This window comes from Haematobia irritans, chromosome 3, assembly GCF_050003625.1.
Source record: "Haematobia irritans isolate KBUSLIRL chromosome 3, ASM5000362v1, whole genome shotgun sequence".
NCBI lineage: Eukaryota > Metazoa > Arthropoda > Insecta > Diptera > Muscidae > Haematobia > Haematobia irritans.
The window spans coordinates 120,436,973-120,509,061 of NC_134399.1; the positions used below are offsets into that span (position 1 = coordinate 120,436,973).

The 72,089-nt window shown below is 35.3% G+C and overlaps 2 protein-coding genes across 3 annotated transcripts; one reads left to right on the forward strand and one right to left on the reverse strand.

Moving 5' to 3' along the window:
• The first annotated feature begins 6,196 nt into the window (after positions 1-6,196).
• Positions 6,197-17,190, forward strand: klhl10 (kelch-like protein 10). Of its 2 annotated transcripts, none has more exons than XM_075300771.1 (7): positions 6,197-6,779; positions 9,876-10,145; positions 10,207-10,471; positions 10,547-10,669; positions 10,756-11,031; positions 15,922-16,132; positions 16,197-17,190. In XM_075300771.1, the coding sequence occupies exons 1-7, from the start codon at positions 6,511-6,513 to the stop codon at positions 16,916-16,918; spliced, it is 2,136 nt and encodes a 711-aa protein (XP_075156886.1). In that variant the 5' UTR covers positions 6,197-6,510; the 3' UTR covers positions 16,919-17,190. The 2 variants fall into 2 exon arrangements, with proteins under 2 accessions (XP_075156886.1, XP_075156885.1); XM_075300770.1 differs by having other exon boundaries at positions 10,547-10,632; positions 10,713-11,031.
• Positions 17,191-32,227: 15,037 nt separating this feature from the next.
• Positions 32,228-41,207, reverse strand: LOC142230000 (thioredoxin-like). Its single transcript, XM_075300605.1, has 3 exons — positions 41,127-41,207; positions 40,626-40,843; positions 32,228-32,654 (listed from the first exon to the last, which is right to left on the reverse strand). The coding sequence occupies exons 2-3, from the start codon at positions 40,803-40,805 to the stop codon at positions 32,352-32,354; spliced, it is 483 nt and encodes a 160-aa protein (XP_075156720.1). The 5' UTR covers positions 40,806-40,843; positions 41,127-41,207; the 3' UTR covers positions 32,228-32,351.
• Between the last annotated feature and the right edge of the window lie 30,882 nt (positions 41,208-72,089).

Here is a 72,089-nt window from a genome sequence, read left to right on the forward strand (position 1 = left end):
CCTTCCTACGCTTATGATCGGGCGATACATATATATGGGAGCTATATCTAAATTTGATCCGATTTCTTCCAAATTCAATAACGTTCGTCCTTGTGCCAAAAAAAAACTCCCTGTACCAAATTTCATCAAAATCGGTTAATAATTGCGACCGAAATCCTGTGAACAACAAATACATGGACACACATTTTTTGGCAGATCAAACTTATTATACCCTAACCACTATGTGGTTTAGTTATAATGACTTTAAAACAATGTGTTGAAATATTTTATTAATTTTGAAGATTTTTTCAGAAATATTAAATCCATTTTGACTTCATTAAAACGAAATTTTCATTCATGTTAGGATACACATTTTTATGTCGAATCACTTAGCTATAAGGACAAACAGACTTCATTGAAAAATTTAGAGACTTTTAGACAAGGAAAAACTTTTTTTCAGAGAAATACGTCTTCTAATCTAAGCAAAATTCGTATTCGTATTTTAAGCATGTGAAATATTTGGCCTCCCGACAATATTCTTGGCGGTGCACCATCTACTATTTAATATGTGATAGAAACCAAATTTATGAAAATGGACCAAAATGGACCAAATTCTGTTTGGTCTGACCATCGGAACAAATTTAAAAATTAGAAATCTTTTGGACCAATTTTGGTCCGATCGGACCAAAACGGCAACGCTGATTGGAATTGAAAGTCTATACACAGAGTAGAAGTAACTACTCTCCGAAAGTTTTTTTTTGTTTTGCAACAGACGTAGAGAAGAGGTTTTGTTATATTTGTAATGTGTGTGTGTATGTTTATGTTTGCAACAACCTCCATCGACATCAGTCCGTGGTATACCTACGAATATTCTTACTCAGATCTAGTGTTACCTAATTTCGCTTTTTTCCCCATTATTGTATAATAAATGTATATGCGCACATTTTTCAACCAAAATTGAAACTATCCATAATTTTAATTAAATTTTCGAGAACTAATATCAGAAATAAGAGAATGCTAGGATATAGTACAATAGTAAAGCAAATGTGAATGAAAAAAAGCATGCCCGGTTCCAAAGATTTTGTCTTTACTTTAACAGTTTGGGTATTAATTCGGAGCCAAAGAAGCGGAGAATACAAGTAAGGATACTTTAAAGACGTAATTCTCTTTCAAAATTTGGGGGTTATGTACTTGCTTCTAGGAAGCAAATGTTAATTTTTCATTTTTTTTAGATTTTTTTCGTCAGTTGTTATCAAAATCCTTTAAAAACGAGTTAACGAGTTATTTTTTTCCATATTAAGACTCGACTTCCAGTAGAAATTATACTATGTTTCGAGTAAAAAGCGTCTTTAAAATAAAGTGTTGAAAAACATGTCTTATTTTCTAACGATTTTTTGCTTTGTAGGCAAGATGCAAAAAGGAAACAAATTTAAAGACAATTTTATTAATTTTAAAGAATTTTTCTTAATTATTAAAGTCACGTTGACCTTACCTCAACAATGTTATCTTTCATGTTATGATACACATTTTTAAGTAAAATCACTTAATTATAAGGACATTATAACTTCATTCAAAAGTTTATTGCCTTTTGGAAAAGAAAAAAAACTTTATTTTGAGAAATGCGTCTTCCATGTTAAGCAAAATTTGCATTCTTATTCTAAGGACATGGAATCTTTGACTTCACGACAATATTTTTTTCAGTGTAGAAAACTAAAAAATTAAATATAAATAAGATCGTTTAATTGCATTTATTTGACGTTCATTACAAACATCTTTGTAGTAATACGGGATGAAATTGATCGAAAGTACTGTTGTTACTTTTACAACACATACTAGATATATATTTTGACATTTGCCGTTTTTGAAAACAATTACTAAAAAACACGTTGTGTTTTCCCCAATGTACGTACGTACAAAAATACATATCGTACATTTTAAACGTTTACTCACACTACGCTAAGTACTAGCTAAATTTGAAATTACCTACACAGTGTAATTTCAAAGTTACACATTTCATTCAAGTAATATGTTATTCGGAGCGGAGCGGTTTTTCATTTGGAAACCGCTCCGCTCCCGCTCCGCTCCCGCTCCGGCAAAAAAAGGGCTTGCTCCGCTCCGCTCCACGCTCCGGATCCCTGGTTCGAACTGACGTTTATCCAATCGTGTACATTGAGAATGAAGAGCTTTACCGCACCTGTCACATTCAATAAAGCCATCTTTCTCCTCATTTATCTCTAACTCGCACTGGTTGCAATATAATTTTGTTGTGCCAACACTTCTACGATGTTTCAAGGACATCTTTGAACAAATTTGGAAAGCAAATTTCTCTTAAGCCAAGACGATGTTACTTATTTTATCACGAAAACTTTGCGAACTTCGTAATTTATTTATTTTTTCACCTGATTGAGACAGGTTGCAAAAAACACGATCGATCGTTACCAGGGTTGCCAATTTTTTTTTATATATTCTTTTTATTTCTATAGAAAATTTTGTTCAAATTTTGTTCGGTTCATAATCATGGTTGCCACTCGAGCCGAAAATAATCTACCAAGATTTTATTTCTATAGAAAATTTTGTCAAAAGTTTATTTCTATAGAAAATGTTGTTATACCCTCCATCATAGGATGGGGGTATATTAACTTTGTCATTCCGTTTGTAACACATCGAAATATTGCTCTAAGACCCCATAAAGTATATATATTCTGGGTCGTGGTGAAATTCTGAGTCGATCTAAGCATGTCCGTCCGTCCGTCCGTCTGTTGAAATCACGCTAACTTCCGAACGAAACAAGCTATCGACTTGAAACTTGGCACAAGTAGTTGTTATCGATGTAGGTCGGATGGTATTGAAAATGGGCCATATCGGTCCACTTTTACGTATAGCCCCCATATAAAGGGACCCTCAGATTTGGCTTGTGGAGCCTCTAACAGTTGCATATTTCATCCGATCCGGATGAAATTTGGTATATGGTGTTGGTATATGGTCTCTAACAACCATGCAAAAATTGGTCCACATCGGTCCATAATTATATATAGCCCCCATATAAACCGATCCCCAGATTTGGCTTGCGGAGCCTCAAAGAGAAGCAAATTTCATCCGATCCGGCTGAAATTTGGTACATGATGCTGGTATATGGTCTCTAACAATCATGCAAAAATTGGTCCACATCGGTCCATAATTATATGCAGACCCCATATAAACCGATCTCCAGATTTGGCTTGCGAAGCCTCAAAGAGAAGCAAATTGCATCCGATCCGGCTGAAATTTGGTACATGGTATTGGTATATGGTCTCTAACAACCATGCAAAAATTGGTTCACATCGTCCATAATTATATATAGCCCCCATATAAACCGATACCGGCTGAAATTTGGTACATGGTGTTGGTATATGTTCTCTAATGACAATGCAAAAATTGGTCCACATCGGCCCATAATTATATATAGCCCCTATATAAACCGATCTCCAGATTTGACCTCCGGAGCCTCTTAGAGGAGCAAAATACATCCGATCCGGTTGAAATTTGGTACGTGGTGTTAGTATATGGTCTCTAACGACCATGCACGAATTGGTCCATATTGGTCCATAATTATATATAGCCCCCATATAAACCGATCCCCAGATTTGGCTTGCGGAGCCTAAAAGAGAAGCAAATGTAATCCGATCCGATCTGAAATTTCGTACATGGTTTTGGTATATGGTCTCTAACAACCATGCAAAAATTGGTTCACATCGGTCCATAATTATATATAGACCCCATATAAATCGATCCCCAGATTTGTCCTCCGGAGCCTCTTGGAGGAGCAAAATTCATCCGATCCGGTTGAAATTTGGTACGTAGTGTTAGTATATGGTCTCTAACAACCATGCACGAATTGGTCCATATCGGTCCGTAATTATATATAGCCCCCATATAAATCGATCCCAAGATTTGTCCTCCGGAGCCTCTTGGAGGAGCAAAATTCATCCGATCCGGTTGAAATTTGGAACATGGTGTTAGAATGTGGTCTCTAGGAAACACGCAAGAATTGGTCCATATCGGTCCATAATTATATATAGCCCCCATATAAACCGTTCCCCAGATTTGATCTCCGGGCCTCTTGGAGGAGCAAAATTCATCCGATCCGGTTGAAATTTGCAACGTGGTGTTAGTGTAAGGCCGCTAATAACCGTGCCAAAATTGATCCATATCGGTCTATAGTATATAGCCGGTATATATAGCCGATCCCTAATCACACAAAAATTGGTCCATATCGGTTCATAATCATGGTTGCCACTCGAGCCAAAAATAATCTACCAAAATTTTAGTTTTATAGAAAACATTGTCAAAATGTTATTTCTATAGAAAATTTTGTCAAAATTTTATTTCTATAGAAAATTTTTTCCAAATTTTATTTCTATAGAAAACATTGTCAAAATTTTATTTTTATATAAAATTTTGTCAAAATTTTATTTCTATAGAAATTTTTTTTCCAAATTTTATTTCTATAGAAAATGTGTTCCAAATTTTATTTCTATAGAAAATGTTGTCAAAATTTTATTTTGTGAAAATTTTTTTTCTATAGGAACTTTAAACTTAATTATATACGTATTTAATCGGCCTTTTTAGATTAATATATACCACGTATGGACTATGTGGTATATATTACGGTGTTAGGAAGTTTTAAGATACCTTGCCATCGGCAAGTGTTACCGCAACTCAAGTAATTCGATTGTTGATGACAGTCTTCAGTAGAAGTTTCTACGCAATCCATGGTGGAGGGTACATAAGCTTCGGCCTGGCCGAACTTACGGCCGTATATACTTGTTGTGTTTTAAGAGTTTTCATTACTTCTGATGTTGGTGAAATTTGAAATGAACTGATGTTTGTTCCAAATAATAGTTTCCGAGTTTTCTAAATTTTGAAAATTTTTTGAGTCAGTAAAATACATGTCTATGTAGTTTATATCAATCCCAATGAATTTTATATTTTGATCGTCTTGGTTTGCCTGAAATTTTCCTAATGTCCTTTATGCTACATAAATAGAAATTTTGACTATTCTCGTCAGATAATATTCTGGGGAGTGACAGCACTCCCCAAGGAACCCCTAGCTAGCTATGTTACGCCAATGGGACTATATTGAAACCTGGACCGATATAGCCTATTTTTGTACTTTCCTGTAGACAAAAAACGTATATGTGTCAAATTTCGCTACGATAGCTTCATTATTGAAGGCTGTAGCATGATCATACCAGACAGACATACGGATTTCGAATTTATCTCCGATCAAGAATATACATATTTATATATTTTATATTTTGAAATCTATATTTCAATGTGTTACAAACGGAATGACTTGTTATACGCCCATCACCTTGCAAACATGACGGTCTGGTATTCTTATATTTCGTATAAACCTCATGAAGTTGGATTATTATTGAGCTCTTATTATTACACTAAAAATTAATCAAATTACTACCTACGACGATTTCCAGATTTGACTTCTTGAGTTCCAGGTTTTGATGTAGTCCTATCTCCCGAATTTTTAAACATCGCCGAAATGACTGAAATTTAAAATATGCTTTTAATAAAGCCCCCGTTTCTTTTTCTTGATGCTTAAATAGAGAATTGTGTGAAGTTATTTTACTTAAAATCTGGAGCTATTTTAAAATCATAAGGATATATGAGATTGATCCCATCTCGATGTACTTTTAATAATTGAGCAACGTATTATTTTTAAGCATTATTAATCTATTAACAATGATCCTTTTGAAAACTTCCTATCAATTTTAATTTTTGAGCATGTTAATTTGAACTTTTTAGATTAGTAAAGATTTACATGTTAAATTAGTTAAAAATTGGGCGAAGGTTATGCTCGAATTCTAAGGTGTGGTGACTAAAAATGTTTACCGGGTAGCCTTCTGGGTGTCTAAACTTTTTCTGATGGAGGTTTAGCTACCCCCATGCCCGTGTCCCAACCAAGGAGCTACAAACTCCCAAAATTGTTGGAAAACACCGTAGCTTTTATACAAACAGATCATATCTTTATCTATTCAAGAGTGAGAGCCAATATTATTTCCTCCGAATAGTATATAACATTTGTAGGATATAAAATTTATTAACTAAAAGGCCTTATTGTAAAACACACCCAAACAACTGCATCGGTTTACTCCTGGATATTCATTGAATATTCATTCTGAAGTTTGATTTCATATTTCTGACATGACAATAACGTCAGTCGTATTTTAAAGCAGTTATACATATTTTAATTCTTATCAATATTTTCCTTTCTTTCGGAAAATTTTGTTTTATTTATTTTTTTTACTATTCAAGTAAAAAAGAACAAACAATTTCGTAACATTGCATTGCAAAACCAAACAGGCCATACACTTAAGAGGAGCACAAACGGATTAAAAACCTAATCTTAGAATAAGAAAACCCTTAGGATTTTTCGCTCCACTGGGACCTTCGAAAAGAAAAATTATCAGTTTTCTTCAAAAACTTTTCTTGATCGAGCTTGCAAAAAATTCAGATTTTTGTATAGTTCAAAAAATGAATCCTGATCGTGTTAATATGGGAAATGTTCTACCACCGAATGATGAAGAAGCAGATGTTGATATCGATATGAATGTGAATAGCGACGAAAGTGCCGAATCTTTAGAATCAAAGACTACGACCAAGATTTCTATAAGCGATGCTGCTTTGAAAACTTTAAACGAATTACGTTGTAATAATCTTCTATGTGATGCCACTATAACTGTAACGGATGGATCCTTCAATGTACATCGGGCAATTATGAGTGCTTGTAGTTCATATTTCAGGTGAGATTTGTATAAACATTTTTAGTATAGGTAGGAATTATATTGGTATCAACAGAACCGTGGGGGGGCTCAGCCTTCCGTTAGTATTCATAGAGCCTATTCAAAAAGATACGATGAGAAATCATGATATAACAATTTTTATATACCATATAATAAAATTTGGGATGATATTTCCTAAATATATAAGTTAGGCGATTCTAATGTCTATGCCTTGGAGGTTCGTACTTATTATAAATGTTCACAGAAAAAAAAAATCATGAAAAAAATTCCAATTAAAGTCTTGAGTTTTAAAACATATTCAATTGAAATTTTAATTGATTCAACAATTTTTATAATTGAAGCAAAAATCAATCACAAATATTAATAGTATCAATTATTTTTTTTATTGGCTTTCAATTAATTTTTTTTAATACTATCATTTCTATGATTGAAGACATTTCAATTAAAGAACACGTATATACGGCCGTAAGATCGGCCAGGCTGAATCTTATGTACCCTACACCATATACTGCGTAGAAACTTCTGCTAACGACTGTCATCCACAATCGAATTTCGGAAGGTGCATTCCCAATGATGTTCTTTATTTTAAATACCCAGGAAGTTCTTTTAATTCAATTTTTTATAACTTGGTTTTTTTCATACTTTTAATGGGTAATTTTAACTTTTTTTTGTTTCAAATAGGTGTCGAAAAACATGTTAAATCCAATCTGAAAAAATTGTGAATTTTTGAAAATATTTGCGGTCAAACGTTTCCGCTTCTGCGTCAATTTTGCACCACTTCCGGATCCGAAAAGAACATTTTCATTACTTTTTTGGCGACGCTTTTTTTGCTGGGTTGTACTGGAAGTAGAATTAACGTTCTGGATATGTTTGCCAATTTTGATTGAAATCGGTTCAGATATGGCTCTCATATGTTATCCTTCGTCGGGTTTACACTCATATGGCAACAGTGGTCAAATTTGTAATCCGATTTAAGTGAAATTTTGAATATGGAGTTTTTCTTACAAATATTGTGTTCCACCCCAGGGCATTAGCCTACATAAATTTTAAGTCTCTAGATTTTTTAGAAGTAACAAATTTTGTCTAGATCGAGTCAAATTTAAATGTAAATGTATGTTTTTGGGACAAAAGCCTTTATACACATTTGACGGATTTGATATGGTATCGAAAATGTGGATCTACAATGTGGTGCAGGGTATCCCAGCAAAAAAATCGTCGCCAAAAAAGTGGTGAACATTTTCTTTTTGGATCCGGAAGTGGTGCAAAATTGGCGCAGAAGCGATGCATTTAACATGGGCTTGTCATAGGACAGATGTCCACCATTACAACAGCCATTGCACGGAACAGGGTGTGATGTAAAAAAAAAAATGTGATATTTTGTCAAATAAATATTTTTTATAATTTTTTTATGATTTTTAATATACTCTAACGCTTGTCTGAAACGTTTGACCTCAAATATTTTCAAAAATTCGCAATTTTTATACCCTCCACTATAGGATGGGCGGTATATTAACTTTGTCATTCCGTTTGTAACACATCAAAATATTGCTCTAAGACCCCATAGAGTATATATATTCTGCGTCGTGGTAAAACTCCGAGTCGATCTGAGCATGTCCGTCCGTCCGTCTGTTGCAATCACGCTAATATCGGAACGAAACAAGCTATCGACTTGAAACTTGGCACAAGTAGTTGTTATTGATGTAGGTCGGATGGTATTGCAAATGGGCCATATCGGTCCACTTTTACGTATAGCCCCCATATAAACGGACCCCCAAACTTGGCTTGCGATTCCTCTAAGAGAAGCCAATTTCATCCGATCCGGCTGAAATTTGGTACATGGTGTTAGTATATGATATCCAACAACCATGCAGGAATTGGTTCATATCAGTCCATAATTATATATAGCCCCCATATAAACCGATCCCCAGCAATCAGGCTGCAGCCTTGAATAATAAAGATATTTTGCTTACTTTTTGCACTTTTTGCTCGTTTTGTATCTCCAGACAGGTCAAGTTCGAAGTTGGTCCATGTTTCGACGTACCCCCATATAAACCAATCCCACGATCCGACTTATTGGGGGCATAGAGACCGCAATGTTTATGCGATTTGTTTGAAATTAGTTTAAGTCAGTTGCTGTGATAAATTTGGTATATATTGGCCCATTTTTTGAATAGCCCCCATATAGACCGATCTCCCGATTTGCCTTCTTGAGGCCATAGAAAGTAAATTTTCAATCAATTCGATTGTCATTTTAAAACCGGAGAGACCTTTTTTGGGTCCGTTTTAGTCCTTGATGTGGTTATCCACTATCTTGAATATAAGACGTTTTGTTCTAAAGATAACCTAATTTAATCTAAATCATCCTGAAGGCTCATTTGCCATCCAATATTTTAAATTCGGAGATTAAGAGAAATATTTATCTCTGATTAATCTAAGATTTAGTAGAACCCAATATAAATTGATTTCCAAAAATGACTTGTGGCACTTTCTACAATCTCATTTAAATCAAAAGTACACACAAAGAAAATTTCATTAAAAGTCAGCCAACAAAATGTTTTCATTGATATAACGAAACATTTTCATTAATACAGTGAAAATATTCGTTTATAATACGAAACGTTACGTTGATTTGCAGAAAATTCGTTATATTAACGAAAACATTCGTTGTATTAACGAATATGTTTCATTGGCTGACTTTTAACGACACATTTCGTTCATATAACCAAACTTTTTATCACATTGGCCTGAATAGTCTAAGTGAGCCTGAAATTTAATCGGGCTGCCACTTTAACCTAACCTAACGAAAGTTTTTCTATTAGTGTAGAATATCTGACTATTTTCTAATTGCGAAAAGTCGACCCTTAGTTTTTTGCAAACTTGGAAAATTTTGCCTAACGAATTTTAGTTCTTGACCTGAGTCATTGCAAATATGACTCAGATTTTTACTACAATTTTTTCCATTAGTCGAAGAGTATATTTTAGACTATTGTATCTTTGGTAACTTTGTAAAGCTAGCAGGCAATTTTTAATCAAACCGCATGTTTTCTGGACAGACACGTTAACCATTTTCAATTCCTATTTGCAATACAATTATAGAGCTCAATTTACAACCACATTAGCAACATCCACTGATGGAAAGAGTGAACACAATTGCCAAATCCATATACCAGGAATAAGTGCCAATATAATGGAAGAAATCGTCAATTATGCATATCTTCGAAAGTGTTCAATAAACAATGAAAATGTCCAAGAGCTTTTAGTAAGTGCTGATTATTTTGGTATTTTGGGATTGATAGATATATGCAAAGACTATATGGTAAAAATGCTAACACCAGGGAATTGTGTTGATATAATGTGTTTTGCAAGGTATGGCTTTGAGAGAGGAATGATTTAAATAGTAACAAAATTTATAACTCAATGATTCCAGATTTCGTTTCCTCGATGATCTCTATACGAAAGCAAGAAATTTTTTACTACGGAATTTCATTGAAGTGTCATCGAAGAACAAAGATCTTTTGGAAATGAATCTGAAAGATTTCCTAGATATCATAAGCGATGATGAATTGAATACCAAGGAAGAGGATCTTGTATGGAAGTTGTGTATAAAATGGATAGACCATGATCCAGAGAAACGTAAAAAATATGTTGCCAATTTAATGCAGGGAATACGATTGGGCCTTATGAGCCCTAAGGTATGAAATGTCCGGATGCTTTGGGAATGAATACAAAGCACACATATCTCTTCATCTGTGCGCTTCTCATTTTAGTGTTTCATGGAAGAGGTCAAGGACCATCCTTATGTTCTGGATAGTGAAGAAGCCAAACCGTTGATAGTAGATACCTTTAAATTCATGTATGACTTGGATATACATAATCCCAATATCGGAGAGGTATTCCATAGGGTCCATTATCGCTTTTTGTTTATAATTTTAGCTCGAATCTCTATCTTCCTTTCCGCTTGCCATTCTCATCTAAGTTGGTCACCCCACCCTTGGCTATGCCCCGTTTGCCGCACGAATTCATTTTTGCCATTGGTGGATGGAGCGGTGGTGCTTCTAGGGGTTGTATAGAAACCTACGATACAAGGGCCGATAGATGGGTAAAAATACCTTGCGAAGATCCAGCTGGTCCCAGGGCTTATCATGGTGCAGCGGTAATTGGTCATAAGATCTATTGTATTGGTGGCTATGATGGTTTGGAATACTTTAATACATGCCGGCAATTTGATGCCCACAAAATGACTTGGAAAGAGGTATGCATCTAATTTGTCTGATGAGTATATCCCGAATTATTAGAGGTGTACACTTGACACGAAATTATTGTGACTAGCGAAAATTTTCGTAACTCACGCGTGAGTTGTGCATAAAACTCTTCCACTAGTAAGTGTTAATATTCATAAATTTTTCGTGAGTAAGGATTTCTATTTTGTGAGTGAGCGTGAGTAGTTTTCTCGTCGGCTGAGGTACGCTCAGTCGCCTTAACGGTCAAAAAAACTGTCGAAAACATTTGCGCGGAATAACTGAGAAATCTTTGTTTTGTGTTTTTTTCGAACTACTAGTGATGTAACTCTACACTCTACAATTTTCGCACGCACGGACAAATTGGCAGACATATTATTTTCTCAAATAATATAAAAACGCTGTGTTTAGGAACCCATTTTTCGAAGAATCGAACTCAGTATTAAACATAAAATATTATTTTTAATTTACTGATAATCTACTTTTGTGTTCTAAGACAATCTCGGTAATATGATCAAGATCTTATGGAAGCCATCGTGGTGTAATGGTTAGCATGACCGCCTTGCAAGGTCGTGGATTAAAACGAAAAAGGTTGTCAACGATGGATCATCCTCTCTCAGTAATGCTGGTGACATTTCTGAGGGTTTCAAAGCTTCTGGTTGGTGGTTCCATCGAAATATGGAACGTTCAGTTTCGGCTATAAAAAGGAGGTCCCTTGACATTGAGCTGAACATAGAATCGGGCAGCACTCAGTGAAAAGAGAGTAGTTCACCACTGTGGTATCACAATGCACTGAATAGTCTAAGTGAGCCTGAAATATTGGACCGTCACTACACCTAACCTAACCTAACAATCTGATTGGAGCAGACATTCGGGGTATCATCGCTTTGTAGATAATCGGGAACTGGTATCTTCTTTGAGATAAAAGAGGAATTCAGTTCGTAGGTAATCGGGAGGTTACTAAGTTCTTTGATTCCTCAATGATCTTTGTCGGTTGTTTGATGTTCGGTACTTGATGAGAAATTAGGTTCGTTGGCGTTTTTTTTTTTTTTGATTCCTTGATGATCGTTAGATCACAAGTACTTCGGTACATCGGTTGCTTGAGGTTGAGGCTTGGTTTCCTTGATAATTGGTAGTGGATGGGAACGCCGGTTCGTATAGATTCGGTAGATTACCAGAATTTTGGTTCATCGGTTGCTTCATGTTCGGTACTTAATGAGAAATTGGTTTCGTTGGTAAGTTTTTTGATTCCAAGATAATCGTTAGATTACAAGAACTTCGGTACATCGGTTGCTTGATGTTGAGGCTTTGGTTCCTTGATGATTGGTAGTGGATAGGAACGTCGGTTCGTATAGATTCGGTAGATTACCAGAACTTCGGTTCATCGGTTGCTTGATGTTCGGTACTCGATGAGAAATTCGGTTAGTTGGTGAGTTTTTTGATTCTTTGATAATCGTTAGATTACAAAAACTTCGTTGCATCGGTTGCTGGACGTTGAGGCTTCGGTTCCTTGATGATTGGTAGTGGATGGGAACACCGGTTCGTATAGATTCGGTAGATTACCAGAACTTCGGTTCATCGGTTGCTTGATGTTCGGTACTCGATGAGAAATTCGGTTAGTTGGTGAGTTTTTTGATTCTTTCGTGAGGAAATTGGTTCATAGGTAATTTGTAATTTGTGAGAGCTTCGGTTAGAATTTGATCGAAGACTGTTGTATTCGTTGGTAGGTGGATGATTGGTTTTTGCTGAGTAGTTCGGTTCCGGATGATATGTATTCGTCGATTTGAAGGGTTTTGAGAACTGGTGTTCTGGTAGATTTGTCAGAGTTTGGGACTGTAGGCAATGTCTTCTGTTTTCGGACGTCTTCGTGTTGCTGCAAAGGCCTCAGTAGTACAACTGTAGACTGGAAGATCTCAGCAGAGGAACTGTAGGCTCGAAGGCCTAAGTGGAGGAACTGTAGGCTTGAAGGTCACAGTGGAGGAACTGTAGGCTTGAAAGTCTCTGTGGGGGAATTGTAGGCCCGAAAGGTCTCAGTGATGGAACTGCAGGCCCAAAGGTCTCAGTGGGAGAATTGTAGCCTTGAAGGTCTTAGCAGTGGACCGGAGATCCGAAGGTATTAGTGAGGGAACTGTGGGCTCGAAGTTCTCAATGGTGGCACTGTAGGTCTGAAGTTCTAATGGGGGAATTGTAAGCCCAAAGGTCTCAGAGATGGAACTGTAGATAGTGGGCGTACAGTTCCCCCACTAGACCTTCAGACCTACAGTTCCACCATTGAGAACTTCATCGGTTGCTTGATGTTCGGTACTCAATGAGAAATTCGGTTAGTTGGTGAGTTTTTTGGATAAGAATGCCGGTTCGTATAGATTCGGTTTGCTGATGATCGGTAGTGGATGAGAGCGTCGGTTCATCTATGATCAGCAGTTGATGAGGCTGTTGATTTGTTGGTGGGGAAATTGGTTCTTAGGTAATTTGTAATTTGTGAGAGCTTCGGTTAGAATTTGATCGAAGACTGTTGTATTCGTTGGTAGGGTGATGATTGGTTTTTGCTGAGTAGTTCGGTTCCGGATGATATGTATTCGTCGATTTGAAAGGGTTTGAGAATTGGTGTTCTGGTCGATTTCTCAGTGTTTGGGACTGTAGGCAATGTCTTCTGTTTTCGGACGTCTTCGTGTTGCTGCAAAGGCCTCAGTAGTACAACTGTAGACTGGAATATCTCAGCAGAGGAACTGTAGGCTCGAAGGCCTAAGTGGAGGAACTGTAGGCTTGAAGGTCTCAGTGGAGGAACTGTAGGCTTGAAAGTCTCTGTGGGGGAATTGTAGGCCCGAAAGTCTCAGTGATGGAACTGCAGGCCCAAAGGTCTCAGTGGGAGAATTGTAGGCTCGAAGGTCTTAGCAGTGGACCGGAGATCCGAAGGTATTAGTGAGGGAACTGTAGACTCGAATTTCTCAATGGTGGAACTGTAGGTCTGAAGGTCTAGGGGGGAATTGTAAGCCCAAAGGTCTCAGAGATGGAACTGTAGATAGTGGGCGTACAGTTCCGGTAATCGCTTATGGTCGGATTTAGTATTTCTGACGAATATCATGCAAACTACTAGTCTACGAGCGAACTGTATGCTCGAAGGCCTTAGTGTTGGAACTGTTGGCCCGAATGTCTCAGTTGGGTACAGTTCCCCAACTCCAAGGATTCAGCAGTGGAACTGTAGATTAGAAAATCTCCGTGGTGGTACTGTAGGTCTCAAGGAGTTAGTGGTAGAATTGCAGGCCCAAAGGTCTCGCTGGTAGTATATAAAGATGCGAAAATTTTGGTGGTGAGTCTACAGTTCCATTAATCGGTTATAATTGGTTTTAGTATTACTGACGACTAGCATGCAAATTATTCTACTGGCTAGTCTACGAGCGAACTGAAGGCCCGAAGGTCTCAGTTGGGGAACTGTAGGTCCAAAAGATCTCATTGGTAGAACTGTAGTTACGAAGATCTAAGTGGTGGCAATGTAGGCCCGAAAGTCTCAGTTGAGGAACTGTAGTCTCGAAGCTCTCAGTGGTGGAACTGCATGCCTGAAGGTGTTAGTGGTAGAATTGCAGGCCAAAGGTCTCAGTGGTAGTATCCTAGATGCGAAGATTTCGGTGGTGAGTCTACAGTTCCATTAATCGGTTTTAGTATTACTGACGATTATCATGTAAATTATTCTACTGGCTTGTCTACGGGCGAACTGTAGGCTCGAAGGTCTCAGTTGGGAAACTGTAGATGCGAAGATTTCAGTGATGGGCTCACAGGTCCAGTAATCAGTTCTAGTCGGTTTTAGTATTGCTGACAAATATCATGCAAACTATTCTGCTAGCTAGTCTACGAGCGAACTGCAAGCCCGAAAGCTTCAGTTGGTGAACTGTAGGCCCGAAAGTCTCAGTTGAGGAACTGTAGGCTCGAAGATTTCAGCACTGGAACTGTAGGCCCGAAGGTTACAATGGTACTATTTTTTGTGCTTAGGAATTGTTTCCTTAGACTTCGCAAAAATTATAACTAAATTACGAGCAGAACGATGTGAAATGCGCCACCCGTAGAACGACCAGCATCTATCTGTTAACAGTAAGATGCATTGTTGTCCACTGTCTCAGTCTGTTGCCTATCCGAGTTTGCCTTTGGTTGCCGAAGGTCAAGAATATAAACCAGCCATGTAATAGACAGGTTAAAAATTAGCTCCTCTTGGATGAAGAAGATTTATTCCCAATGTTTCAGGACAAATTTACCTCAGTTAAATAGGATTGTCTTTTACGGAAGGATACACATCGAAAGACGCATATCCTAATTCTAAGGACAATACGCTTTCATTGAATAGTTTATCGATTTTTGGTAAAAACCCTAAGCATAGGATAAGTTAGGTGGCAGCCCGATGAGTCAGGCTCACTTACACTTTTGAGTCCATTGTGATACCACATTGGTGAACTTCTCTCTTATCACTGAGTGCTGCCCGATTCCATGTTAAGCTCAATGTCAAGGGACCTCCTTTTTATAGCCGAGTCCGAACGGCGTTCCACATTGCAGTGAAACCACTTAGAGAAGCTTTGAAACCCTCAGAAATGTCACCAGCATTACTGAGGTGGGATAATCCACCGCTGAAAAACTTTTTGGTGTTCGGTCGAAGCAGGAATCGAACCCACGACCTTGTGTATGCAAGGCGGACATGCTAACCATTGCACCACGGTGCAACATTCGTATTTTAGGGAAATTTTTGTGCTATTGGTTTCAGTTACACTTTCAGTTTTTGTAATTAAACAAGCAGTTTTCCATACGTCTTTGGAACTTCTTGGCTATATAGGTTTTGAAAATTGCCTAATAATTCCAAATCCATGGTTCGGAGTTTATCGTATCAAGCCCCCGTTTTATTAACTCTCATATTTCTCATATAGATAGCCCCTATGCATTCACGTCGATGTTATGTCAGTGTGTGTGAACTAAATGGTCTAATATATGCTATGGGAGGTTATGACGGCCACAACCGGCTCAATACAGTGGAACGATATAATCCACAAACCAATCAATGGACCATTATAACATCAATGAATGTGCAAAGATCTGATGCAAGTGCATGTACCCTTAATGGGCAAATATATGCGACGGGTAAGTGAAATCCAATGTGATAGATTCCTATGGAAACCAAAAGTTCTTTCTCCCTCTCCTAAAGGCGGTTTCAATGGTCAAGAATGTTTAAATAGTGCTGAAGTTTATGATCCTATAGCGAAGGTGTGGACCCTTCTACCTCGCATGAATCAACGACGTTCCGGTGTGTCTTGTGTGGCTTTTCGCGGTCAGGTATATGCCATTGGAGGTTTCAATGGCACCGCCCGTTTGGCCACCGGTGAGCGTTTCGATCCACAAACCCAAACTTGGACATTTATTCGAGAAATGAATCACCCACGCAGTAATTTCGGTTTGGAAATTATCGATGATATGATCTTTGCCATAGCTGGTTTCAATGGTGTCTCCACTATATCCCATACCGAATGCTATGTTCCCGAAACCAATGAATGGATGGAAGCTACCGATATGAATAATTTACGATCAGCTTTAACGGCAAATAATGTTGCTGGTTTAGCCAATAAACGGGATTATATACACAAGGAACGTGACCGATTAATGGAAGAAAGACGTCAACGTCTATTAGCCATGACTGGAGATGAGTCGATGGCTGGTTCCAATGCTTCGGTGGTAACAGCTCGGGGTAGTTCAATGCGGGGCTTTGAATCCCCCAATGAAGATGAAGATGACGATGATATGGATGTGGAAAATATTGCAATGCCATTTGGTCCACAGGCTCGAGATGATAATCATCGTGATAATGACCCAAATCGAAGGTTAAGGGCAAATCGTTTTAGTTCCTATCATGAGATGCGTAGAAGATCTTAAAAAACTAAATTTTTGTGAGGGGAATTTTTGTATTGTAAAGTGTACATGAAAATTTTTTTGTTAGGCTTCAAAATTACGGGTGAGAACTCCTGGATCACTGGAAGAAAGGAAAACGTGTTACATTATTGCATTATTCGATTTGGAACTTTTTTCAATAATATTCGATAATGTTGTGATTTTTGTGGTCAGAGAGATTTATGTTTTGGTGAAATTTGAAATAATTGTTTATATCGAAATTAAATGCTCAAAAAATTGAAATTGATTAATAACAATTGCCATAACGGATTTTTTTTTACCCCTGAATATTAGGCTGTATATTATTTTGGCATTCTGTTTGTAACACATTGAAATACCAATTTCCTACGAAAGTAGGATTCTGACAAAGCACTATCAGATACACCTTCCATAAAAAATTTACGGAGATGCGTTGAAAAATAGCGAAGTTATAAATTAATAATGTAAAGCCCTAAATCATATCCACACAATATATACAAAAACAAGTATATACGGCCGTAAGTTCGGCCAGGCCGAATCTTATGTACCCTCCACCATGGATTGCGTAGAAACTTCTACGAAAGACTGTTATCCACAATCGAAATACTTGGGTTGTGGTATCTTAAAACTTCTTAACTTCGTTTTCTAAATTGTGAGTTAGTCCATACGTGGTATATATTAGACAAAAAAAGTTATGTATAGTTAAGTCTACAAATAATTACGAATCGATATGGACTTTTTGCACGGTACGTAGAGAGCCAGAATTGAAATATGGGTGTCGCTTATATGGGGGCTATATACAATTATGAACTTTGTGTGATTGGAAATCGATTTATCTAAGGGATATATAACTATAGACCGATATGGACCTAGTTAGGCATGGTTGTTAACGACCACATACTAGCACAATGTACCAAATTTCAACTCACTCGGATGAAATTTGCTCCTCCAAGAGGCTCCAAAACGAAATCTCGGGATCGGTTTATATGGGGCCATATATGATTATGGACTGCTAAGGACCACTTTTGACATGGTTGTTAAATATCATATACGATTACCACGTAGCAAATTTTAAGCAGATCGGATGAATTTTGCTTCTCCAAAAGGCACCGGAGGTCAAATCTGGGGATCGGTCTATATGGGAGCTATATATAATTATGGGCTGATAGGAACCAATTCCTGCATGGTTGTTGGATACAATATCACGTACCAAATTTCAACCGAATGGGAAGAATTTTGCTCTTCCAAGGGGCTCTGGAGGTCAAATCTGGGGATCGGTTTATATGGGGCCTATATATAATTATGGACCGATTTCGACCAATTTTTGCATGGGAGTTTGAGGCCATATTTTAACACCACGTACCAAATTTCAACTGAATCAGATGAATTTTGGTCTTCCAAGAGGCTCCGTAGGTAAAATCTGGTGATCGGTTTATATGGGGGCTATATATCATTATGGACCGATGTGGACCAATTTTTGCATGGTTGTTAGAGACCATATACTAACACAATGTACCAAATTTCAGCCGGATCGGATGAAATTTGCTTCTCTTAGAGGCCTCGCAAGCCAAATCGGGGGATCGGTTTATATGGGGGCTATATATAATTATGAACCGATGTGGACCAATTTTTGCATGGTTGTTAGAGACCATATACTAATACCATGTACCAAATTTCAGCCGGATCGGATGAAAGTTGCTTCTCTTAGAGGCCTCGCAAGCCAAAACGGGGGATCGGTTTATATGGGGTATATATAATTATGGACCGACGTGGACCAATTTTTGCATGGTTGCTAGAGACCATATACTAACACCATGTACCAAATTTCAGCCAGATCGGATGAAATTTGCTTCTCTTAGAGGCCTCGCAAGCCTAATCGGGGGATCGGTTTATATGGGGGCTATATATAATTATGGACCGATGTGGACCAATTTTTGCGTGGTTGTTAGAGACCATATACTAACACCATGTGTATATATAATTATGGACCGACGTGGACCAATTTTTGCATGGTTGCTAGAGACCATATACTAACACCATGTACCAAATTTCAGCCAGATCGGATGAAATTTGCTTCTCTTAGAGGCCTCGCAAGCCTAATCGGGGGATCGGTTTATATGGGGGCTATATATAATTATGGACCGATGTGGACCAATTTTTGCGTGGTTGTTAGAGACCATATACTAACACCATGTACCAAATTTCAGCCAGATCGGATGAAATTTGCTCCTCTTAGAGGCCTCGAAAACCAAATTTGGGGGTCCGTTTATATGGGGGCTATACGTAAAAGTGGACCGATATGGCCCATTGTCAATACCATCCGACCTACATCAATAACAACTACTTGTGCCAAGTTTTAAGTCGATAGCTTGTTCCGTTCGGAAGTTAGCGTGATTTCAACAGACGGACGGACGGACGGTCATGCTCAGATCGACTCAGAATTTCACCACGACCCAGACTTTAGGGGGTCTTAGAGCAATATTTCGATGTGTTACAAACGGAATGACAAAGTTAATACACCCCCCATCCTATGGTGGAGGGTATAAAAAGCCCTAACTCATACCCACACAATATGTACAAAAAAGCCTAACTCAATTATTACTGAAAAACACATAGTAGGCATAGATTTTCTTATTTTGTTTATACCCTTCAGTTCTTGGGACTGTTCCCAAACCGGTCGATTCACCTGTCCTTTATAGCCGATACAGGTCCTTTAACTGGTTAGGTGACCGGTGAAATTAACATGGGGTTGTCATAGGAAGGGTCAATTGACCCCCACATAGATACCTACAAACCAATCCTTTAACCGGTTGTTTTCAACCCACCAATTAACCAGTTCAAATAGACACGTTAGAGAGACAGTTCTAAAAAAACAAATTTTTCCACCAATTTTACTTCTTATTTCTATCAATGTTTTTTTTATTTGTCTTATGTTATTTTATCTAATTTTTACAATTTGAAAAACTTTTTCGCTCCGGCCAGGTTTTGAACCTGGGTTTACTGGCAGCATAACAAAACGCCTTAACGCATTCAGCCACAAACGCCATTGAACACCCAGCGTTGAAACGTCAATTTAAATGTTTGTGATATTGGTAGAAAATGAACAAATGGAGGGAAAATATAACTGAAAAAAAATCTAAAAATAGAACTGTCCCTGTTATAGATGCAAAAGGGACAGAAATGTGTTAATTAACCCTGTGATAGAGACATTTGAACCGGTTAGGGGATGGGTTCATTGTGGTCTAGAGACAAATTCATGAAGTGGCTACCAATTGGCTAAATACAACCAGTCCCATGACCGGTATAAAATTCCAATTGCTTGGAAAAAGGGGTCAATTGGCACCAAAAAAACTGAAGGGTAGTGCTTTTCTGCTATGTATGTCTGTGAGCGGTTATTGCTGTTGTTGTAACAGTTTTTAATGTGGTCTCATCCATTTTTTTGTTTCATGCTTGCGTAGTTCAACTTGTAGCCAGATCAAGGAACTCTGCGACAAGGATGTCCAGGGTGATCTGGTGGTGAGACGGGTATGCTTACCTGGGCAAGCAAAAAGGTGACGAGTGTCATGTGGTCCTTGATTGCAAATGGGACACACGTCAGCCACGCTGCTATCAATCACTGATAAGTATGAATTGAGGCGGCTGCACTTGCCTGATCTTAGTTGGGCCAAAACTATCTTGGTCTGCCGTGAGAGGTCTCTCTCTTCCGGTGCTATGGGCGCAGGTCGGACTCCGAGAACAGGATTAACCTTGTAGCTTCTCACCGCTTCAGCTACAGTATCCTCATGAATCCTGTTCAGACCTGTCTGGTATGCTGCCTGATCTAGAGGCTCTCTTTTGTAACGCTGGATCTCGGACTCTAGAAGGTGAAGATCAACCCTTACATTCCTGGGTGGAGGTTGTCTATCCACAAGATGGTGATTCGGATGACAACTTCGATGGATCTCGGGCTCTAGAAGGGTAAGATCAACCCTTACATTCCTGGGTGGAGGTTGTCTATCCACAAGATGGTGATTCGGATGACAACTTCGATGGCAACCCAAGAGGTACTGCTTTAACAACATGTACCTAATTGTGTCGACGCACAGGGATGATCTTGGTCTCCGCATAAAGGTGATCCAGGGGTGTACTGCGTAGACACAATCTCGACGCCGTCAGGAGAGTGTGGAATCGAGGACAGGTAGAGGTTAAACAGTGCCGGAGATATCACCCCGCCCTGGGGAACTTCCTGTTTAACTCTACGGGTTTTGTCTTCTTGTCCCTGAATTCCACGTACGACTGGCGTCCCCACATATAATTCAGAACCCAACGCTTCGTTCCTGCCGGTAGGGACGTATTCTCGATGTCCTCAAATAGTGTGGCATGGTTGACCGTATCGAATGCTTTCGATAGGTCAAGCGCCACCGTTCTATGACACGGCTTGGGCTGATTAAGTCCCCTATTGATATGTGTCGAAATGGCATGTAAGGCTGTCGTCGTACTGTGTACCTTACGGAATCCATGTTGATGGTGGGCATCTAGAAAATTCTACACAAGGCTGGGGAGGAGTAGTGCCTCAAGTGTCTTGGCTACTGGCGAGAGAAGGGATATCGGTCTGTACGATTCACTTTTATGAACAATTACCTTATAAAACCTAAGTTTATATTCTCTTAAAATATAAGCTATTTTATAAATTCCAATATTTGCTTTACGTAAATATGAATTGATATGTTATTTTGTTTTCTTTTAAGTTGTACAAGAAAAAGCCCCAATTCATTTTTTTTCAAAAATTCAAAACCAAAAAACCCTAAGTCATACAAATTAATTAAAAATGTAAATATTAAAAAAAATATAATTTTGAATTTGTCTGATGTTAATAATAAAAACTGAATTTTATTAAGTTTTTTCCTAATCCTGTAAACTTCGTTTTTCATGAGTTAGGGCCTTTGTTTATTAAGGTAACGATATGGTCTCTAATGATAAATTGGTTCACATCGGTGCATAATTATATATAGCCCCCATATAATCCGATCACCAGATTTGACCTCCGGAGCCTCTTGGAAGACCAAAATGCATCTGATTCCGGTGAAATTTGGTACGTGGTGTTACTATATGGCCCCAAACACCCATGCAAAAATTGGTCGAAATCGGTCCATAAATATATATAGCCCCCATACAAACCGATCCCCAGATTTGGTTTGCGGATCCTCTAAGAGAAGCAAATTTCATCCGCTCCGGCTGAAATTTGGTACATGGAACTAGTATATGGTCTCTAATAACCATGCAAAAATTGGTCCATATCGGTCCATAATTATATATAGCCCCCATATAAACCGATCACCAGATTTGGCTTGCAAAGTCTCCAAGAGAAGCAAATTTCATCCTATCTGGTTGTAATTTGGAACATGGTGTTAGTATATGATCTTTAGCAACCGTGCCAGAATTGGTCCATATCGGTCTATTATTATATATAGCCCCCATATAAAACGTTCTACAGATTTGACCTCCAGAGCCTCTTGGAGGAGCAAAATTCATCCGATCCGGTTCAAATTTGGAACGTGGTGTTAGTATATGGCCACTAACAACCATACCAAAATTGGTCCATATCGGTCTATAGTTATATATAGTCGATCTCCAATCACAAAAAAATTGGTCCGTATCGGTTCATAATCATGGTTGCCACTCGAGCCAAAAGAAAATTTTGTCAAAATTTTATTTCTATAGAAAACTTTGTTAAAATTTTATTCGGTTCATAATCAAATTTTCATCATTGTCAAAATTTTATTTCTATAGAAAATTTTGTCAAAATTTTATTTAAATAGAAAATTTTGTTCAAATTTTATTCGGTTCATAATCATGGTTGCCACTCGAGCCAAAAATAATCTACCAAGATTTTATTTCTATAGAAAATTTTGTCAAAATTTTATTTCTATAGAAAATTTTGTTAAAATTTTATTTCTGTAAAAATTTTTGTCAAAATTTTCTTTCTATAGAAAATTTTGTCAACATTTTTGTTGCTATAGAAAATTTTGTGAAAATTTTATTTCTATAGAAAATTTTGTCAAAATTGTATTTCTGTAGAAATTGTATGTCTCTTTTGTCAAACTGAATTACATACGTATTTGATCGATCTTTTTTGATTTAATATATAAAGGGTGATTCTTTTGAGGTTAGGATTTTCATGCATTAGTATTTGACAGATCACGTGGGATTTCAGACATGGTGTCAAAGAGAAAGATGCTCAGTATGCTTTGACATTTCATCATGAATAGACTTACGATCTGCCACAACGTCGAATTTTCAGTGAATGGGCCCTAGAAGAGTTGGCAGAAAATCCGCTTTTTTATCGACAAATTTTGTTCAGCGATGAGGCTCATTTCTGGTTGAATGGCTACGTAAATAAGCAAAATTGCCGCATTTGGAGTGAAGAGCAACCAGAAGCCGTTCAAGAACTGCCCATGCATCCCGAAAAATGCACTGTTTGGTGTGGTTTGTACGCTGGTGGAATCATTGGACCGTATTTTTTCAAAGATGCTGTTGGACGCAACGTTACGGTGAATGGCGATCGCTATCGTTCGATGCTAACAAACTTTTTGTTGCCAAAAATGGAAGAACTGAACTTGGTTGACATGTGGTTTCAACAAGATGGCGCTACATGCCACACAGCTCGCGATTCTATGGCCATTTTGAGGGAAAACTTCGGAGAACAATTCATCTCAAGAAATGGACCGGTAAGTTGGCCACCAAGATCATGCGATTTGACGCCTTTAGACTATTTTTTGTGGGGCTACGTTAAGTCTAAAGTCTACAGAAATAAGCCAGCAACTATTCCAGCTTTGGAAGACAACATTTCCGAAGAAATTCGGGCTATTCCGGCCGAAATGCTCGAAAAAGTTGCCCAAAATTGGACTTTCCGAATGGACCACCTAAGACGCAGCCGCGGTCAACATTTAAATGAAATTATCTTCAAAAAGTAAATGTCATGGACCAATCTAACGTTTCAAATAAAGAACCGATGAGATTTTGCAAATTTTATGCGTTTTTTTAAAAAAAAAAGTTATCAAGCTCTTAACAAATCACCCTTTACCATGTATGGACTTACATACAAGTTAGAAGATGGTGTTAATAAGTTTAAAGATACCTTGTCATCGGCAAGCGTTACCGCAACTTAAGTAATTCGATTGTGGATGGCAGGGTTTAGAAGAAGTTTCTACGCAATCCATGGTGGAGGGTACATAAGCTTCGGCCTGGCCGAACTTATGGCCGTATATACATGTTTATATTTAATTCTAATATCCAATTTTCAAGAATTTCTAGTTTTGGCCCATTGTAATTGAAACCATATTAAAAAAAAAAATATGGAATTTAGTCATCTTCACTCCTCTCTTATGATCTCACGATAACGTCATCGGAATATTATAATAAAAATTGGATTTGGTAACAGGTTTCCATGCTTTGTCATTGCCAAATGAGATTACTATAAAAGAAGATATGATTTTTTTTAATAAGCAGAAACTATTTTGTATAAAAGAAAAGTAAATCAATATGAAATTGAATTCAATGCAAGTCATCTGCTGTTAAGCAGCTTTAGATTTTCATTTCTTCATGGAAGCAAACGAAAAAAAACCATCATCTTTAGTTGCGAGATGCAATGAAAAACAGCATTCGCATTGAAAGAGGAGTTGCTTGAATAATGCAGTGCTATTTTTCATGTCACAAAAGTCACAACTGCAAGGATTTTCGCCTTGAAAAGAAAACTAAATTCAATGGCATGATATCAGTGGATCCTGTTGCAGTAAAGGGAATTAAAAATACCATCAAAAATGGAAATGTTAAAGAAAATGTATAAATTCCACCATTCGTAACTTAGTTTGTGCTAAATAAATAAGCTCTGGCAAGAAACTCAACAATGAAGAATTGCACGATGCCAAAGATAAGAGGAGAAAAAAATCCGCCTTTTTGTGTGATGTTAAAAGATTTTAAGAAAAACCCGATCCCATTGCAATGTCAAAGACCGTAACATTCCATTGTGCTATTAAAAAACAAGTTTCCACTTTGGCTTTAATTAATTTAAAATGTTATTGGTTTAAGAGCTAAGGGAGATAAATCAAATGTTATGCTATCTGCCTTTTCTAATCGCTGAAGCGTTAACTGCAGCGAGTACTTTAATAGGGATTATAATGTTAATGAAAATGTCGACTTTTGGACTTGTTCGAAATTTGGAAAACTCGATTTTTCCATTATTTTGAATTTGAATTTGGACTGTTGCAAAAGACACATTTCCAATTTTTCAAAAAATTATTCGACTTTTTACATTTTGAAAATGTCGACTTGTTCTTTTATTTATTATTTAAAAGTCGAATTTTGATGTCGCGACATCCGATATTTTCATCAATGTTCAGCATTTAAAGAGTTCCATCACATTACCCTCTTATTTCAAATCCGATTTTCTCATTAATGTCTAAATTAATTATAATTTTATTGAATTTTTTTGATTTTTATAACCTTTACCATAGGATGGGGAGTAAACAGAATTTTTTTTTCATGATTTGGCGCCAATGATTTTCTTCTTTACTTTTAGTTAATTTTTTTTTCTATGAGAGGATGTAATTTAATTTTAACAAGTAAGGAAAGTCTAAAGTCGGGCGTGCCGACTATATTATACCCTGCACCACTTTGTAAATCCACATTTTCGATACCATATCAAATCCGCCAATGTTTTGGATGCTATATGCACCCATAAATATATATATTCTGTATATCTGACCAGATATGGACCGAGCTCTATTTCTATTATACTTATAGATTTTAACATAATATTTATAGATTTTAAATTTAAGTCGACTAATGCACTGAGGTAGAACACAATGTTAGTAAAAACAAGTAAAGAAAGTCTAAAGTCGGGCAGGACCGACTATATTATACCCTGCACCACTTTGTAGATCTAAATTTTCGATACCATATCACATCCGTCAAATGTGTTGGGTGCTGAATATATAGAGGTTTGTCCCAAATACATACATTTAGATATCACTCGATCTGGACAGAATTTGATACACTTCTACAAATTCTATAGATTCAAAATTTAAGTCGGCTAATGCACTATGGTGAAACGCAATGATAGTAAAAAAACAAGTAAGGAAAGTCTAAAGTCGGGCGGGGCCGACTATATTATACCCTGCACCACGTTGTAGATCTAAATTTTCGATACCATATTACATCCGTCAAATGTGTTGGGGGCTATATATAAAGGTTTGTCCCAAATACATACATTTAAATATCACTCGATCTGGAAGAATTTGATAGACTTCTACAAAATCTATAGACCCAAAATTTAAGTCGGCTAATGCATTAGGGTGGAACACACTTTTAGTAAAAAAATATGGGAAACATTTAAATCTGAAGCATTTTTAAGGAAACTTGGCAAAAGTTTATTTATGATTTATCGCTCGATATATATGTATTAGAAGCTTAGGAAAATTAGAGTCATTTTTACAACTTTTCGACTAAGCAGTGCGATTTTACAAGGAAAATGTTGGTATTTTGAGCATTTTTGTCGAAATCAGAAAAACATATATATGGGAACTATATCTAAATCTGAACCGATTACAACCAAATTTGGCGCGCATAGCAACAATGCTAATTCTACTCTCTGTGCAAAATTTCAACTAAATCGGAGCAAAAAATTGGCCACTGTGGTCATATGAGTGTAAATCGGGCGAACGATATATATGGGAGCTATATCTAAATCTGAACCGATTTCAATAAAATTTGGCATACTTAACTACACTACTAATTGTACTCCTAGTGCAAAATTTCAACCAAATTGGTGTAAAACGCTGGCTGCTGGGACCGTATTAGTCCATATGGGGCAAAAGATATATATGGGAGCTATATCTAAATCTGAACCGATTTCAATAAAATTTGGCACACTTGACTACAGTACTAATTGTTCCTCATGTGCAAAATTTTAAGCAAATTAGGGTAAAACTCTGACTTCTGGGGCCATATAAGTCCATATCGGGCGAAATATATATGGGAGCTATATCTAAATCTGAACCGATTTCTTCCAAAATCAATAGGTATCTATTCTGAGTCAAAACACATACTTGTGCCAAATTTGAAGTCGATTGGACTAAAACTGCGACCTAGACTTTGATTACAAAAATGTGTCCACGGACAGACGGACATGGCTATATCGACTCAGGAGCAGGGTTGGCCTGTCACAAACTGTGACTTTTGTGACATACGTTTGCGACGGTATAATACGTATGTCGCAAAAGTCGTAAACCTACTGTAGAAAACCAAATTTTGAATAGAAGAAATCCTGAACATTTTGTAATTTAGTTTGACAGCATTTGCTGTGAGTTTCTGCAGAAATTTGTGAAAGTTTTCCCATGGTCAAGCCTATTTTCTTAGGTGGTATCGAAATTCCCGTTAGTGAGTGTGTAAAATACCTTGGAGTTATATTGGACAGGAGACTGAACTTAAAGCTAAGAAAGGACGAGAAAATAGGGAAAATGTGGGGACTAAAACCGAAAATTGTGAACATTCCTAAGAATTGAAACTTCTTCGCACCTACCATCGTCTTGGGTATCATCGAATTCGCTGCCTAGCCGACGCGACTAAAGTATTTTCAGTTTCCGACGTTTGTTACTTTTTCTACATTTACGACGCGTATGTGACGTTTACGACGTTTACAACTTTGCGACAGTCGCAAACCTAAAAAAGTTTGATACAGACAATCTCTGCTCAGGAGCCCACCCTGAGCATTTTTGCCAAAGACACCATGTGTCTATCTCGTCTCCTTCTGGGTGTTGCAAACATATGCACTAACATATAATACCCTGTTCCACAGTGTGGCGCAGGGTATACAAATTTTGTATAGAAATACAATTTTGACAAAATTTTCTATAGAAATAAAATTTTCGTAGATTAGTTTTGGGGATATGGACCAATTTTTGTGTGATTGGCGACGGCTATATATAACTAAAGACCGATATGGACCAATTTTTGCAAAGCTGTTAGCGGCCATCTACTAGCGCAATATACCAAATTTACACCAAATGGGATGAATTTTCCTCCTCGAACAGGTTCCGGTGGTCAAATCTGGGGATAGATTTATATGAGGGCTATATATAATTATGGACCGATATGGACCAATTTTTGCATGGTTGTTAGAGACCATATACTAACATCACGTACCAAATTTAAACTAAATGGGATGAATTTTCCTCTTCGAAGAGGTTCCGGAGGTCAAATTTGGGGATAGATTTATATGAGGGCTATATATAATTATGGACCGATATGGACCAATTGTTGCATAGTTGTTAAAGACCATATACTAACATCACGTACCAAATTTCAAACGGATCGAATGAATTTTTCTTCTCCAAGAGGCTCCGTAGGTCAAATCTGGGGATCGGTTTATATGGCGGCTATATATAATTATGGACCGATATGGACCAATTTTTACATGGTTGTTAGAGACCATATACTAATATCACGTACCAAATTTCAACCGGATCGGATGAATTTTGCTCCTCTAAGAGGCTACGGGGGTCACATTTGGGGATGGGTTTATATGGGGTCTATATAAAATTATGGACCGATATGAACCAATTTTTGCATGATTGTTAGAGACTAGAGGTCTGCACAATTCCATTTGTAAATGCAGAGTACACATGTACTTGCTAAATGAGTACATCTATTTGAGAGAGTCGCAAAACAATTGGTACACATTTTAATGAACACCAAAAGCCACGAGTAACTTCTTGTTGCAACTCTGATGTCTTCACTACCAACAAATACATATTCCTCTTTCTCTCTTATTGAAGTGTACTCAGAGTGATCACGTCGAGTATGTTGCGAGAACAAAACTTCATAGAGTACTCCATGTACCACGTGCAGTTTCAGAACAGTGTTGCCAGGTTGGGGGTTTTCCCCCCAAATTTAGGGGTTTTTTACACGTTTAGGTGGATTTTTAGGGGTAACATTTATTTGGGGGGATTTTTTGGGGTAAAAAAATATCCTAGATCTTATAAAGTGGAGCAATTCTCAATAAAATTTGGAACAATTCTGGCATGAATTTTGAGAAAAAAAATAAGGGAAGTCAACCCAAGCAAGTATGCAATGAAATTCTTGTTTAAACGCATCTGTTGAAGGGGCATTTTTAATATTTGATACTATTAAAAAAAGGTTAGGTGGCAGCCCGATGTATCAGGCTCACATAGACTCACTTAGGGACCTCCTTAGACTCACTTAGGGACCTCCTTTTTATAGCCGAGTCCGAACGGCGTTTCACATTGCAGTTCAACCACTTAAAGAAGCTTTGAAACCCTCAGAAATGCCACCAGCATTACTGAGGTGGGATAATCCATCGCTGAAAAACTTTTTGGTGTTCGGTCGAAGCAGGAATCGAACCCGAATTTGTGACAAGTAGGGGGAAGAATCACAAAATACCTGGCAACACTGTTTCAGAATGACAAGAAAACAGTTACTCTCCATAATATATGATTTCGGATTGATATAAAGAACGGCAAACGTTAAGGTAAGTGTGTGCCATACATAAATATATGAAATATGTAACATACATACATATCTATGATTAATAATAATGGAAAGTTTTGCTTCGCACATAACTGAGCAATACTTGTGGTACCACGTGAAGTGAAGCGAATCCATGTTGTACTTTTTCTCAAGTACTTACATTTTTATTGTTCCTTTTTTTCGGAACACATATTGTTTCGGATAAGTACTTGGTGGTATTTGACAAGCAAGTGTTCTCTTGACTTTACTACTTGCGCTCTGAGAGAAAGACAGTGTATGTACTATATTCGACAGCGAATTGCATACATGTAGTGAAAAGTTATTCGATGCAGACCTGTATTAGAGACCATATACATACACCCTGTAGCAAATTTTAACCGGATCGGATTAAATTTGCTCCTCCAAGAGGCTCCGGATTTCAAATCTGAGGATCGGTTTATATGGCGGCTATACGTAAAAGTGGACCAATAAGGCCCATTTGCAATACCATCCGACCTACATCAATAACAACTACTTGTGCCAAGTTTCAAGTCGATAGCTTGTTTCGTTCGGAAGTTAGCGTGATTTCAACAGACGGACTTACGTACTTAGATCGACTCAGAATTTCATCATGACCCAGAATATATATATATACTTTATGGGATCTTAAAGCAATGTTTCGATGTGTTACAAACGGAATGAAGTAGTTAATATACCCCCCATCCTCTGGTAGAGGGTATAAAAATCCCATAAAACCGGTGCCCAGAATTGACTTCTGTAACCTCATGGAGGGCTGAGATACAGAGATTTTTGTAGTCATTGCGGTATAAATGAAGCGAGGATCCTCCTTGTTAAGCCACTTTTGTTTGACACAATGGTGCTGAGTACTGTTGGAATGTCCATGGTCTGTGGGCGAAATGTTTGTCTGCCGAGGTCTTCAATACTGACATTAGGATATTTTCCCCAAAAATATTCGGCATTTATTTTGACCTCATGGCCGATGAAGACGAGTAGGGAGCGAGCATCGCCCGTTACGGCGGCCAATTTCATTGCCATCGGCGGCACATGACCTTTGAGGGCCAATCGAGGGTATACATTTTCAGCTAAATGAAGAAAGTAATGGGGATTTGCTTGCCAAAGAATCCCCATAATTTTCTTCGTTCACAGACTGCTCAATTTGAAATGGCTTTTCATGAGAGAAAACAAAATTCGGTAACTGGCCACTTTCCTGCAAGCAAAGCAACTTCTTGGCTCTCCCCCTGGCTAAACGGATTCAATCCAAGGTTATTTTTCAAAACATGTTGCATCAGTTCCCGCAATAAAATTCAGGTCATGAGAAAGTTATCTACCACTGCGGCATGGATTTCGATCAAATCTGGTCTTTACAGTGTCCAATATTTGGTCGCGATGCAACACAGGGTGTATCACGATAACGAACAATTGCACGAGAAACAAATATGTATGCATACTTAAATGCTGGAGGGCTCTGACGATGTCCAGTCGTGGTTTTCCTGCCAAATGTAAAGCAATCACACTATCGGCCTTGAGTCATCACAATTAATTCTATTTTGGAATGCAATAGATCAAAACGATTTTGTAAGCTTGTGAACAATAAAATTAAATATCACTGGAATAAATCTATCAGCTGTCAGACGAGTGGTTTAGAAATTATAACAATCTGAAGTTGGTTGCAAAATATTTTGGGGTTTTGGTCTAAATCCTGCTTTTAGTAAAACACACCTTAAGACAACAAAAATGGGCAAAATGAAAAGAAAAATTATTTGAAACTATTCAAGAGGCTTTGCAGCATATGCTGAAGTTTACCGTACAAATTTTTCTTGCTTAGTTCTCTTGCTTTTGTGTCGTAAACATAGAAAATTTAATCGGCTGGCAAAAAAATTGGGGCATTAGAGGGTTAAGGTAGTGAATGTAAAATATTTTCCAGCATTTTCAAAGAAATGGAAGTATTGCAATTGTTCGATACTCTGATTTATTTTTCAGACTAGAAATCAATCATCTCACCCGGCCAGATCTCGCTAAAGACTATGGAAACGTGTAGTGGCCAACACATTTATTTCAGTTGGATCATTCACAATACGATTTATTACCAATACCTTTTTCCTTTACATTTCCGAAACGTAAAATGTTCAAAAAATGTATTTTGGCGTCGAATTTTGAGTCGATTTTGCCTTTCGACTTTTTGATAATCTGTCTGTATGAAAAGATCTACTTCACATTCCCTTATCAACACGAATTATGATTTTCAATTATTTTATTAAAATTTGATTTTGTTCACTATCAAAAATGTCGCTAGGTATTCGAATTCTTTTTGACAAAATGTCGATTTTGAGCTTTTGCATCCCTACACTTTAAACCCAACATTGTGGTTTTGAACAAGCAATTCGTAATGTAATCTTTGGTTTAGTTGGGGAAAAAACCAGAGTGGGCATTCATTTGTCACTCCTATACTTAATCATTATTCGCTATTAATTGCAAATTGATATGGTATAAAAGAAAACCAGAAAATGTGAATGAATGAGTAAATAATGAATTTTTCAAACAAGTAGGAATGGGACTATTTTGGGTTGCATATATGTTCATTTACAATGTAGATAACATGAAAATTTAAAAAGTTTATAGTTAGGTATATTTGTCAAACTAATATTTGTTTTGTTCACAGTTCATTTTATTTTTTATAAGCCCCTCAATAATGCTGGTGACACTTCTGAGTGTTTCAATGCTTCTACCAAGCGGTTTCCACGTAATATGAGACGCCGTTCCATAATAATACGGCTTTAGTTGACACACATATAAATATTTTAAATTTATTACAGAATTATAGAAAATTACATTATATTGACTACAAGTAGTAAGTACGGAATAAAGTATTGAATTAAATGTCTTAATTTTGATGCTGTTTCTTTGTCGTTTTTGCTTATAATGAAACACTTTGAAGATCTGCAGGTTTCAAAAGTGAAACTAGAGTCTCAATACGTTTCTCATCCACAAGACCAATAAACTTGTCGACAATATTTCCATTAGTAAATGCCAATATTGCCGGTACTGCCTTCACATTGAATATCTCCACCAGATCCATATTAGTATCCACATCGACAAGAGCTAAATCGATATGTTTAGAATTTCGAAACATTTCTTTTAGCATTGGTGTCAATTTATGACAGGGTTCACACCATTTAGCACTGAAGTCAACTATAACCGGTAGATCATTGTTGATGACCTGAAAATAAAAAAAAAAAAAAATACATATATAATATATTATAAAAATATTATTATTGTTATTAAAATTTCTTAAAAAAACTAATTATACGGTCGAGCCTAATTTTAAATACCCACCAATTCGACCAACCCAGTTTTCTGTGTTTTATGGTAAAATTGTATCTTCAAGGTAAAAAAACCTTTGCATATGTGATCCCAAAGAACTTTATTTTAGATTGAAACAAACAACTTTAACAACTAAAGAAAACTTTGTTGGTCTAAAATTTCGTTTTCCAGAAAATAATGTTAAGTTTTTATTGCGAGGCATATTTAATTAACGGATAAATAAAACACAATTCTTTTCTTTACCGATAATCCAAAAATTTTCTTGAGCTAGCCTATATGTTTCATAAATTCACTTTACAATTCAATGCACACTAACGACGCTTTTAGCACACGGTCTTTTTTTAATTTAAATTGGGGATTTTTGGGGACACAAGCGTACCAATTTGGGGACACAAGCGTACCAATTTGGGGACAAAAGCCAGAAAAATACTGACAACACGGTTCATGAGTAACTGTCAAATAGATAGGCAAAATTTTATTTCTATAGAAAATTTTCTCAAAATTTTATTTCTATAGAATATTTTGTCAACATTTTATTTCTATTGAAAATTTCGTCAAATGTTTATTTCTATAGAAAATTTTGTCAAAATTTTATTTTTATAGAAAACTTTGTCAAAATTTTATTCTATAGAAAATTGTATTAAAATTTTATTCCATAGAAAATTGTGTCAAAATTTTATTTTTATAGAAAACTTTGTCAAAATTTTATTTCTATAGAAAATTTTGTGAAAATTTTACTTCTAAAGAAAAAGTTTTATATATTTTTCTTAATTCTTAAATTATTATTGATTTTTTATAGCAGAACCCTTTCCATTATTTTTTATTTATCATAAAACCTTGTTACAAAATTTATTGGGGATTTTTGTGGAGAATTTTAATTTAAGTTGGGGATTTTGGGGACACAAGCGTACCAATTTTGGGACAAAAGCCAGAAAAATACTGGCAACACTGTTCATGAGTAACTGTCAAATGGATAGGCAAAATTTTATTTCTATAGAAAATTTTGTCACAATTTTATTTCCATAGAAAATGTTGTCAAAATTTTATTTCTATAGAAAATTGTATCAAAATTGTATTCTACAGAAAATTTTTTCAAAATTTTATTTCTATAGAAAATTTTGTCAAAATTTTATTCTATCGAAAATTGTATTAAAATTTTATTCCATAGAAAATTTTGTCAAAATTTTATTTCTATAGAAAATTTTGTCAAGATTTGATTTCTATAGAAAATTGTATCAAAATTTTATTCTACAGAATTTTTTTTCAAAATTTTATTTCTATAGAAAATTTTGTCAAAATTTTATTCTATAGAAAATTGTATTAAAATTTTATCCCATAGAAAATTTTGTAAAAATTTTATTTCTATAGAAAATTTTGTCAACATTTTATTTCTGTTTTGTTTTTTTTTTTTTGTTTTTGTTAAAATTTTATTCGATAGAAAATTGTGTCAAAAATTTATTTTTGTTTTTTATTTTTACTATTTGTGGAAGAATTCTACCAACTCTGGCAACCACGATTACAATACTACGGTAATCTTTGTAAGAATAAGAAAAATAATATTTAAAATTGAGGAGTTGACAAACAAAATTTAGTCTAAAGGAGCTCTTGACAATAATCTTCCAATGAATTTTTTGTTGAAATTTAGTGAAAAGTAGTTTTTCGCTCAAAAAGATACCGTTTTTGTACTTTCTTAAAAATTGTAGTTTCCATCCCTGATCTCCAGATTCATGAGCAGTGTTGCAAGTATTTGGGATTTTTCCCCAAATCGGGGATATTTTTTCGTGGTTGGGGGAAACTCTTTTTTTTTTTGGGAATAGTTTGGAATATTTGGGGAAATATTTGGAATATTCGAGAATCTCCAGATTCATGAGCAGTGTTGCCATTATTGGGGATTTTTCCCCAAATCCGGGATATTTTTTCGTTGTTGGGGACAAAATTTTTGAGTTGGGGACTTGGGGATTTTGTGGGGAATTTCGATAAACTTATATATAGCTTTGTGGGAAGTTTTTCTATGGAAAACGGTTCAGTATATTCAATCTGGTTTTATCTGTTTATTTATACATTATTAAAGAAGAATGACAGCGCATTTTCGAAATAGATACACATTGCTCCTCCTTATTCCACGCCATACAATAGGGTGCAAATGAAGGTTTTGGACTACAAACGGTTACATAACCGTTGTGGGGGCCCAAGGTCTAATTTATAATTTTACTCAGCTTTACTAGCTGAGCTTTCTATAGAAAATTTTGTCAAAAATTTTATTTCTATAGAAAATTTTATAAAAATTTTATTTCTATAAAAAATTTTGGCAAACTTTTATTTCTATAGAAAATTTTGTCAAAAGTTTATTTCTATAGAAAATTTTGTCAAAATTTTATTTCTATAGAAAATTTTGTCAAAATTTTATTACTATAGAAAATTTTGACAAAATTTTATTTTTATAGAAAATTTTGTCAAAATTTTATTTCTATAGAAAAACTTGTTAAAATTTTATTTCTATAGAAAATCTTGTTAAAATTTTATTTCTATAGAACATTTTGTCAAAATTTTACTTCTATAGAAAATTTTGTCAAAATTTTATTTCTATAGAAAATTTTGTCAAAATTTTATTTCTATAGAAAATTTTGGCAAACTTTTATTTCGATAGAAAATTTTGGCAAAATTTTTATATCAATAGAAAACTTTGTCAAATGTTTATTTCTATAGGCAATTTTGTTAAAAATTTATATATATATGGAAAATTTTATCAAAATTTTATTTCGATAGAAAATTTTGTCAACATTTTATTTCTATAGAAAAATTTGTCAAAATTTTATTTCTATAGAAAAACTTGTTAAAATTTTATTTCTATAGAAAATTTTGTCAAAATTTTATTTTATTTACAAAATTTTGTTAACGTTTTATTTCTATAGAAAATTCTGTCAAAATTTTATATCTATAGAAATTTTTGTCAAAAATTTATATCTTTAGAAAATTTTGTCAAGATATTATTTCGATAGAAAATTTTGTCAAAATTTTATTTCTGTGGAAAATTTTCTCAAAATATTATTTCTTTAGAACATTTTTTCAAAATTTTATCTCCAGCAAAAATTTTGACAAAATTTTATTTCTATAGAACATATGTCAAAAAACCAGTTAAATATAGGATATGTTTTTCAACTTTTTATTTTAAAGAGTCCAAAGACAATTGTGTCTTAAGTGTATCCTTACTTCTTTATCATTCTTTTTAAATATTTCTATTTTTCAAATTAAATATGAAAAACTATGGCATTTGCGGATTTGCGGGATTTGCAACTATCCCGGAAGAAGTTCTTCAACATCAGGAAATTTCTCTTGTAGCAATTAAGGCTCCACTATTTTGGCAGTCGGACCCATTGCTGTGGTTCAAGCAAATGGGATTTCAATTTATAATCGCTGGTGTTGCCCACTACACTTCAATACGATACACACCATTCTCGGCACACCTATTTGTGGTCCTAAAATACCTCTAGATTTCCAATTTCAGGCGAATAGGGTAGCAAACACGGTTTCTAGAAGCCCAAGAAGTAAACTCGGGAGATCGGCCTATATGGGCGCTATACCAAAACATGGACCGATACCCACCATTTTCGGTCCTAAAATACTTCTATATTTCCAATTTCAGATAAATCGAATAAAAACTACGGTTTCTAGAAGTCCAAGACCTCAAATCGGGGGATTGATTTATATCGGAGCTATATCAAAACCTGGACCGAAATAACTCATCATTGAACTTGGCCTGCTTGCAGACAATATACGAATCTGTGCCAAATTTCAGGACTATAGCGTCATTATTGAAGAATGTAGCGTGATTACAATAGACAGACAGACGAGCGGACGGACGGACATGCTTATATCGTCTTAGAATTTCTCCCTGATCAAGAATATATATACTTTATATAGTCGGCAATCGATATTTCGATGTGTTACAAACGGAGTGACAAACCCTTCACCATTCTATGGTGGTGAGCAATCTTCTACATTCCCTGTGAATTGCCAGCGTGGTTTGTCAGGGGAAGTTATACGTCACCTCAACATACCGTCCACTAAATCGGAAAAAGTAAAAGGACTTAAAAATTTACCCTATTAAAATTGGTTAATGTGTTGGACACGGAGAACATGTGTTTCCCAAACATATACCGCAAAATGAAGCACCCTCTATGTTGCCTGTAAACTTCATGTAAATTTAAGTTTTTTACTTAAAAAAGTCTGGCAGAAGCCTGTGGAAAAATCATAAAATTATGTACCGAGTTCCTATTTATCGACAATACTCTACTTTCTATTTTTAAAACATCGGGCAAAATGGAACCCCCTCCTTCGCTCCTCCCAGACCAGATATCGTAAATTCACGTATCCTTTATTCATTTCACCAAGAACCCAACTTCACAATTTTTTTTTAAAGGGACGTCACTTTCTCTGCAAATTGCAAGAATATCTATAAAATTTCATTCAAGTTTCATAGTGTGGAGCAAGGAGAAGGTTCCTGTCCAAATACCCAAAACTCAAGTACACCATGTTGATTTCATAACCAACCCCTACGGCCTTTGCTAATTTCAAGTAAACTACAGAATTCTAGTTTTTGTTTCAGTTTTAGAGGAAGTCTTCCTCCCCGTCCAAATATCGAAAAATGATATAGCGTATATTGTGAGAGAAAATAAAGTAGCTGTTCTTTGCCTAGACGCCCCCTTCAACCTTCCCTGAAAATTTCAAGCAAATCGGATAATTTTGTTCCCCCTTCCCGACCAAATATTAAAAAATCAGGTACCCCATAATAAATGCATAAGCTCGCGGCGTGTTCTCTGGAAACCTCAAGTAAATCTGAGAATTTTTTTATTGTATTTTAAACAAAAATAGTATAAAGGGGTGGTCCAGCTCCGCGACCAAATATCGAAAAATAAAATAGCGGGTCTTTGTCTAGACATCACCCCTAACCTTCCTTGGAAATTTCACCCAAATCGGAGAACTTTGGTCAAATTTTGAAAAGGTCGGGCAAGGGGGATGTCCCCCTCCCCCACCAGATATCAAAAAATGAAGTAATTTTTTTTCACCACATGCTTAAGTCGGGAAAGGGGGATGTCCCCCTCCCCCACCAGATATCAAAAAATGAGGTACCTTTTCTTCACCATATGATTACCATATACGTTCTCCGAACATTTGTCATTTGAAAAAATAAAATTATTTTATAATAAAAGCAACTGCGATGAATTCAAAATATAAAATTTTGTAATGTTAGCGGTATGTAAAACACGATTTTCCCGCTTTTCCGTTGAAACTTTTCTAGAGTTTTCTTTGCTATAAACTTCACAGAGCCCGAGATCTTTCCAACGAATGCAACACCGTGGAAATCGGTTCGTGCGGCCTGGAGTTGCATCAGAGATGGCGCTGTATATAAAAAAAGATTTTCCTTTTCTAGAATTTTTCTTTGCCCGAGACCTTTCCAGCGTATGCAAAACCGTGGAAGTCGGTTCGTATAGCCCCCATAGAAACCGACGCTCAGATTTGGCTTCCGGAGACTCTTGGAGGAGCAAAATTCATCCGATCCAGTTGAAATTTGGTACATGAGACCATATATATGGTATATGGTCTCTCACAACCATACAAAAATTGGTCCAAATCGGTCCATAATTATATATAGCCCCCATATAAACTGATCCACAGATTTGGCTTGAGGAGCCTCTAAGAAAAGCAAATTTAATCCGATCCGGCTGAAACTTAGTACATGGTGTTAGTATATGGTCTTTAATAAACTTGCAAAAATTGGTCCACATCGGTCCATAATCATATATAGCCCCCCTATAAAAACCGATCCCCCGATTTGGCTTGCGGAGCCTTTAAGAGAAGCAAATTTCATCCGATCCGGCTGAAATTTTATATATGGTGTAAGTATATAGTCTCTAACAACTATGCAAAAATTGGTCCACATCGGTCCATAATTATATATAGCCCCCATATAAACCGGTCCTCCGATTTGGCTTGCGGAGCCTCTAAGAGAAGCAAATTTCATCCGATCCGGCTGAAATTTGGTACATGGTGTAAGTGTATGGTCTCTAACGACCATGCGAACTTTGGTTCACATCGGTCCATAATTATATATAGCCCTCATATAAACCGATCCCCAGATTTGACCTCTGGAGCCTCATGGGTGAGCAAAATTCATCCGATTCGGTTGAAATTTGGTACGTGGTGTTAGTATATGATCTCTACCAACCATGCAAAAATTGGTCCACATCTATACTATATGGTCTATGATAACCATGCAGGAATTAGTCCATATCGGTCCATAATTATATGTAGCCCCCATATAAAGCGATCCCCAGATTTGACCTACGGAGACCCTTGGAAGAGCAAAATTCACCGGATCCGGTTGAAATTTGGTACGTGGTGTTAGTATATGATCTCTAACAACCATGCAAAAATTGGTCCCTATCGGTCCATAATTATATATAGCCCCAATATAAACCGATCCCCAGATTTGAACTCCGGAGCTCTTGGAGGAGCAAAATTCATCCGATCCGGATGAAATTTGGTACGTGGTGAAATTTGATACGTGGTAAAATTTAGTACGTGGTGAAATTTGATACGTGGTAAAATTTAGTACGTGGTGAAATTTGGTACATTGCGCTAGTATATGGCCGCCAAAATTGGTCCATATCGGCCTATAGTTATATATAGCCGATCACCAAAAATAATCTATCAAAATTGTATTTCTATAGAAAATTTTGTCAAAATTTTATTACTATAGAAAATTTTGTCAACATTTTATTTCTATAGAAAATGTTATCTAAATTTTATTTCTATAGAAAATTTTGTCAAAATTTTATTGCTACAGAAAATTTTGTCAAAATTTTATTACTATATAAAAAATTTTGTCAAAATTTTATTTCTATAGAAAGTTTTGTCAAAATTTTATTGGTATACAAAATTTTGTCCAAATTTTATATCTATACAAAATTTTGTCAAATTTTATTTCTATAAAAAATTTTGTCAAAATTTTATTACTATAAACAATTTTGTCAAGATTTTATTTCTATAGAAAATTTTGTCAAAATTTTATCTCTATAGAAAAAATTGTCAAATTGTATTGCTATAGAAAATTTTGTCAAAATTTTACTTCTATATAAATTTTTGTCAAAATTTTATTTCTATTGAAAATTTTGTCAAACTAAATTATTTACATATTTAATCGGCCTTTTTTGTTTAATATATACCCTGTATGGACTAACTTACAATTTAGAAGACGGTGTTAAGAAGTTTTAAGATACCTTGCCATCGACAAGTGTTACCGCAACCCAAGTAATTCGATTGTGGATGACAGTCTTTAGTAGAAGTTTCTATGCAATCCATGGTGGAGGGTACATAAGACTTGTTACTTGTTATATATTAAGATAATAATTGGCATTGCATATAACATTTTTGGCACTAGAAATCAAGATCTCATATTTGCGGCGTTAGGACAAAATAAATTTCTTTAAATACTCAAATGAGTTTGGTCTTATTATTTTTTGCGTTAAATATAAAAGAGATAATGTGTTAAAAAGTTTACCATATATGTAGATATACATGATACACTCATAAAAAAAGTCTGTTAAAAATAGCAGTGAATGTTTGCTATTATAATTTTGTTTGATCTAGCGGATTGTAATTCATAAAATTTGTACGCTCTAAAATATTTCCCAAATTATTTTCAAGAACTTAAAATAGTTTTCTGTATATTCCTGCCCAAGGTAACATATCCTTAAAACCTCCTAAACGATATCTGTAAACATTTTATTTTGCAATTGTACAAAAACTAAATGGATTTTAATTTTTGATATATTTTCAAATTTTTAGATAATTAGGCTATTCTTACCAGTTTATCAAATTCCTCCAAATCATTCACATAATGTATTTGCGTTTGAGTTTGACCTTTGCCGAAAAGCCGTGTTGTTGCGCTGATTGACAGTTTAGACTTTAACAGCTGCGATTGGTTAAGCACTTTTGAAGCTGTCTTAATACATGATCTTATTCCGACGGCACAAAATTTCAACATATTGATATGGGTTCTATGTTTTTGTTATCATCTAGAAACTATCACAAAAAATATACAAAATATTGGAAATTATGATTCACACAAAATATTGATAGAAAAGAATAAAGAACAGTACTATGATTATTTTTCACAGGTGAATATGAAAAATGTTCACCGTTAACGACAAACTCGATGCTTTGGATCATTCTGGAGGGAATGATTAAGTTTTATAAAGGCAAACAGTATCATTTAAGTTGTGATTTCCAGCTAATAGACACAGACTTCTTGCAGATTTTAAATAATAAAATCTTACAAATTTTTCAATTTTTTTTCCTTACTAACCACATTAAAATTTAAAATATGATGAAATATTTAGTCCTCGAATAAAGATGGTTTCTTGTTAGTCTACTCCTTGACTGTTTAACGAACACTAAATTTCATTTTCCCATCGATTGAACTCAATGCCTCTGATCGACCGGAAAAAGCCATGAAATTCTACCTGCCCCAATAGGATCACACATTTCTTATGAAAAATCACAAAATCGAAATAATCAGGGTTTTCTCAATAGATTAGGGTATGAGGCGCAGGCGTATGCCTTCGTGGTGTAGGCAGATATAAATGACGGCTAATTAATCTATGCAAACTCCCCCTTATAGGAAAATGTTTGCCAGATGCACCATTTTAAACAGCTGTTAAACAAATAAATAGACAATCCTCAGATTATTTAGGTAAAATGTTTAAAATGCACAATGTTTGTCATACGACACCATTTTGTAAATTAATGTACGCTATACATGGTTTATTCTATAGAAGTACGTGAGAAATTACTACAATTGGAAAATATTTTATATTTACTATACAGTAGATAAGAAAACAAGCAAGTACATTTGGTGAAACATACTGCACGTTGAAGACCAGTTAAAATAGTACCGTTCCCCAAGTTAAAAATTTATGCTTATATAAATGCTATAACGATTAACAAAATTAGGTTTCCCAACCAAATATAAGAAAATCACACTATCACTCTTGAATTCTATTATGAATAACTTTATATCTGAATGCAATATATTAAAATACATCTGTAAACTTGTAAACTATAAAATGAACTGTCACTGGAATAAATCCGACAGCTGTCAGACGGGCGGTTTAGAAATTATAGTAACCTTAAGTTGATTGTAATACATATCAGCCACTCCGTATGTGTTACAATTGGAATAGCAAACGAATTATACCCACGGTTGCCTCTCGAGCAAAAAATAATCTACCAAAATTTGGAGCAAATTTTACCAAAAAACTTCCAAACTAAAAAAATTATTTTATCAAAATTTTATTTCTATAAAAATTTTAATCCTAATCTTGTTTCTATAGTAAATTTGGTCAAAATTTTATTTACATAAAAAATTTTGTCAAAATTTTATTTATATAGAAAATTTTGTCAAAATTTTATTTATATAGAAAATTTTGTAAAAATTTTATTCATATAGAAAATTTTGTCAAAATTATATTTCTATAGGAAAGTTTGTCAAAATTTTATTTCTATAGAAAATTTTGTCAAAATTTTATTTCTATAGAAAATTTCTTCAAAATATTATTTCTATAGAATATTTTTTTAATTCTATAGAAAATTTCGTCAAAATTTTATTTCTATAGAAAATTTTGTCAAAATTTTATTTCTTTAGAAAATTTTGTCAAAATTTTATTTCTATAGAAAATTTTGTCAAAATTTTATTTCTTTAGAAAATTTTGTCAAAATTTTATTTCTATAGAAAATTTTGTCAAAATTTTATTTCTATAGGAAATTTTATTTCTATTGAAAATTTCTTCAAAATTTTATTCTATATAAAATTTTATCAAAATTTTATTTCCTAGAAAATTTTGTCAAAATTTATTTTCTGTAGAAAATTTTGTCAAAATTTTATTTCGATAGAAAATTTTGTCTAAATTTTATTTCTATAGAAAATATTGTCAAAAATTTATTTCTATAAAACATTTTGTGAAAATTTTATTTCTGTAGAAAATTTTGTCACAATTTTATTTCGATAGAAAATCTTGTCAAAATTTTATTTCTATAGGAAATTTTCTCCAAATTTAATTTCTATAGAAAATATTGTGAAAATTTTATTTCTATAGAGCATTTTGTGAAAATTTTATGCCTATCGAAAATTTGGTCAAAATTTTATTTCTATAGACAATTTTGTCAAAATTTTATTTCTATAGAACATTTTGTGAAAATTTTATTTCTATAGAAAATTTTGTCAAAATTTTATTTAGATAGCAAATTTTGTCAAAATTTTATTTCTATAGAAAAATTCTCCAAAGTTTTATTTTTATAGAAAATTTCTTCAAAATTTTATTTCTATAGAAAATTTTTATTTCTATAGAAAATTTTGTCAAAATTTTATTTCTATAGAAAATTTTGCTAAAATTTTATTTCTATAGAACATTTTGTGAAAATTTTATTTCTACAGAAAATGTTGTGAAAATTTTATTTCTATAGAAAATTTTGTCAAAATTTTATTTCTATAGGAAATTTTGTCAAAATTTTATTTCTATAGAAAATTTCATCAAAGTTTTATTTCTATAGAAAATTTTGTCAACATTTTATTTCTATAGAAAATTTCTTCAAAATTTTATTTCTATAGAAAATTTATTTATTTCTATAGAAAATGTTGTCAAAATTGTATTTCTATAGAAAATTTTGTCAAAATTTTATTTCGTAGAAAATTTTGTCCAAATGTAATTTCTATAGAAAATTTGTCCAAATTTAATTTCTATAGAAAATTTTGTCCAAATTTAATTTCTGTAGAAAATTTTGTCAAAATTTTATTTTTAAGGTGAGTACTATGTTCGTTTTTTTCACCAAAACACTAAATTAAAAGTACAAATATAATTATGAAGACGATTATATTTTGATCGAGTCTTGCCAAATAATGGATGGAAAAGATCCTAGGAATTGATTGCAAATAATTTTATATATCTAAATTAGTTAATTAAAATAGTAACCGTGAAAACAAGCTGGTTTTCAGCTTGAAAACTGAACTTAGTACTCAGCTTTATAGAAAATTTTGTCAAAATTTTATTTCTATAGAAAATTTTTGTCAAAATTTTATTTCTTAGAAAATTTTGTCCAAGTTTAATTTCTATAGAAAATTTTGTCCAAATTTAATTTCTGTAGAAAAGTTTGTCAAAATTTTATTTTTAAGGTGAGTACTATGTTCGTTTTTTTCACCAAAACACTAAATTAAAAGTACAAATATAATTATGAACACGAATATATTTTGATCGAGTTTTGCCAAATAATAGATGGAAAATATCCAAGGAATTGATTGCAAATAATTTTATATTTCTAAATTAGTTAATTAAAAAAAGTAACCGTGAAAACAAGCTGGTTTTCCGCTTGAAAACTGAACATAGTACTCAGCTTTATAGAAAATTTTGTCAAAATTTTATTTCTATAGAAAATTTCTTCAAAATTTTATTTCTATAAAAAATGTATTTATTTCTATAGAAAATTGTGTCAAAATTTTATTTCTATAGAAAATTGTGTCAAAATTTTATTTCTATGGAAAATTTTGTCAAAATTTTATTTTTATAGAAAATTTTGTCAAAAATTTTATTTCTATAGAAAATTTTGTTCCTCTACGTTGGACATGAATATTTTACAAAATCTACCAAAGCATGAAGAATTCTACCAATCTACCAAACAGTAAATCTAAAATTTTTGGTAGAATTCTACCAACTGTGGCAACCGTGATTATGGTGAGCAAAAATAAAGGGTGATACGGTCAAAATTTGGTCAATATAAACTTGACGTATTTCTTTCAATTTTGCATTTAAAAAACCTGAACAACCCCTGCCGGTAGTTTCAAGCGAAACCCTAACCACTCTCTCCGAGATGCCGCAAATAGGCTAGGTGTATCGTCTACAACCGTGCATCGAGCCCAAAAACGAGCCGGACTATCGACTTACAAGAAGGTAGTGACTCCAAATCGCGATGATAAACAAAATGCGACGGCCAAAGCGCGATCCCGGAGGCTGTACACGACGATGCTGACGAAGTTTGACTGCGTGGTAATGGACGACGAAACCTACGTCAAAGCCAACTACAAGCAGCTTCCGGGACAGGAGTTTTATACGGCAAACGGAAGGGGAAAGGTAGCAGATATTTTCAAGCACATAAAACTGTAAAAGTTCGCAAAGAAATATCTGGTTTGGCAAGCCATCTGTACCTGTGGCTTGAAAAGCAGCATTTTCATAGCTTCCGGGACTGTCAACCAAGAAATTTACGTGAAAGAGTGTTTGAACAAACGTCTGCTACCTTTCCTGAAGCAACACGGTTGTTCCGTACTGTTTTGGCCGGATTTGGCATCTTGCCATTACGGTAAAAAGGCCATGGAGTGGTACGCCGTGCAGGTGGTTCCCAAGGACAAGAACCCTCCCATCACGCCAGAGCTCCGCCCAATTGAGAAATACTGGGTTATTGTCAAGCGGAACCTAAAGCGGAACCTAAAGAAGACCAAAAAAACTGGTAAGGACGAGCAGCAGTTCAAGGCAAACTGGCTTTCTGCGGCGAAGAAAGTGGACAAGGTGGCTGTACAAAATCTGATGGCAGGTGTCAAGCGTGAGGCCCGGCAATTTGGATTTGGAAAAGCGAAAGCCTAACTGAATATTTTTCCTGAATTTTGTACTAATTGAACTTGAAAAAGAAATTTAATTTGATTTTTTAAATAAACGATTTCAACGATTTACACGCGTTTTCCGTTGACCAAATTTTGACCGTATCACCCTTTATAAGAACAGTTAAAAGTCGCATGGAGTCGATCCTACCAGTTTTGTCACAATGAATTTTTATTTTGGACAAATATTTTTCTAAAATTGAACCAGCGGACCATGAAAATTCATACCAGGGGACCATTTTTCCAAATTAAATTAATATAATTTAAAATTTTAAATTTTTCCAAAATTTTACTTCGATAGCAAATTTTGTCAAAACTTTATTTTTATTCAAAATTTTTATTTCTATTTATTTCTACTGGAAATTTTGTCACAATTGTATTTCTATATAAAATTTTGTCAAAGTTTTATTTTTATAGACGTTTTGTCAAAATTTTATTTCTATAGACAATCTTGTCACAATATTATTTCTATAGAAAATTTTATCCAAATTTTATTTCTACAGAAAATTTTATCCAAATTTTATTTCTATAGAAAATTTTGTCAAAATTTAATTTTTTAGGAAATTTTGTTCAAAACTCTATTTCTATAGAAATCTTAGGCAAAAGTTTATTTCTTTAGAAAATTTAACTAAAATTTAATTTTCATAGAAAATTTTGTCAAACTTTAGTTTATATAAAGTTATCGCAAAATTTTGTTTCTATATAAAATATTTGCATAAGTTTGTATCTATACAAAAATTGTTAAAGTTTATTTCTGTACAAAATTTTATTTCTATAGAAAATTTGGTTAAAATTCTATTTCTAAAGAAAATTTTGTCTACATATTAGTTCTATAGAAAATTTTGTCAAAATTTTCGAAATTTTAAAAAAATATCGACTTGACGAAAATGGACCAAAATTAACCAAATTCCATTTGGTCCGAGCATCGGACCAAATTTAAAATTTAATAATTTTTTGAACCAATTATGGTCCGATCGGATAAAAATGGCAACCCGGATCCTACACTAAGTCCTTACATGGGAGCAGAGAGATAGAGAGAGTAGTAAAGATGGCATATACACACAGAGAATAAATGTGGTCGCCTATTGGAGCAACATGTTATTTTTGGATGGTCCCAATAATATTGTTTCCTCACCAAACATAAAATTGTTGTTGACATTAGATACATAATGTCCGTCAAAATAAAATGTTTGCGACAAACATGTTACAAGTTCACTGTCCAAAAATAACATTTTGCTCCAAAAGACGATCATATTCCTTCTCTGGGTTTAAATGGACAATATATCAAAACAGAGGAATGAAAACCGATTGACCGGTTTGTGTTATTCAACCGATTTTTCATTTGTTGAAAATGTACAACAACCTGTGTTTTCAAGACCTGGTTGTATTTGTATTTTCAACGTAAAATTCGCAATTTCTTATCTCCCAAATTAGATCTGGATATTTTAATAAACTGTAATAAAAAACTGAATTAAAACAATGTGTCCTTTTAAATCGTGAAATTGATATTTTCCTTTCAAAATTACGCATTTTTATGAAAACTAGATGAACCGGTCATGCTGGTTTTTTGGTCATAAAAACACCACCCACCGGTGTTTTTTCGGGTTTGGAAAAAATTCAGGTTTTTTTATAACCAAAAAAAGCTGACTTTCATAAGAAAGCATTTTTTTATGACTCTAGTTCTTAAGACATGGGAGTGAGCTTAAAACCGGAGATAGAAATCAAAATGTAAGTATTTCGATTTTTTTTTCAAAATTTTAAAGAATTTCATTTTTTCGGATGACTCAAAAAATTTCCAAAAAATCGATTTTTTATGACTATTGCTCAAGACCTATGGGACTGAGTGTAAAACCGGAGATAGGAATCAATAAGTAAATTTTTCGCTTTTTGGAAAATTTAAAAAAATGCTGGTGTAACATTTCGTTTTTCAAATAAAATAGAAACATTATGTTTCTTTTTTCCATATGTATGCAATTACCTCCTAAATTTCAAGCATTACTAGCTTTTTTTGTGGAAGAGCCTATTCTAGTATAGCCTCCTATTGCATGAACCATGTGTTGATATTTACTTAAAAATGAATTGATGATAACAGCATTTGATAATTACCACACACAGCTATTAGCACAAGCCACAAAGACAATACTGGAAATTGATGGAAATTGGAATGAAGGCGACTGGAAAAATGGGCCCGTTGTAAAAGTCATAGTCATACACGGGAGAAAATATTGTCCTAATAGGAAAGAATATGAAACCGTTTAGATCACGAAATTTACATAATATTAAGGATTTTTTTTTTTTTAAATAAAGAAATTGTTATTGAAAGAATGTTTATAATGTTTGTTTTAAAAATTTCCTTCTGTCAACACGAATCTTTAAAATTCGCGTCCCTCTGTAAAGGCCGCATGTCTTTGAAGTAAGACAAAATTTCCTTAAAGTAAAGAAAAATATTTTTGATTGAAAGAAATAGTCTTTAAATTAATTTTGGATTAAACCTAGAAAAGCTTCAATTATAGTCGAAGACTTATATTTGGGATTTGTACGTTTGATTTAAAGTTTATTTTTTATACCCTCCACCATAGGATGGGGCTATATTAACTTTGTCATTCCGTTTGCAACACATCGAAATATTGCTCTAAGACCCCATAAAGTATATATATTCTGGCTCGTGGTGAAATTCTGAGTCGATCTGGGCCTGTCCGTCCGCCCGTTTGTTGAAATCCCGCTAACTTCCGAACGAAACAAGCTATCGACTTGAAACTTGGCAAAAGTAGTTGTTATTGACGTAGGTCGGTTGGTATTGCAAATCGGCCATACCGGTCCACTTTTACGTATAGCCCTCATATAAACGGACCCCCAAATTTGGCTGGCAGACCCTCTAAGAGAAGCAAATTTCATCCGATCCGGCTGAAATTTGGTACATGGGGTTAGTATATGGTCTCTAACAACCATGCGAAAATTTGTCCACATCGGTCCATAATTATATATAGCCCCCATATAAACCGATCCCCCGGCTTTCGGAGCCTCTAAGAGAAGCAAATTTCATCCCTTCCGGCAGAAATTTGGTACATGGTGTAAGTACATGGTCTATAACAACCATGCAAAATTGGTCCACATCGGTCCATAACTATATATAGCCCCCATATAAACCGATCCCCCGGCTTTCGGAGTCACTAAGAGAAGCAAATTTCATCCGATCCGGCTGAAATTTGGTACATGGTGTAAGTATATGGTCTCTAACAACTATGCAAAAATTGGTCCACATCGGTCAATAATTATATATAGCCCCCATATAAACCGATCCCCCGAATTGGTTTTGGAGCCTCTTGGAAGACCAAAATTCATCTGATTCAGGTGAAATTTGGTACGTGGTGTTAATATATGGCTTCAAACACCCATGCAAAAATTGGTCGAAATCGGTCCATAGTTATGTATAGCCCCCATATAAACCGATCCCCAGATTTGACCTCCGGAGCCCCTCGGAAGAGCAAAATTCATCCGATTCGGTTGAAATTTGGTACGTGATGTTAGTATATGGTATCCAACAACCATGCAAGAATTGGTTCATGTCAGTCCATAATTATATATAGCCCCATATAAACCCATCCCGAGAAGCAAAATTCATCCGATCTGGTTGAAATTTGGTACGTGGTGTTAGTATATGATATTTAACAAACATGCCAAAAGTGGTCCATATCAGTCCAAAATCATCTATAGCCCCTATATAAACCCATCCCGAGATTTGTTTTTTGAGCCTCATGGAGAAGCAAAATTTCATCCGAGTCAGTTGAAATTTGGTACATTGTGCTAGTGTATGGCCGTTAACAGCCTAACAAGGTCCATATTCGTCTATAGTTATATATAGCCCTCAGATAAATCGATCCCCAATCACACAAAAATTGGTCCATATCAAGTTCATAATTATAGCCCCCATATAAGCGACTCCCATATTTTAAATCTGGGTCTCCACGTACAGTGCGAAAGTCCATATCGATTCGTAATTATTTGTAGACATACCTATACATAACTTTTTTGTCTAATATATACCACGTATGGACTAACTCACAATTTAGAAAACGATGTTAAGAAGTTTTAAGATACCTTGCCATCGGTAAGTTTTACCACAACGCAAGTAATTCGATTGTGGATGACTGTCTTTCGCAGAAAGTTTGTTTAATCGGCTCGTGGGCGCCGCAAGCTATGCTATATAAATATAACTTATATGAGTAATTGTCTATTGATGACAATAACGACTACATAGCTCAGTGTATAGTACGTTGGCTTACAAATTGCATGGTCCGCGGTTCGATTCTCCGTCCAGGCGAAAGGTAAAAAAAAATTTTAAATTTATAAAATCGTATAATTTCTTTTACATTTTTTGTATTACAGAAAAAGATGCTAAGAACCAAAAAACAAAAATCGTAGAAGTGAGAAAGATGTGAGGGAAAATGCAATTAGCCAGAAAAAAATTTTTTTTTTTTTGAGTTAGTCTTAGAAAAGAATAAACGTTTATCACATGGATATTCTAAACATTGCATCACGGTGTCTCCCATGTATGCCGAGCTTTAAATAATAAAGGAAATCAGATTTACCAAATTTTACTCAATTTGCGGAAAACTGAAATTTGTTAAGTTATTATTTAATTTTATGAATAATTATGAATTTATTGTAAATTCTTTCTGAATCAAGTACATTTTATTATTTCAAATTTGACAAAATTACTAAACTTAACGTATGATTGTTTTCCCTTTATTTTTGCAGGCACTTTTTTCCTGGTGTGTTTTTTACAACAATCAAATGCTCTAAATAAGCACTAAATGCCTGTAGAACTCAATTCCAAATATGTTTTTTCTGTGCGCGATCAAATAAAATTCCGCTAAAGGCCCTGTGTAGGGCCTGGTTCATCTTCTATATAAACACCAAACTACTACAGGCTATGGCATTGATATTAATGGTAAGTCCATTCATTTAAAATATGGCAAATTTCCTACCCAATTCCCCATCACCAGACTCTGTGGACGTAGTATTTAATTTAATCCCCTCTTTTTTTCGCAGTTAGCCTATGTAAAATCAACAAATAAACAACTATATTACAATACAATTTCCATTTGAATGCTAATAACGCTTTTATTGGTGAATTACAAATCTACAACTATGTTTAGTTTTAATTTTGTATTATGCCATAAATACATAGATCGAATCAATTAGAAAATATTGGAAAAATATTTTCAATGAGCATTTCATTTGGATATTAACAAATATCGTTTATTTCGATTGCCTTTATTTGGTTATTATGGAAAATTGCAATAAAACAAAAACTGCACATGAGTAGGCTATAAATCAATAATAATTGCCGCAGTATTGGCGGATGATGTTGATGAAGGATAGATGATTTGTTGTAACTTTTTAAAATAATATGACTTTGGCTGCGGGTACTGCCACATTACAGAATTGTTTCAATATTTGGACAAGAAGTAAAGTTTGTATCAGAGAAATGCTTTCTATTTTATATTTCGGGATTAGAGAATAAAAACATATATTCAATATTTATCGAAAATCTGACAAGAAAATGTTCACGATTTAATTCCAGTTTTTTGGGCGAACTGAATCGTTTAAGTTGATGTAAATAGCACAAGTAGCGCTCGTATGCCAAAACGGACGTGTTCAGATCGACTCAGAATTTCACCACGACCCAGAATATATATACTTTATGGGGTCTTAGAGCAATATTTCGATGTGTTACAAACGGAATGACAAAGATAATATACCCCCCATCCTATGGTGGAGGGTATAAAAACGAAAAATTAAAATTTGCTTCCTAGAAACAAGTACTCAAAACCTAAATTTAAAAGAGAATTGTGTCTTAAAAGTATCCTTACTTGAATTCTCGGCTTATTTGGCTCGGAATCAATACCAAAATTTTTAAAGTAAAGACAAAATCTTTGGAACTGGGTATTCTTTTTACAATGTTTTCATTTGACTACAACTCTTATGCAACTCAAAGGAAACTACCCAATCGTTTTTAAATTCTTCATCTAAACCTACGACCTAATAGAGTACATTTTTTAACTAGGTCATAATTTATAATTATTTTTTATTTCATTTTCATTCATTTAAATGAGGCAACTAAAACTTTCGTTTAATTTGTGTTTGTCACTGGTTTCCCCTTCAGTGATCTTCCTTATATTTGACTAAGGAAAAAAGAAAGTTTTACCCAGGGGAGCATTTTCTTTGACCTCTAGAATGTATGCCATAAATTTTATTAAGATTGAGGTTTGAATGCACTAATACACATTCATACACATACCATTTTCACTATGTGGGTGATTATCAGCTTCCTCACGTAGAAATACTTGCAAATGCTTGGGTACCAATTGCAAAACTTAACTTAATTCATATGGAACGAGGCCAGAGTTTTAAAAGATAAATGAGGGAAATTTTAAATATTGCACAAAGATATTCAATACGATTATGAAAATAAGAGAAAGTGAGAAGAGCGAACTTGTCTTTGGCTACAATTAAAGATTAAATTTGGTAATTAATGTAAGAAGCTTTTTTAAGTAAAAATTCTAAGCATATATTTATTTTATATTGAATTCTCATGAACATGGGCTGTTTAGCATAAGTTTAGTTTTAGTTAATTCGTTCTCAAAAACTCATGAATAAAGTGAAGAGTTCATAGACGAGTAATGTACACACAAAGCGCTTTTAAAGTAGCTTCGTTTAATGAAAACCAACAGTTTTAATTGCAAACGTCCGATGCCCCGTTTCTCATAAAAGATACAACTTTTGGGAAGAACTAAAACGGATATAACAGCTTGGCTGATAAGTCCCCGATCTGACACATAGATGGCGTCGCTAGTATTAAATGTTTATTATTTTTATATAGTACCAACCTTCAAATGATTCGTGTCAAAATTTGACGTCTGTAAGTCAATTAGTTTGTGAGATAGAGCGTCTTTTGTGAATCAACTTTTGTTATTGTGAAAAAAATGGAAAAAAAGGAATTTCGTGTTTTGATAAAATACTGTTTTCTGAAGGGAAAAATATGGTGGAATCAAAAACTTGGCTTGATAATGAGTTTCCGGACTCTGCCACAGAGAAATCAACAATAATTGATTGGTATGCAAAATTCAAGCGTGGTGAAATGAGCACGGAGGACGTTGAACGCAGTGGACGCCCGAAAGAGGTGGTTACCGACGAAAACATCAAAAAATTCACAAAATGATTTTGAATGACCGTAAAAAGAAGTTGATCGAGATAGCAGAGGCCTCAAAGATATCAAAGGAACGCGTTGGTCATATCATTCATCAATATTTGGATATGCGGAAGCTCTGTGCAAAATGGGTGCCGCGCGAGCTCACACTTGACCAAAAACAACAACGTGTTGATGATTCTGAGCGGTGTTTGCAGCTGTTAACTCTTAATACACCAGAGTTTTTCCGTCGATATGTGACAATAGATGAAACATGGCTCCATCACTACACTCCTGAGTCCAATCGACAGTCGGCTGAGTGGACAGCGACCGGTGAACCGTCTCCGAAGCGTGGAAAGACTCAAAAGTCCGCTGGCAAAGTAATGGCCTCTGTTTTTTGGGATGCGCATGGAATAATTTTTATCGATTATCTTGAGAAGGGAAAACCCATCAACAGTGACTATTATATGGCGTTATTGGAGTGTTTGAAGGTCGAAATCGCGGCAAAACGGCCCCATATGAAGAAGAAAAAGGTGTTGTTCCACAAAGACAACGCACCGTGCCACAAGTCATTGAGAACGATGGCAAAAATTCATGAATTGGGCTTCGAATTGCTTCCCCACCCACCGTATTCTCCAGATCTGGCCCCCAGCGACTTTTTCTTGTTCTCAGACCTCAAAAGGATACTGGCAGGGAAAAAATTTTGCTGCAATGAAGAGGTGATCGCCGAAACTGAGGCCTATTTTGAGGCAAAACCGAAGGAGTACTACCAAAATGGTATCAAAAAATTGGAAGGTCGTTATAATCGTTGTATCGCTCTTCAAGGGAACTATGTTGAATAATAAAAACGAATTTTGACAAAAAAAATGTGTCTTTCTTTGTTAGACCGGGGACTTATCAGCCAACCTGTTAATTTGGAGATATACAAAAACGAACATTGTTTGCTGCACCAGTTTTCCAATCGTTTTATATTTTTGCGTGTATTTTAGGTTCACAAATAGGAATGGAGCCTACTTTGGAAGAGAAGTACACTGAAAAAAATATTGTCGTGAAGTCAATGATTTCATGTCTTTAAAATACGAATGCAAATTTTGCTTAGCGTAGAAAACGTATTTCTCTAATATAAAGTTTTTTTCCTTGTCCAAAAGTCGATAAACTTTTCAATGAAGTCGTATTGTCCTTATAATTAAGTGATTTCACTTAAAAATGGGTATCATAATATGAAAGAAAAAATGTTTGGGCGATGTTCAACTTGACTTTAATAATTCAGAAAAAATTCTTAAATTTAATGAAATTGTCATTAAATTTGTTGTCTTTTTGCATCTTGACTACAAAGCAAAAAATCGTTCAAATATAGGACATGTGTTTCAACACTTTATTTTAAAGACGTTTTTTACTTGAAACATAGCATAATTTATACTGGAAGTCGATTCCTAATTTAGAAACTAAAGTTGTCGTTAACTCGTTTATAAAGGACTTTGATAGCAAATGAAGAAAAAAAGCTCAAAAATCGATAAATTAAAATTTGCTTCCTAGAAGCAAGTTCACAAAACCCAAATTTAAAAGAGAATTGTGTCTTAAAAGTATCCTTGCTTTTATTCTCCACTTCTTTGGCTCGGAATCAATGCCAAAACTGTTAACGTAAAGACAAAATCTTTGGAACCGGGCATACTTTTCTTCAGTGTGGTGAAATTCTGAGTCGATCTAAGCGCGTCCGTCCGTCCGTCCGTCCGTCCGTCTGTTTAAATCACGCTACCTTCCGAACGAAACAAGCTATCGACTTGAAGATTGGCATAAGTAGTTGTTATTGACGTAGGTCATATGGTATTGTAAAGGGGCCATATCGGACCACTTTTAAGTATAGTCCCCATATAAACCGACGCCCAGATTTAGCTTTCAGAGCCTCTCAAAGGAGCAAAATTCATCCGATCCGGTTGAAATTTGGTACGTGGTGTTAGTATATTGTCTCCAATAACCATGCAAAAATTGGTCCATATCGGTCCGTAATTATATATAGCCCCTATATAAACCGATCCCCAGATTTGAACTCCGGAGTTTCTTGGAGGAGCAAAACTCATCCGATCCGGTTGAAATTTGGTACGTGGTGTTTGTATATGGTCTCTAATAACCATGCAAAAATTGGTCCATATCGGTCCATAATTAACCCTAGCTTTGGCACTATATACAAATGTAAATATTTCATTTTTGACACTCTTGCCATTTCAACAATATTTATCCGATTTTTATGAAATTTGGACTCAGTGGCTAATTTTTCGTGCTCTTTCATAATATGTACAAATTTACAATATCGCAATTTTTCAATACATTTTTTGTATTTTTCTTCAAAATCTGCCACTATTTACAAATGTAAATATTGTGGTTTAAGATACTTTTAGTTTATTTGTTTTGAATTATTTCATATGAAAATAAAGTGGTTAAAGTGGCAGCCCGATTAAGATTCAGGCTCACTTAGACTATTCAGTCCATTGTGATACCACATTAACTAAAAGTACCTATTACATATGGGCACTTCTAGTTTTAACCGCTGAACCTTCTTGATTATTTTTCTTTGTTGAACCAACCAGATTGTTCCAAAAACATTAGCAGACTGCTTAAGTTAACGTTTTCCAGATCCGCCAGTAATCTGAAGCTATATGCTCCTAAAAGTTGCTTGCGCTTTACACAAAATGCAGGACACTCACACAAGAGGTGTTTAATTGATTCTTTTTCCTCCGCATCATGACAGCTCATACAATAGTCATTATACTTCGCGCCAATAGTTTTTGCAAAATCGCCTATCAGGCACCGACCCGTTATAGCAGACATCAGGAGTGATATCTGACGTCTCGAGAACATTAGCATATCTAGTGTGCGGTTTAAGTTGAAATGGGGCCATATTTGCTTGGTGTCGTTACAGCCCTTGCAATTCTCCCATCGAACATTTGCCATCATAACAGCCTTCTCACGCAGCATGAGCTTGCAGGTAGCCAGGGGCATACCAACAGATTCTAGTTCCCCTGGAATATGTAAGGTAGTTCCTAGCCTTGCTAACTCATCTGCTTTACAGTTCCCCGGTATGTTCCTATGGCCAGGCACCCATATTAGGTGAATATTGTACTGCTCAGCCATCTCATTGAGAGATTTGCGGCAGTCGATGGCCGTTTTCGAGTTGAGGAACACAGAGTCCAAGGATTTTATTGCAGGTTGACTGTCTGAGTATATATTAATGCCAATATTTGTTGGAACATTACTTCTCAGCCAATTCGCCACCTCTCTTATTGCTAATATTTCAGCCTGAAAAACACTACAGTGATTAGGTAATCTTTTCGCTATTCGAACTTCCAGATCTTTAGAATATACTCCGAACCCCACTTGTCCATTCAATTTGGAGCCATCAGTATAGAAATCTATATATCTTTTATTCCCCGGGGTCTGTGTACACCACGCCTCACTGTTGGGAATTAGAGTTTCAAACTTTTTGTCGAAAAGTGGTTTTGCCAGGGTATAATCCACTACGTTAGGCACATCTGGCATTATTTTGAGGACCGAACTATGACCGTACATTTTTTCCGACCACAGCGATAGCTCGCGCAACCGCACAGCCGTTGTTGCAGCTGACTGTTTGGCCAAAATGTCTAAAGGCAATAGATGTAGCATGACATTAAGGGAGTCTGTTCCTGTCTGACTAAATGCGCCTGAGATACATAAGCTCGCCATACGCTGAACTTTATCTAAACAAGTCGGTTTCTGAAGTGCCGGCCACCAGACTACAACACCATATAGCATTATAGGTCTAACTACTGCAGTGTATAGCCAATGCACAATTTTTGGTTTTAGTCCCCACTTTTTCCCTATTGCCTTTTTGCACGAGTACAAAGCTACCGTGGCTTTTCTCGCCCTCTCTTCAATATTAAGCCTAAAATTCAGCTTCCTGTCCAAAATAACGCCAAGGTATTTTGCACACTCACCAAAGGGAATTTCAGTACCCCCTAAGGAAATGGGCCTAACCGTGGGAGTTTTACGATCTTTGCAGTACATGACTAGTTCTGTCTTTGCTGGATTTACACCAAGACCATTATCTTTCGCCCATTTCTCAGTCATCCGGAGAGCTCTCTGTATAATATCTCTGATTGTGGATGGGAATTTTCCCCTGACTGCTAGCGCCACATCATCTGCGTATGCCACCACTTTTATCCTTTCTTTTTCTAGGGAAACCAGAAGGTTGTTTATAGCAACATTCCAAAGAAGAGGTGATAGAACTCCTCCTTGGGGAGTGCCTCTGTTCACATACCTTTGTATGTTTACTTGCCCTAGTGTGGCTGAAATACGTCTCTTTATTAGAAGTTCGTCTAACAGCCTAAGTATACCTGGATCAACATTCAGAGTTGTCAGTCCATTTAATATCGAGCTCGGATGGACATTATTGAACGCCCCTTCGATGTCTAGAAACGCCACGATTGTGTATTCTTTGACAGATAGTGAGCTTTCAATAAAGCTGACTAGTTCATGCAATGCGGTCTCAGTAGACCTGCCCTTCGAGTATGCATGCTGTCGTTTCGAGAGCAAACTTGAATCCACGCTAGTTCTAAGATACATGTCTATCATCCTCTCCAGGGTCTTAAGTAGGAATGAGGATAAGCTGATTGGTCGGAAATCCTTCGCACTCAAGTGAGAGGCTTTTCCTGCTTTAGGTATGAAGACGACTTTTGTTTCCCTCCACTTTTCTGGAATATATGCTAAGTTTACACATCGTTTATATATCACCGTCAACCAGGGGATAACTCTTTCAGCCACTGCCTGTAACTCCGCCGGAGTAATTCCATCAGGTCCGGGGGATTTGAATGGTCCAAAGCTATTTAAAGCCCATTTTATTCTAGATTCCGACACAATTTCCTCGATAGGAAATGATCGCTGAGCCTCTGTTACACCGCCGGAACATGGTTCAACCGTCTGATTTCCAGGGAAGTGTGTGTCCAAAAGTACCTCCAACGTCTCCTCACTGGACGTTGTCCAATTTCCCTCCGATGTTTTAATGAAACCTGGAGCGGTGTTAGTGGATGCTAGTACCTTCCGTAGTCTGGAAGCCTCTGACGTATTCTCAATACTGCTACAGTAATCATCCCAAGAGTTTTGTTGAGACCTTCTCAGTTCTCGTTTATATTCTCTCAGATTCATCTTGTAAGTGTCCCAATCCTCCGGAGCTCTTGTGGACTTTGCTTTGTTAAAGAGCTTCCTGCAGGATTTCCTCATATTACTTAACTCCGTAGTCCACCATGGCGGCCGATTTTTTCCCCTTGGCTTTCATCTAGGGCAAGCAGCTTTCAGTGAAATGTTGAAGGCCTTAGTAATCCGCTCCACTGCGTGTTCGATATCTTGCACAGTGCTCATATTTGTCTCCGGCATTTCCGGTATCATCGAATTGAACGATTCCCTATACCTATTCCAATCAGCTTTCCTAACATTTGGCGGAAATATGGTCTTTGAAGTACGAACAGCCAATCTGAAACTGATGTAGCGATGATCTGAGAAGCTATGTTCCCTCAAAACTTGCCACTCAGATATCTTATCGTTCAGTTCCGGAGAGGTCAACGTTACGTCCAAAACCTCTTGTCTGTTCCTGGTGACGAAGGTTGGTGCATCTCCCTTATTGCAAACTACCAGGTTAGTACGCAAAATAAACTCTATTAGCGACTCTCCCCTTGCATTAGTATCACTACTTCCCCAAATACTATGATGTGCATTTGCATCGCATCCCATAATGAGTTTTGTCTTTGTTTTTAGTGACTCCTCAACTAAGGTCTTAACGGCACAGGGTGGCATCTCCCTATCATGTTCCATGTAGACCGAAGATACCCAATATTTGCATGTGGATATCTCTAGACTGGCTACGACAGTGTCTGCATTGCTCAATGAAGGAAGCAGAAACAAGTTTAGTTCGTTTTTAGCAATTATACATGCTCGATTTATATCGGTACCGGTATTATGCAAAAGTTTGAAACCCGGAGTGCTTAATTCACAGATCTTGTTCTTATATATGTATGGTTCTTGAATAAGAACTATATCTATGTCTCCTTTCATCAGGAGAACTTTTAAGGCAGCACAAGCGGCCTTACAATGGTGAAGATTTATCTGGAGGAACCGTAGAACCATCAAAATTTTCAACCACCGTCACATCAGCCGCTTCAATTGAGTCATCAAGGGCTTCCTCTTCACAGATCTCGGTGACTCTCGCAACAATCCGCGGTTCAGTTTTGGTGAGGCTTGAGCCTGTAGAAACTTCCCGCATATGATTTTCGCCATAGTCTGCAGGTTTTATGTCTCCTTCGGCTTCGCTAGGAGATTTTTCCACTGCTGACTCTACCGGAGGCTTGTCCGTTTCGGAATCCTTTGGCTGATCGCTTTTGTATACCTTCATATGGATATCATGAAAGCCATAACTTACGCGTCCTTGGGTCTGGGCTAGATGTGGCAGCGACTCTATGTTTAATATAAACACCGCATGTCGTCTTGGTCCATCATCCAAACGACCAACCTTCCAATCGGCGGTTGGAAGATCTGGGTTACATTCTTTTAGTCTCTCTAGTATTGACTCAGGATCAGGAGGGTTTGCCGGTATCCATGCATGTGCTCTAGGTTTAGCCGGTATGTCTTTTTTATCGACAAACTCCAAAGCGGCTCCTTCCCAAACTTCACAAATTAGCATCAATGCAGCTTTAAAGCAATCCATAGACCTCTGGTCTGCAAAAGCTATTAACTTATATCGTCCTTGATACCATCCAGCATCTTGCCGTCGAGGACTTGGTCCGGGAAACTTTTTTCGCACCTCTGAGTAGACACCAGACATCGCGTTCTCAATTTCCCCCCATTTTTGCCTTGGAATCATACCGTCCAATGCTCCTTTATTAATAATAGCCATCACAAGGCTGTCTTTTGCAACTGAGGCAAACGATCTTTGATCCCGTTTAGAGGATGGCAGCTCATCCGGTGATCGTTCCCTTTTTCCAGCTTCAAGAACTCCTTGAGCCCATTTTAAGGAATCGCTTTGCTTAGCCGACAACGTGCTTGGGTCGACTGATCCTAATTTCTTTAGGATAAACAAAGCATTTCTTCGTTCCTTGAATCTCTTTCGAGAGGGATTGCCTCCTTTTGATGTCGTCACCTTAGAAAAGGTTCGACTTGCCAAAGTGTCACCGCCAGTCGACCCGTCTACAGGTCGACTAATTGGGCCTGACTCTTGGTCGATGCCCAAATTTATAACTTCAGTCGTTACCCGTCCACTGGGCCCTGAAGTTAGCAACCCAGTGGATGACTTTGAATTTCGCTGCATGGTGGTTTATTATTTCCACCACACGTGAAATTCGTAATAAGTACTTATTACGATGAAATACTCCGCTATTAAAAAACACGTCCGTTCAGTTCGACGGTTGAAGAGACAATTCATATGAAAATAATACAAATAAAAGAAGAGGAAATAACAACTTAATATATATATTTTGGGTAACTGTAGCATTTGGTTTGTACCTAGGTGTGCTCCACACAGACTGGATTTTTACATTGCCCACATTTTTGCCTTGTAGGACGCTTCCTTTTTTTCTCACCATGGTATCACATATAGCAAACGGTTTTTACTTTTGAATATACTCTATCACTTTCAACAGACATAAAAGAAATAGGCAACGATTGTATAGGTTTGCCGATAATGTGTCTACAATGCTCAATTTGTTTTTTGTAATTGGTTTAGAGCCGTTAAAACAAGATTCACGAAAAATTTCATGTTTTCGCTCCATTGAGGATTTTTATCCAATTTAAATCCGTTTTTACTAACCAAAAATTGCTACCTGTCTAATTCAGATAGTTCACCGTCGTTTTCCATATAATATTCCCCCACTTGATGCTCATGTAAATCGGAGTAAAATTTGGCCTCTGTGGTCATATGGGCTAAAGATATATATGGGAGCTATATCTAAATCTGAACCGATTTCAACCAAATTTGGCATTCATAGTAAGAATATTAATTCTAACCCCTGTGCAAAATTTCACGTAGATCGGAGCAAAACTTTGGCGTCTGTGGTAATATGGGTGTATATCGGGAGAAAGATACATATGGGAGCTATATCTAACTCTGAACCGATTTCAATAATGTCGAACAGATAATGTTCAAAAACAACACTATTTTTTCTGTAGCGAATATCAGAATGCAAAACAAACATAAAAAAGCGGTTACGAAGTTAAAAATACCAAAGGAAACAAAATATTTACATTTGTAAATAGTGGCAGATAATGTAGAAAAACATTGGTGCCTAAGCTAGGGTTATATATAGCCCCTATATAAACCGATCCCCAGATTTGACCTCCGGAGCCTCTTGGAGGAGCAAAATTCATCCGATCCGGTTGAAATTTGGTACGTGGTGTTAGTAACATATATGGCTGCTAACTGCCATGCAAAAATTGGTCCATATCGGTCTATAGTTTTATATAGTCGATGGCCAATCACATAAAAATTGGTGCATTCTATAGAAAATTTTGTCAAAATTTTATTTCTATAGAAAATTTTGTCAAAATTTTATTTCTATAGAAAATTTTGTCAAAATTTTATTTCTATAGAAAATTTTGTCAAAATTTTATTTCTATAGAAAATGTTGTCAAAATTTTATTCCTATAGAAAATTTTGTCAAAATTGTATTTTTATAGAAAATTTTGCCAAAATTTTATTTTTATAGAAAATTTTGCCAAAATTTTATTTCTATAGAAAAATTTGCCAAATTTTTATTTCTATAGAAAATTTTTTCAAAATTTTATTTCTATAGAAAATTTTTTCACAATTTTATTTCTATAGAAAATTTTTTCAAAATTTTATTTCTATAGAATTTTTTTTTCAAAATTTTATTGCTATAGAATTTTTTTTCAAAATTTTATTTCTATAGAAAATTTTGTCAAAATTTTATTTCTATGGAAAATTTTGTGAAAATTCTATTTCTATAGCAAATTTTTACAAACTGAATTATACGTATATAATTCAGTTTGATTGGCTTTTTTACACCCTCCACCATACGTATATTAACTGGATTATTCCGTTTGTAACACATCGAAATATTGCTCTAAGACCCCACAAAGAATATATATTCTGGGTCGTGGTGAAATTCTGAGTCGATCTAAGCGTGTCCGTCCGTTCGTCTGTTGATACCACGCTAACTTCCGAACGGAACAAGCTATCGACTTGAAACTTGGCACAAGTAGTTGTTATTGATGTAGGTCGGATGGTATTGCAAATGGGCCATATCGGTCCACTTTTACGTATAGCCCCCATATAAACGGACACCTAGATTTGGCTTGTGGAGCCTCTAAGGAAGCAAATTTCATCCGATCCGGCAGAAATTTGGTACATGATGTGTGTATATCGTCTCTAACAACCATGCAAAAATTGGTCCACGTCGGTCCATAATTATATATAGCCCCCATATACACAGATCCCCAGATTTGGCTTTCATCCGATGCGGCTAAAATTTTGTACATGGTGTTGGTATATGATATTTAACAACCACGCAAAAATTGGTCCACATCGGTCCACAATTATATATAAACCGATCCCCAGATTTGGTTTGAGCCTCAAAGAGAAGCAAATTTCATCCGATCCGTTTGAAATTTTGAACATGGTGTTAGTATATGACCTCTAACAACCATCCCAGAATTGGTCCATAAAGGTCCATAATTATATATAGCCCCCCATATAAACCGTTCTTCTGATTTGACCTGCGGAGCTTCTTGGAGCAGCAAAATTCATCCGATCCGGTTGAAATTGGGAACGTGGTGTTAGTATATGGCCGCTAACAACCATGCCAAAATTGGTCTATATCGGTCTATATTTAGGTTAGGTTAAAGTTGCAGCCCGATTAAGTTTCAGACTCACTTAGACTATTCAGTCCATTGTTATATATAGCCGATCCCCAATCACACAAAAATTGGTCTATATCGGTTCATAATCATGGTTGCCACTCGAGCCAAAAATAATCTACCAAAATTTTATTTCTATTAAAAATGTTGTCAAAATTTTATTTCTATAGAAAATTTTGTCAAAATTTTATTTCTATAGAAAATATTGTAAAAATTTTATTTTTATTTTATTTTATTTAATTTTGTTAAAATTGTATTTCTATAGAAAATTTTGTCAAAATTTTATTTCTATAGAAAATTTTGTCAAACTGAATTATATACGTATTTAATCGATATTTGTATACCCTCCATCATAGGATGGGGGTATATTAACTTTGTCATTCCGTTTGTAACACATCGAAATATTGCTCTAAGACCCCATAAAGTATATATATTCTGGGTCGTGGTGAAATTCTGAGTCGATCTAAGCATGTCCGTCCGTCTGTTGAAATCACGCTAACTTCCGAACGAAACAAGCTATCGACTTGAAACTTGGCACAAGTAGTTGTTATCGATGTAGGTCGGACGGTATTGAAAATGGGCCATATCGGTCCACTTTTACGTATAGCTCCCATATAAAGGGACCCACAGATTTGGCTTGTGGAGCCTCTAACAGAAGCATATTTCATCCGATCCGGCTGAAATTTGGTATATGGTGTTGGTATATGGTCTCTAACAACCATGCAAAAATTGGTCCACATCGGTCCATAATTATATATAGCCCCCATATAAACCGATCTTCATATTTGGCTTGTGGAGCCTCTAACAGAAGCATATTTCATCCGATCCGGCTGAAATTTGGTATATGGTGCTGGTATATGGTATCTAACAACCATGCAAAAATTGGTCCACATCGGTCCATAATTATATATAGCCCCCATATAAACCGATCTTCAGATTTGGCTTGCGGAGCCTAAAAGAGAAGCAAATTTCATCCGATCCGGCTGAAATTTGGTACATGGTGTTGGTATATGGTCTCTAACAACCATGCAAAAACTGGTCCTTATCGGTCCTTAATTATATATAGCCCCCATATAAACCGATCCCCAGATTTGACTTGTGGAGCCTCTAACAGAAGCATATTTCATCCGATCCGGCTGAAATTTGGTATATGGTGTTGGTATATGGTCTCTAACAATCATGCGAAAATTGGTCCACATCGGTCCATAATTATATATAGCCCCCATATAAACCGATCCCCAGATTTGGCTTGCGGAGCCTCAAAGAGAAGCAAATTTCATCCGATCCGGCTGAAATTTGGTACATGGTGTTGGTATATGGTCTTTAACAACCGTGCCAGAATTGGTCCATATCGGTCCATAATTATATATAGCCCCCATATAAAACATTCTCCAGATTTGACGTCCGGAGCCTCTTGGAGGAGCAAAATTCATCCGATCCGGTTCAAATTAGGCACGTGGTCTTAGTATATGGTCGCTAACAACCATACCAAAATTGGTCCAATCACACAAAAATTGGTCCATATCGGTTCATAATCATGGTTGCCACTGGAGCCAAAAATAATCTACCAAAATTTTATTTCTATAGAAAATTTTGTCAAAATTTTATTTCTATAGAAAATTTTGTTCAAATTTTATTCGGTTCATAATCATGGTTGCCACTCGAGCCAAAAATAATCTACCAAGATTTTATTTCTATAGAAAATTTTGTCAAAAGTTTATTTCTATAGAAAATTTGGTTAAAATTTTATTTCTGTAGAAATTTTTGTCAAAATTTACATTCTATAGAAAATTTTGTCAAAGTTTTTATTTCTATAGAAAATTTTGTTAAAATTTTATTTCTGTAGAAAATTTTGTCAAAATTGTATGTCTACTTACGCATTGGATCGATCTTTTTTGATTTAATATATACCACGTATGGACTTACATACAATTTAGAAGATGGTGTTGGGAGTTTTTAAGATACCTTGCCATCGGCAAGCGTTACCGCAACTTAAGTAATTCGATTGTGGATGGCAGTGTTTAGATGAAGTTTTTACGCAATCCATGATGGAGGGTACATAAGCTTCGGCCTGGCCGAACTTACGGCCGTATATACTTGTTTTAATTTCAAATATACCCCGTGTGGACTTACTTATGTTACAATTTAGAAGACGGTGTTAGGAGGTTTTAAGATACCTTTCCATCGGCAAGCGTTACCGCAATCCAGTAATTCGATTGTGGATGGCAGTGGTTAGAAAAAGTTTCTACGCAATCCATGGTGGAGGGTACATAAGCTTCGGCCTAGCCGAACTTACGGCTGTATATACTTGTTTTGTTTAAGCCACCGTGGTGCAATGGTTAGCATGCCCGTCTTGCACACCCAAGGTCGTGGGTTCGATTCCTACTTCGACCGAACACCAAAAAGTTTTCAGCGGTGGATTATCCCACCTCAGTAATGTTGGTGATATTTCTGTGGGTTTCGAAGCTTCTCTAAGTGGTTTCACTGCAATGTGGAACGCCGTTCGGACTCGGCTATAAAAAGGAGGTCCCTTGTCATTGAGCTTAACATGGAATCGGGCAGCACTCAGTGATAAGAGAGAAGTTCACCAATGTGGTATCATAATGGCCTGAATAATCTAAGTGAGCCTGATACATCGGGCTGCCACCTAATCTAACCTAACATTCTTGTTTAATATATACCCCGTATGGAATAACTTACAATTTAGAAGACGCTGTTAAGAAGTTTTAAGATACCTTGCCATCGGCAAGTGTTACCGCAACACAAGTAATTCGATTGTGGATGACAGACTTTAGTAGAAATGTCTACACAATCCATGAGGGAGGGTACATAAGATTCGGCCTGGTCGAACTTACGGCCATATATACTTGTTTTTATGAAATATTTTTCAAAAAATTATTTTTTTGTTTATTTTGTAATTTTCGCCACATATTTTTGTATAAATATAATTTTCCCACTTAAAATCAACAAACCACTTTTAGTAATTTCCAAAATCTTCTTAAAAGAACTTCCATTTAAGCGAAAAAGTCAACTGGTACAGGCTCAAATCTGACGGGAGTAAAACTTTTAATTTTATTTTCATTGTTTTTTTATACCCACCACCATAGAATGGTGACGGGGGTATAATAAGTTTGTCATTCCGTTTGTAACACATCAAAATATCGATTTCCGACTATATAATGTATATATATTCTTGATCAGGGAGAAATTCTAAGACGATATAACGATGTTCGTCTGTCCGTCTGTCTATCTGTCTGTTTGTCTGTCTGTTGTAATCACGCTACAGTCTTCAATAATGAAGCAATCGTACTAAAATTTTGCACAAACTCGTCTTTTGTCTGCAGGCAGGTCAAGTTCGAAGATGGGCTATATCGGTCCAGGTTTTGATATAGTCCCCATATAAACCGACCTCCCGATTTGGGGTCTTGGGCTTATAGAAATCGTAGTTTTTATCCAATTTGCCTGAAATTTGAAACCTAAATGTATTTTATGACCATAAAGAGGTGTGCCAAAAATGGTGATTATCGGTCCATGTTTTGGTATAGCCCCCATATAGACCGATTTCCCGATTTTACTTCTTGGGCTTATAGAAACCGCAGTTTTTATTCAATTTACCTGAAATTGGAAATCTAGAGATATTGTAGGACCACAAATACGTGTGCCAACAATTTTAAGTATCGATCCATATATTGGTATAGCCCCCATATAGACCGATCTCCCGATTTTACTTCTTGGGATTATAGAAACCGCAGTTTTTATTCAATTTACTTGAAATTGGAAATCTAGAGGTATTGTAGGACCACAAATACGTGTGCCAAAAATTGTGAGTATCGGTCCATGTTTTGGTATGGTCCCCATATAAAACGACCTCCCGATTTGGGGTCTTGGGCTTATAGAAACCGTAGTTTTTATCCAATTTGTCTGAAATTGGAAATCTAGAGGTATTTTAGGACCATAAAGAGGTGTGCCGAAAATGGTGAGTATCGGTCCATATTTTGGTATAGCCCCCATATAGACCGATTTCCCGATTTTACTTCTTGGGCTTCTAGAATCCGAAGTTTTTATCCTATTTGCCTGAAATTGGAAATCTAGATGTATTTTCGGGTCATAAAGAGGTGTGCCGAAAACGGTGAGTATCGGTCCATATTTTAGTATAGCCCCCATAAAAACGATCTCCCGATTTAACTCCTTGGGTTTCTAGAAACCGTAGTTTTTATCTGATTTGCCTGAAATTGTAAACATTCTGGTATTTTAGGCTCACAAAAACGTGTATCGGATTAAGTTTTTATTGATCCATTTTGTAATGCCTCCATATAGACCGACTTCACTTCTTGAGGGTGTAGAAGACGCACTGATCATGAAAATTGCTTTAAACTCAATGTAAAATTTCCAGATTTTACTTTTACAGATTTAAGATTTCAAATCAGGACGTTATTTTATAATTTTCTTGCACACTTACAAGAGATGTTAATGATTCCTTTAAAACTCAAACAAAAATGGTTCTTATAAATCCAGAATCTGATATAGTCCTCATAGTTGAAATCTTTAAATTTATCTTCGGGAATATCCTCAAGTCCTCAAGCCCTCCTGAAATTTCAAAGGAAACCCTAATATTTGGTTCATGGTGGTGGGTATTTAAGATTCGGCCCGGCTGAACTTAGTGCTGTATATACTTGTTTTTACTGATTTTGATTTTTTACTGATTTTCTATTATTTTTTGCAACATTTAATTGTCTAAAATTTAAATTTTCTCTTTAAAGGGCCAGATATCGTATTTGCAAAGACTTTTCCAAAAGAACTTCATCGGAAGTGGAAAAAATGTTGGTGGAAGATCCCGGGATGTGCTTAAAAACAAATGTTTGTGGAACAAATTTTCGCTTTTTTGCTGGGTGAGTAATGGTGATTTGCTCTGTGCGGACTACCCTAGTACAACTAAATATGATACGTTCTACTTTTCTCTATATCTCCTTATGCTATCACAAAAACTTCCTGCGTATGCCATCAATCATTTTCATCTGTCCTCTTAAATTATCTGATTTATAATTTTAAAGACTGACGTTAGTTAAATGATGACGTTTGTTTACCTAACTCTAATATATTCCGAATGTTAGTTTTCGATTAACCATGTTCCAAGTTAAACCATAGACTATCAATGCAGATGTTCATTCTGTGGCCATTAATTCATTAATACCTAAATTTGTAAGTAATGCGACAAAATAAACAGCAACAGAGTACAGAGTATTTTAGCACATTTGACAAACTTCAAACTACAATCTCAAAGAGACATCCTTTTATCTTAAACACAGACCTAACCATTATAATCTAAACAACTAGAAGTCCTTATCCCTTTTTGGTTCTTGTGCGAAAACTTTTGTGTAAATGTAACTCCAGTCTTTGTTCATGGTATCCATGGTTGTCTATTCATACAACCTGTAAACTACAAACACCATCAAACCCAGCGTCATCATTATGTTTTGATGTTGTCCTTCCTCACACATTCTATGTCCATCCTTGTTTTATATTTTTTCTATACATTCAAGCTTTCTCTTTGTACAAATATATGTGTGTGTGTGTGAGCATTTTAAAGATTCATGAATAGAAATTGCCATTTGTGAAAAAAACAACGACAAAGATAGATTTTGAAAAAGGGACTCCTGGATCCTGGTGTTTACAAAGGACTTTGCGTAGTGTGAGCTCTACTATGCTTCTTTCTTCTTCCATTTTTGTGGTCACAAAATGCCTAAAGAAATTGCTTAGTTTAAGAATTAAATCTTATTTGGAGATAATAAGATTTGCTTTTTAAAATTGTTTAGAATGCCAAAAGATAGACAGAATCTTGTGTTCTTCACAGAGTTTTGTAAAGATGTGCTGTCGGTGAATGTGTATGAGGGTAAAAAAATGGTTTCGTTATATAGAGCCTTGTATAAATTAAATGCTCTAAACCAACAATAACTTAAGCACTGTCATCATGGAAAACATTTCCGTAGAAATTCAGAAAATTATGGTTATGGGAATTGTAACATATTTTAAAACATTTATTAACCGAATACGATATGTTCATGAGGACGTATTGCGCAAAGAAATATGCAAAGGCTTGGGGATAATAAACAGTGGCTCTAATGTAATAAAACAAAGTATTCAATTAAATTCAAGTGTTATATATTTTCGAAAATATATAAAATTTGAATGTTTTTTTGTGAATTTGTATGGAATTTTCAATTTTTCTTTTCAATTTTAAATTTTAACACGGAATAATGTCCTTTTGGCTGTAAGCAGCTTAGTTTAGGCGGTATGAGCAAAAAAACTTTTTCATATAAAAATTTCATTTTTTTCAGGGCTTTGGTGGAATTTTGAATTTTTGGGAGGTGGTCGTGAATTAAGCTCCTCTTCGCTCTAGGACGCATAGTTTAGGAGATATGAGCAAAACAAGTTTTTCATATAAAAATTTCAATTTTTCAGGATTTGCATGGAATTTTCGATTTTTTGGGGATAGGTCATGAATTAAGCTCCTTTTCGCTCTAGGCCGCATAGTTTAGGAGATATGAACAAAACAAGTTTTTCATATAAAAATTTTAGTTTTTTCAGGATTTGCATGGAATTTTCGATTTTTAGGGGGTGGTTATGAATTAAGCTCCTTTTCGCTCTAGGACGCATAGTTTAAGAGATATGAGCAAAACAAGTTTTTCATATAAATTTATTCAATTTTTTCAGGATTTGGATGGAATTTTCGATTTTTGGGGGGTGGTCATGAATTAAGCTCCTTTTCGCTCTAGGACGCATAGTTTAGGAGATATAAGCAAAACAAGTTTTTCATATAAAAATTTAATTTTTTTGAGGATTTGGATGGAATTTTCGATTTTTTGGGGGCGATCATGAATTAAGCTCCTTTTCGCTCTAAGACGCATAGTTTAGGAGATATGAGCAAAACAAGTTTTTCATATAAAAATTTAAATTTTTTCAAGATTTGGAAGAAATTTTAAATTTTTGGGGGGTGGTCATGAATTAAGCTCCTTTTCGCTCCAGGACGCATAGTTTAGGAGATATGAGCAAAACAGGTTTTTCATATAAAAATTTCAATTTTTTTAGGATTTTGAGGGAATTTTCAATTTTGGGGGTGGTCATGAATTAAGCTCCTTTTCGCTTTAGGACGCATAGTTTAGGAGATATGAGCAAAACAAGTTTTTCATATAAAAATTTCAATTTTTTCAGGATTTTGATGGAATTTTCAATTTTTGGGGGGTGGTCATGAATTAAGCTCCTTTTTGCTCTAGGACGCATAGTTTAGGAGATATGAGCAAAACAAGTTTTTCATATAAAAATGTAATTTTTTCAGCATTTGGATGGAATTTTCGATTTTTTGGGGGTGGTCATGAATTAAGCTCCTTTTCGCTCTAGGACGCATAGTTTAGGAGATATGAGCAAAACAAGTTTTTCATATAAAAATGTCATTTTTTCAGAATTTGGATGGAATTTTCGATTTTTTGGGGGTGGTCATGAATTAAGCTCCTTTTCGCGCTAGGACGTATAGTTTAGGAGATATGAGCAAAACAAGTTTTTCATATAAAAATTTAATTTTTTTCAGGATTTTGATGGAGTTTTCAATTTTTGGGGGGTGGTTATGAATTAAGCTCCTTTTCGCTCTAGGACGCATAGTTTAGGAGATATGAGCAAAACAAATTTTTCATATAAAAATTTCCATTTTTTCAAGATTTGGAAGGAATTTTCAATTTTGGGGGGTGGTCATGAATTAAGCTCCTTTTCGCTCTAGGACGCATAGTTTAGGAGATATGAGCAAAACAAGTTTTTCATAAAAAAATTTCAAATTTTTCAAGATTTGGAAGGAATTTTCGATTTTTTGGGGGTGGTCATGAATTAAGCTCCTTTTCGCTCTAGGACGCATAGTTTAGGAGATATGAGCAAAACAAGTTTTTCATATAAAAATTTCCATTTTTGCAGGATTTTTAGAGAATTTTCAATTTTTTGGGGGTGGTCATGAATTAAGCTCCTTTTTGCTCTAGGACGCATAGTTTGATATGATGAGATATGAGCAAAACAAGTTTTTCATATAAAAATTTAAATTTTTTCAGGACTTTGATGGAATTTTCAATTTTTGGGGGGTGGTCATGAATTAATCTCCTTTTCGCTCTAGGACGTATAGTTTAGGAGATATGAGCAAAACAAGTTTTTCATATAAAAATTTTCATTTTTTCAGAATTTGGATGGAATTTTCGATTTTTTGGGGGTGGTCATGAATTAAGTTCCTTTTCGCTCTAGGACGCATAGTTTAGGAGATATGAACAAAACAAGTTTTTCATATAAAAATTTAATTTTTTCAAGATTTGGAAGGAATTTTCAATTTTTGGGGGGTGGTCATGAATTAAGCTCCTTTTCGCGCTAGGACGCATAGTTTAGGAGATATGAGCAAAACAAATTGTTCATATAAAAATTTCAATTTTTTCACGATTTGGAAGAAATTTTAAATTTTTGGGGGGTGGTCATGAATTAAGCTCCTTTTCGCTCTAGGACGCATAGTTTAGGAGATATGAGCAAAACAGGTTTTTCATATAAAAATTTCAATTTTTTCAGGATTTTGAAGGAATTTTCGATTTTTTGAGGGTGGTCATGAATTAAGCTCTTTTTCGCTTTAGGACGCATTGTTTAGGAGATATGAGCAAAACAAGTTTTTCATATAAAAATTTCAATTTTTGCAGGATTTTGAGAGAATTTTCAATTTTTTGGGGGTGGTCATGAATTAAGCTCCTTTTTGCTCTAGGACGCATAGTTTAGGAGATGTGAGCAAAACAAATTTTTCATATAAAAATTTCCATTTTTTCAGAATTTGGATGGAATTTTCGATTTTTTTTTGGGGGTGATCATGAATTAAGCTCCTTTTTGCTCTAGGACGCATAGTTTAGGAGATATGAGCAAAACAAGTTTTTCATATAAAAATGTCATTTTTTCAGAATTTTGATGGAATTTTCAATTTTTGGGGGGTGGTCATGAATTAAGCTCATTTTCGCTCTAGGACGCATAGTTTAGGAGATATGAGCAAAACAAGTTTTTCATACAAAAATTTCAATTTTTTCAGGATTTTGAGGGAATTTTCAATTTTTGGGGGTGGTTATGAATTAAGCTCCTTTTCGCTCTAGGACGCATAGTTTAGGAGATATGAGCAAAACAAGTTTTTCATATAAAAATGTCATTTTTTCAGATTTTGGATGGAATTTTCGATTTTTTTGGGGTGGTCATGAATTAAGCTCCTTTTCGCTCTAGGACGCATAGTTTAGGAGATATGAGCAAAACAAGTTTTTCATATAAAAATTTCAATTTTTTCAGGATTTTGATGGAATTTTCAATTTTTGGGGGGTGGTCATGAATTAAGCTCCTTTTGGCTCTAGGACGCATAGTTTAGGAGATATGAGCAAAACAAGTTTTTCATATAAAAATGTCATTTTTTCAGAATTTGGATGGAATTTTCGATTTTTTGGGGGTGGTCATGAATTAAGCTCCTTTTCGCTCTAGGACGCATAGTTTAGGAGATATGA

Coding starts and splice junctions, on each gene's coding strand:
- klhl10 (XM_075300770.1), top strand. CDS start 6,511: ATGAATCCTGATCGTGTTAATATGGGAAATGTTCTACCACCGAATGAT. Junction 6,780..9,875: donor GCTTGTAGTTCATATTTCAG/GTGAGATTTGTA, acceptor ATACAATTATAG/AGCTCAATTTACAACCACAT. Junction 10,472..10,546: donor TGGGCCTTATGAGCCCTAAG/GTATGAAATGTC, acceptor TTCTCATTTTAG/TGTTTCATGGAAGAGGTCAA.
- LOC142230000 (XM_075300605.1), bottom strand. CDS start 40,805: ATGTTGAAATTTTGTGCCGTCGGAATAAGATCATGTATTAAGACAGCT. Junction 32,655..40,625: donor TGGAGGAATTTGATAAACTG/GTAAGAATAGCC, acceptor TTTTATTTTCAG/GTCATCAACAATGATCTACC.